At 34.0% G+C, this 72,089-nt stretch overlaps 8 protein-coding genes and 1 long non-coding RNA gene across 9 annotated transcripts; 7 read left to right on the plus strand and 2 right to left on the minus strand.

Annotated features, from left to right (window-relative positions):
* Positions 1–5,550: 5,550 nt before the first annotated feature.
* Positions 5,551–9,946, minus strand: LOC122585750 (RNA-dependent RNA polymerase 6-like). The gene is given in 2 exon segments (XM_043757877.1): positions 5,551–6,426; positions 7,229–9,946. Coding segments are annotated over 2 exon segments (3,594 nt in total).
* Positions 9,947–28,678: 18,732 nt separating this feature from the next.
* Positions 28,679–29,908, plus strand: LOC122604621 (F-box/kelch-repeat protein At3g23880-like). Its single transcript, XM_043777527.1, has one exon. The coding sequence runs from the start codon at positions 28,679–28,681 to the stop codon at positions 29,906–29,908; it is 1,230 nt and encodes a 409-aa protein (XP_043633462.1).
* Positions 29,909–31,748: 1,840 nt separating this feature from the next.
* Positions 31,749–33,015, plus strand: LOC122586139. The gene is made up of 3 exons (XR_006321879.1): positions 31,749–31,975; positions 32,397–32,489; positions 32,743–33,015. It is a non-coding gene; the product is annotated as an uncharacterized LOC122586139 (long non-coding RNA).
* A 2,817-nt stretch (positions 33,016–35,832) lies between these two features.
* LOC122604710 (F-box/kelch-repeat protein At3g23880-like) lies at positions 35,833–37,047 on the plus strand. The gene has a single exon (XM_043777607.1). It carries the CDS (start codon positions 35,833–35,835, stop codon positions 37,045–37,047), a length of 1,215 nt encoding a protein of 404 aa, XP_043633542.1.
* Positions 37,048–38,087: 1,040 nt separating this feature from the next.
* On the plus strand, positions 38,088–38,474 carry LOC122604801 (serine, glycine and glutamine-rich protein-like). Its single transcript, XM_043777692.1, has one exon. The coding sequence runs from the start codon at positions 38,088–38,090 to the stop codon at positions 38,472–38,474; it is 387 nt and encodes a 128-aa protein (XP_043633627.1).
* Positions 38,475–41,238: 2,764 nt separating this feature from the next.
* Positions 41,239–41,811, minus strand: LOC122604893. Its single transcript, XM_043777779.1, has 2 exons — positions 41,578–41,811; positions 41,239–41,475 (listed from the first exon to the last, which is right to left on the minus strand). The coding sequence occupies exons 1-2, from the start codon at positions 41,809–41,811 to the stop codon at positions 41,239–41,241; spliced, it is 471 nt and encodes a 156-aa protein (XP_043633714.1).
* A 2,947-nt stretch (positions 41,812–44,758) lies between these two features.
* LOC122604984 lies at positions 44,759–46,371 on the plus strand. Its single transcript, XM_043777873.1, has 2 exons — positions 44,759–44,962; positions 45,385–46,371. Exons 1-2 carry the CDS (start codon positions 44,759–44,761, stop codon positions 46,369–46,371), a joined length of 1,191 nt encoding a protein of 396 aa, XP_043633808.1.
* Positions 46,372–63,799: 17,428 nt separating this feature from the next.
* Positions 63,800–64,438, plus strand: LOC122605257. Its single transcript, XM_043778200.1, has one exon. The coding sequence runs from the start codon at positions 63,800–63,802 to the stop codon at positions 64,436–64,438; it is 639 nt and encodes a 212-aa protein (XP_043634135.1).
* A 2,729-nt stretch (positions 64,439–67,167) lies between these two features.
* Positions 67,168–68,764, plus strand: LOC122605349 (uncharacterized GPI-anchored protein At3g06035-like). The gene is made up of 3 exons (XM_043778315.1): positions 67,168–67,216; positions 67,375–67,470; positions 68,262–68,764. The coding sequence occupies exons 1-3, from the start codon at positions 67,168–67,170 to the stop codon at positions 68,762–68,764; spliced, it is 648 nt and encodes a 215-aa protein (XP_043634250.1).
* The last annotated feature ends 3,325 nt before the right edge of the window (positions 68,765–72,089 follow it).

The following is a 72,089-nucleotide window of genomic DNA, read 5'->3' on the forward strand; positions in this document are numbered from 1 at the left end:
GTTTGATGAATAATCAGATTTTGAAGACTAAGAAATCGAAGGTGCTGCTGTCAAGGGGGAGTTTGTTGATGCATGTTGATGTGACAACAACAACTTAGATTTGATATGTCGTTTAGATTGAGACATTATGTTAATTTATGTCGTATCTATATATGTAATTGATAGATTATGGACTTTATGTTATGGTAATGATCGATTACATGTTTTGGTGTTATATATGTGTGTTATGTATGATGTTTGTTGTGTAATATACAAGTACAAACATAATATGTGTTAGGATTCCTTAAGATGAAATACTTAGGAATATAACTAAGTCTTGTATCTAACGAAGATAAGGTATATCTTCGTTAGAGGCAAACGAAGATAAACTTCGTTTGGTACAAACGAAGATTAACTTCGTTACATGGGCTGGGCAGCTAAGTTCGTAAGAACAAAGCCCAGCAAGCCCAGTTCGACTCAAAACATATATATACGAATGAATACTCTAAAATAAGTATTACGTTCGACATACAAGTACACCAGACACCTAAGTTCGTTCTATATCTTATAGAAACGAAGATAGCATAATACGGCTGATTATTTACTTGATAATTAGCGATATACCAGTTTACTAATCAAACTAGTTATCTCGTGAGGATTCCGCACTCACGACATAATCATAGACGATATCGAGAGCGATCTATAGCTATCGAGGGACTCACAATGGTTTTACTGAGTTGATTCTCCACTTCACTTTTAAATTCCTTGAATGTTTCAAAGACTTCATGTTTATGTTTAATCAAGTAAACATAACCATAACGACTGAAATCATCCGTAAAAGTGACGAAATAGCTAGCACCTCTCCTTGACACATGTCTAAAGGGGCCACAGACATCCGAATGTATTTGTCCAAGTAGCTCTTTAGCCCTTTCCGGTTTATTTGGAAAAGGTTTCCTTGTCATTTTGCCGGAAACATAAGATACGTATTTTTCAAATGATTCATCATTTGTTTTTAAGACACCGTCCCTTTGAAGTCTTTCAATGCGTTTCTTGCCTACATGAGCAAGTCGACAATGCCAAAGATAAGTCGAGTCCAAATTGGGCTTGACTCGTTTGTTAACATTATACATTGAATTATCCTTTGAATCACAACCATGCATATCAATTTCATAAATACCATCACAATCAATAGCATCAAAATAATGAACATTATTTCGAGAAACTGAAATACCAATATCATTAAAAACATTAACGAATCCATTGTTTTTCAACAAAGAAATTGAAATAACACCTCTAGTAATAGAAGGTGCATAATGACAATCGTTCAAAACAATTATTAAACCATTAGGAAAAACCAAATGATAATCTCCGATTTCTTCTACAGCTGCTGGTAGGCCATTTCCCACGAACAGTTGTAAAGATCCCGGCTTCAGTTTCTTTCTCCTTCTAAGCCCCTGTAAAGAAATTCAGATATGAGTACCACACCCAGTGTCGTAAACCCATGAATTCCGCTTAGAAAATGAATATAATTCAATAGTGAAGATACCTGAAGTACTGGCCGAACCAGTCTGCTTCTTCTTCAACTCAGCAAGATACTTTGAACAGTTCCGCTTCCAATAACCCACTTCATTGCAATGATAGCAAGGTAGGTTCTTAGCGGGATGTTCCTTTTTCGTCGGAGGGGTCTTCTTAGGTTTAGGAGCAGCAACTTGCTTTCCTTTACCTTCAGCCTTGCCCTTTCCCTTCGGCTGTTTCCCTTTTTGGACCTTTCCCCCCTTGATCATGAGAACTTAGGGTATAGCAGTTTTCTTTGGAAACTTCTTTTCATACTCATTAGTCATGGCATGAAGTTAAGTAATGGTCTTATTCATGCTATGCATAGTATAATTGCGCATAAATTCTTCAAAATCCTTAGATAAAGACTTGAGATTCATGCCAATTTGAACCGGCTATGCATAAGCATAATTCAACCTTTCCAACTGCTCAAAATATCCTTTCATCTTAAGGATATGAGCACTGACCGGTGTTCCCTACTCGTGTCGCAAGTCATGAAGTTGATCAATGAGATCGAACAACTCCACTCCAGCTTGCTTTTTGAACATAGACTTGAGTTCAGTGAGCATATCACATGGAAATGAATGCTCAAATTGCTTTTGAAGGTCAGCATTCATGCTTCCCAACATCAGACAAGCGACCTCATTATGTCTATCATATGCAGCAGCATAATCCGCCAATTTTTGAGTAGTAGCATTGGCACCGGGGGCAACGGGTCTCTGCTCTTCAAGGACTTGGTATTTCCTTTCAGCTCTCAAAACGATCCTGAACTGACGATACCAATCATTGAAGTTTGGTCCAAAAAGTTTTTTCCCTTTCCAGCATCGACCTAAACGCCGATTGATGTATGTTTTGAGTAGGATTGGTTGTTTCCATATAGAAAACAGACAAAAGTTCAATTATCGGTATTTTTAATAATCATCCTTAAGAAATGTAATTTACCCTTGTTAAATTTATCTAACAAATTACTTTCACTAAGGCTAGGATCCAACTTGACATACAATCATTTCATCAGTTGATCTGCTAGAAATGACGGTATTCAAAAGGTAATCGAGAATCGATAATTGCATTCATGCAACTCCTAGAATTATGGGACTTACAACAACACTGTAAAGGGGTATTAAGTGTTTTGTAAACATGTTTTGTCTCATCTTATGCCACGGGTCAAGGATCTCACCTCTTAACTCGTTTTAAGTCGCCCAATTAAGAACGTGTAGATAGTCCACCGCTGTCTCACAACGAGTGGTAATCTACCTTGAAGAGATACAATTCGCCTACGGTCTCACGTAGGAGCGAAAAGCACTGGCAATTGTTCTTAGCAAAGTGGGTGGCATTGGCTTAACTTTAAATGGTTAATCCATTTGATGTAAATCAAAAGCTTATGTTTGAAGACTCATGCACAATCTTCAAAACATAATGTTTAATAAAATCATTTGTATAGTCTTAAAAACACAAGAGAGCTCGGTAGTTCCATTTGAACGCACAAAGAAGTGCAAGGGCAAAGGTTTGCGATGGACGCAATTAAAAACCCGCCCTTTTAGAAGGCTAACGCACTCCGGCTTATACCTCTCTTATAGTTTGTTCAAATGGGTGAGCCGGTGTATCTCAAGGTTGTAAGACTCCAATTTTATTAATGAAATCTCTATTTCGATAGTTCTTAGTCAAATTTATTTTCAAAACCAATTTTTGCATCACCTTTATACAACTTATAAACAATACAAAAATTAATAAACTTGCTAATTCCGAACTACTTAATCATGTAACAAGTTAAGGTAAGTCACCTAAACATGGTCACTATGGTTCATGCATATGTTTAAACCCGGCTCCCCCTTCCGAAGAAGAGGACCACATGCATCAAGTTACCTTGATTGCGTATGCCTTTAAACAAAATAACCAACAATTAGCACATAAACACATAAACATGCTGACTGGAAATTTCCAGCAGCTTTATGACCCGTTTAAGTCTGTTTCTGGTCCGATTCAGATTTCTACCAGAACTACAAAGTTGTAGCCCTATGAGTCAAAAATCTACAGTCCAAATTTGGATTTCTATCTCTATACCGATTAAAAGATATGAATTTTTTAGTGAACTGTCACAAACCAGAAAAATCACACGAAAAATTCACATAGTCACAGAATTATCTAATAATTAACCCTAATTATTGGATCATCATGCTTTGCAAAATATATCTCTATATATTTGGTAAAATCACAATTAATTTTGCATGAATTCTTTGTGATTTTACTATTATTTGACAACTTTAAATAATTAAAATACACATATCATGCAATTCATCACATAAATCATATTAATTCACAATTCAAAACTTGCTTGAGGGTTTCAATCTTCATTGAATTAGGTTAAATTTAATCAAACAAAAAACCCTAATTTTTTTTTTAATTAAGAACCAATTTTTAATTAATTAAAAATAAGAAAACAACCTTTTAAATATTTAACAATTAATTAAAATCAACCAACTCTTAAACCCCCCTTCAAGTTTTGATCTTTGTAATTAATAGATCACATATATGGCTCATGATACTACTGTTAGAATATAAGCATATATATATAAACATATAATCACGAGTAAGCGCAACGGAAGAATCAAACAAATATGCAATCAAATTAATTAACAAAGAATAGAATTGAGATGTGTACCTTATGCAAAGTTCCAATAAAATTGTAATAATAATGATATTATTATTAAGTAGGGTTTAAAGCAAACCCCTTCACGTTCGCACACTAGACATCCCTTAAACCGTATGCTAGTACTACGATCACGAACCGAATAACCCCTTGTTTAATACCCTAAAACTTAAAACCGAAAACCCCTTGGAAGGAGGCTACGACCGAACTAAAGAAAGAGGGAAGGAGGAGAGAATTTGCTTTGTGAAAGTGTGTCTCATAACCCTTAACTTAACCTTATATTTATAGGGTATAATTAGGTTTAACTTTACTTGGAAAATAAGCTATATTAAGACTTTACAAAGCCTTAACCCAACCGCCCCCCCCCCCCCCCTTTAGAATTAGGGTCCAATTCCATTTTCCAATTTTCACATTTTAATCCTCCTTTTTAATTAATTAAATATAATTAACCCTTTAATTATGTTTAATTAATCATTCCGTGTTCAAACTAATTAATATACTACTTTAATATATCAATTAGTAGTTTAGAGTTACCGTGTCATTTCGTGTGACCCCGTAGGCTTAATTATTTCCGGACATGCGATTTATAATAAAATTATCACACTCCAACAGGACCTGCATATTTGCAAACCATGGGTATGGATCGGGTAAATAAATTCATGGGGTATGTCCGATGTAATTTCGAGTATTCACCCGGAACCATTTTTGTAATTTACCTTATTTCTTGGGGATCGAATGCTGACCTAGATGGTTTGGTGTTGAGCCAGAGGAATTATACACTAGATATTCTTGAAGACACTGTTTGTCGTCCTAGCTCATTCCCTATTGAGCAAAATCTGAAGCTTGATCAGTGTCTTGAAAGTCATAAGACGGATGCACAACATTTCACACGACTTATTGGTCTTTTTTTTTTATATATATTCAAGCAACTCCGTCAGATATTGCTTATTCAGTCAACCTATTAAGTCAATTTGTTTCTAATCTTCGTGAGTTATAATGTTCTTAACTCACACACGTGATTAACAATATTTTAAGATAGAACTTCTGAAAACAGAATGCTACATTCATTGATCTGCAGCTCAAAAGAATATTTTAAGGAACGGGTCATAGGCACACAAGATCCGACTAATTACAAGATCAACAAACATAAAAATTCCAAATTAGAAGCTGGGAATTAAATGTTTAGTTTAGTTCCAAAAGATGTGTTAAAAGAAAATAACCAGCTCTATCATACCAATAATCACTTCAGTTTATAGAGCATATGTTATATGTCTTAGTCATGAACTCATGATACATAATGAGACAAGACCTCAATAATTGGCAGAGTGGCCCTGCAGCCAAAAGATTCAAAAATATTAAACCAGAAACCATCATATCCGATCAGCAAGGTAACGTCCAAGCGAATTAATGGGCTTCTGGGATTTTCTGTCTCCTGCTCCTCTACGCTTAATCTTAATTCGAGCAAGATAATCCGCAGCAATCCATGGAAAACTCAAATTTACCATTTCGCCGTCTCTGTCAGGTTCTTGCAAATCCAATGATTTCTTTACCCAAGTAGGATGATACGTAACATGGTACCAAGCCGACGCCTTCCTTTCATACATCAGATTTCTCTCTTCTTCAGAAATCTGTTCAAAATCGGGACCAAGATGGTCAAACACCTTTCTAAACTCCTTCCTCAATGCACTATATGCATGCTTGATTCTTTCTTTCATTTCACCTTGCTTCTTGCTACCATGTTTGGGCATTGAAGAAATGTGACCCATGACAATTTCTTCTTCTCGAGCCACCTTATACTGTCCAAGAAGCCCATTTAATTGTCGGTCATATGACAACTTACACCCCCAAGCATCATTTATAAAGTTTCCCGTCTCATGAACCTCTAGATCTTCATCATATAGTATGTCTGACGGTTGGATGTGAAGCTCGGGAGATGATGTGACATCAGTGTTGTAACAATCTTTTATTTGGCGATAGAGTTTCCCGAGTATTTTCTTGGATTTATAACTTTGGAATTTCTCTTTGCCCATGAAGTCCGGGTATAACTTTGGTTTAAGCTGGGGTGGCATAGTAACGATCTTACCGGTTTTCGGGAAATCAACGGCTGTAGCTGCTAGTTCTGCAAGTTTGGTGCATCTTTCGTCTAGAGCTCCAAGATCACTAGAATCAGCATGAACTACATGCGCGTTGCAAATCGTACCAAGACTATCATTAACCATGTTCTTCGTGAAAAAATCTATAATGTCCTGTTAGGAATAAAAAGTAACAATGTACACTTAAATCATAGGGACAAAAGGGCCAATGTTTCAACTCCTAATAACGTAAAGATTGAACTACAAAAATTATGATAAAATAATGACTTTATAGAAGGGTCAAACCTAAATATCAAGCAATAAATATAACAAAAGATATCATTGTCAACAGAAGTCGTAGAATTTAAAACTTTAGAAACAACTTTATTTGACCCAGAAAAACCAATATGCATACTTGCATCAGATAACTAGAAAGTCAATCAAGGAAGAAGTTCACCATGGAACCCTTTTTTGACAATGTTTAAAACTTGACCATATTTCCCTTGAAAGAAACGTATTTAGAGTACTGAAATCAAAACTATTTTACGGCAAGAAAACAACAGCAGGCAAATAACGAGATTTTGCATGAGCTAATGGAACTTATAAAACACGTGAAAAAGTTTTATGCAAACAGTAGAGGTGGAAATCTCAACCAATTTGATTATAAATGTATTTAATCTCTAACGGGCCAATCTGGCCATCTGCCGATGAGAAAAATTAATTTATACGGGCTAAAAAGAAAACAGAACAACCAAGTTGAACGAGTCAAATCACTTCAAAATTTCCTGAGGTATTTCCTGAAATGCAAACAACCTCCAAACCCGTTCTATTCTATTAACTTAGATTCTTATTGTGATAATATAAATTTTAACTCATTTTTAATGCATCAACTATTTTTTTTTTTTTTTAAAAAACAGTAGTTGATATATGGGCAAACAAGTGCTTCAGGACAGCCTCACAAGGATTAGAAAGTTACCGGTACTGTCACATTGCGGGGTAACTTTTTAGCTTCAGCAGGAGCATACTCCATAGGCGGCTAGCTCTTTTTGCTAGGCGGTATAAGATTTTCATCCCATGTAACAAAATAAAGGTCACCATCAAGATCACTTCCAGAAGCTTCATCTGTATGAGGGCGGTCTCCCTTCTGAGGAAATATCAAACAATCCAAAAGATGTTCAAGACCTGGAACATCCACAGCCTCCAAAACCCGAATATCACCAGGATGAAGACATGGGTTCTTTGCAATTACCACATTCCCCTTGATCACCGTCAAAGATTTTTTTGTTTCGATAAACCTTGACCCATGTTTAGCAAAGCAACTCTCAACTGAAGGGTTTGATACTTGAATAAAACACTGACCTTGCTCCAGAACACCCAATTCATCAAAACATCCCATTAACCACCGTCCATCATGCACAAAAATTCTCGACTTTTCACGCAAATCTTCTAACTGTGCGACTCGTATACTGCTTAGCATCCCCCGAAGGTGCGGCTCAGTTTCTGGCTTGAAACCTGCACCCAACATGATTGAAGCAGTGTTCCCACTTTCAGCACAGGAAGCTGTAATTACATCATATGCCACAGCGGTATCCTCTAACATTTGGTTCAATCTGCACACCATTATCATCTGCATATCCCAAAAGATTTCATCTCTAACCTTTAAAGCAGAGAGTAACGTTATAATCTGTCTGTTTAAGAACCCAGGTTGCAACGGTGTCCAAGAGCATATTTCAAGAACCGTATGATTAGATTCAAATTTATTCATACTCGGCCTTAATGAGAGCTTGATACTATCACCTTTTTTATCAGGCCACCACACAATTACACCCTTACACCCCGCGTATCTAATCTGGTATGCACATGGCTGATTATCTTTCAATTGCAACTTTTCAGCAACTTCAAGGGCAAGTTCGGGCGATATTTTCCCGATCCCATCGGAGAAAACATATCCATTTCTCTCGACGTCTGGAAGTTTAAAATCAACCTCGTGTCTTGGGACCTCAACAGTTGCATATGTAGATGAAAAGCATTGGCCCATTCTAGCTGCGCATTTCGCAACATTCTTATTGTCAAATTTCCCCATCCATGATATGATATCCTTACACGAAATCTTAGCATTTTCAGCAAAAAACCATGCTGATCGGTCCGGCAACTGATTAGCCGAGAAAGCCAAGAAGCAGTATCTTCGACCACACAAATAGAACCCGTTACTCAAAATGTTTTTCACCCGTCTAAACATCGTCGTTTTTTGGGATATAAAATCTTTAACCATAGAAGCCGGGTAGAAATTGAGCACATGGTTGTTTAAGGTCTTCATACCTTCATCCATGAAAGTAACACGCAAAAACCGGTCTGACACTTCTCGATAATGCCGAAGGACCCGATTTGATAACTCGACCTCTGGTGGTAAACAATAGGCTTTGCTTGGTGTGATTATTAATCTCCTAACTTCTATTACGTCCTTTTGCTCTGCTTGCTTCTCAAGAAGTTTTGGATTTTTTAACAACCACTCTTGAACCTTTTTCAGACAAGTAAACCCATCATACAAAGGGCGACGGTAAGAGCATATGTGCTTCAAAGCAGCCATGTTGACCTCCTCAGGTTGACTTCTCAGAAGATCAAAAACCTTTTCTGTAAACTGGTGTCGGTTAATGATGCATTTGTGTATTACAGAGTTGACCAAGAACAAGATTTTGAAGGGTATGTCTTCTTCATGATGAATACAGTAAAACGGATCTTGCATAGGCATCCCAAATGAGGGCTCATCTTCTACGTTAAGCTTTGTTTTATAATGCTCGATCTCAACACTTTGCTCTTTTAAAAACTTTAGCGCTCTCTTCACTTTCAGGATATCTCGAATCTGGATGGAAGCCCAATACGTGTTGCATCTCCCAATGGCACCGCTAGGGGTGAAATCGGTGGTCCGGATCCATGGATCATCATCATCCAACATCTCAAATGGATAGGTGATGTCAATATCATCATCAGCCGTTCTATAGAATATACAAGGAGCGCATGCCAACTGAAGAACCAAAACCAAGTGATCTTCATGCTCTTCAACAACTTCATACTCTTTAACAACATTCACGTCCCTCAACAAAAATTCGACCTTAAAATTACACTTTATCATTGTGTAATCCTTCGTCCCCTTTAACGAGAAAGCAGTGTCTTTCGTGAAAAGAAACTTACTACTACAATCAAATGGGTCAATAAGTAAGTCAACCCCGGAATCAGGCCCTCTCCAACCAACAACGAAATTATCCCGGCTAGTTAACAGCCCAACTTTAAGACCCACATTTGATAACCTATAGGGTGTTTCTTCCCTTCTAAGTTGATTCATTCTGTAAGGATTTTCCAGGCCTGACCTAACCTTTAAGATATTGTTTCTATATAAGAGTTGACCTTTGAATTCCTTTTTTACAATAGTGTCAACCGAATCAGGATCTATAAAATGCACAAATGCATGGGGTTCAACTTTCTCATAAGCAGTGACCTTTTGAACATTTTCAAGGTTGACATCAAATTCTGGATACGTGTCAGGAGGTGTTGAAGACGTTTTTACCCTGCACCTATAAACTTGTCCACATGTTTTTTCAATGTAGTCCAAAAGCATCTTTGCAGTAACTTGATCATCAAACCCGCCTATACTAACCTGTGTGACCTCCAACTCCTTATCGTTTCTCTCTGAACCCATTTTCCCTTTGATAAATTTAAATGTAAAAGTTGAAACGTAAAAAAAAAGACCGTCTTCTTTGTGTGATCAGTCAACGGTGGTTTAGACACCAAACCTGCAAGAGATGCACCAAAGCTACAATTATAAGCTCAACATCATCTATATCTCCATATGTAGTTTTAATTGCAATGGATCCTTGACGATTTTACATTACAACAGGTTTTATTATTAAGTTTCTATCTTTTTCCAGCAGACTACACAAAGGACCATTCTGTGTATGTGTATCTGATTAAGAATGAAAAGGTATAATTTTAAGTTTCTACTAGTGACTGAAGCAAGCAATTACATGGAGTGGAAAGAAAAATCCCAATGATCAAACGGAGAACTATGCTGATACACACAATTATAGTTAAAGCACATGCACTTGAGTAAAGAAAACAGAAAACTCAGTGATTCGTTCAAGAAGTTTAACAGCATAAGCACAATTACACTCCCATTAACCACTGGGTAATAGCTCAGTGGGCAGCAGCCGCCACTTTCCAGAGGGATCCTGGGTTAGAGTCTTGCTAAAGGCAAACTTGAGATAATCAGGGGATTATTAAGTAGTTAAGATTCACTGGACACTTAGCCTGGCTGGGGATTAGTGGGTACCAAATGGTACATGGGATCAAGGAGTTCCCATCCAATTACCCATTTTATCTTTTTTCTTTCAATTACATTCCCTTTCACTCTCTAGCTCCACTCTCTTTCACTATATCTTTTTCTCTAATTTAATCATCTATATTCAGAGTGAGGTTTCTAACCCAATCGTGGCTTTCGCAATTACGCCTATGATACCCAATAAAGCCATCAAGCTCATTGGGGATGGAATCCTCTTCTAACGAGTTCTTTAATGTTTCCAGCGGATCTAAGTTCAAAATAACGAGGAACAGCTCATCACTATCACCAAGACCAATCTGGCCAAATTATGCTACAATGATCACATAACTAAAATTCATCAAAAGTAACACTCTCCTTACCATGCTTAACAAAATTCCGGGCTTCATACTATTATTATTCATTCTTTTCTTCTTATAAAGATGATCACACTTAGACTAATAAGTTAAATAGAGGCATAATTTCAACAATTATAATTCGCCTAAAACTCTACGGAAGAAAAAAAAAAAAAACAAATAAATCCTTCCTGCATTTACCAAAAAACTTAAAAAGAATCACACTTTATTCATTTTCAATTTTAATTTTGACAATAACGATCAAGAACCCTAAGTTATATATATAAAGAAAACTTTCACTAAACTTTTCATTAATGCTTTGTGTATAGCTGAAGAAATGCATTGCAGAAAGTGTGTATTTCTTTTTGTTTTGTGTTAGCTGAAGGAATACTTTGGTTTTTTGAATTAAATGATGAAACGCAGTTTATAAAGTGTCAGTCCATGTTTCTTCGGTTTGTTTTAAAGGAAATAACTTTTATATTTTTCATTTGGTTCATTATATGTAATTAACCCGTCAAATTGAAAGATTAATGTAAAAGTGTATACGTGACACACTATATGAGCTGTCACGTAGAAGTTTTTGATTGGTCAACCTTAAAAATTTACATTAATCGTTCAAATTTAGCGGGATAGTTGCATACAATGAACTAAATGAAAATTATATTCACACAATAGAAAAAATATAAAAGTTACTTACACTTCCAGATACTTAACCATTATACTTTAAACAAAATGCATTTTTTTCCCCTTGTGATATACTGATATCATATTCTTTGAAACTTTAGTTTAATCACGTATGAGTCGGATCAATGGTTGGAGCTCATGCCTCTGGAAACAGAGGTCATGGGTTCGATCCCTATGTCCAGCAAGGCTGGAGGTCCTTTTGGAAGTCTTTTTCTACCTAGAAGTAGCCTCTCTACCTTTGGTAGGAATAAGGTTGTCTACATATCAACCTCCCCCATACACCGTCGAAGACGGTATTGGGACCCAAAACCCATGGAGGACGGCATTGGAAGTTACTTTTACTTGGATTCGCAAACAAAAAAAAAAGAAAAAAAAAATTAAAAGTAATACGAAACAAAAACATTATTTAATAAAAATTTTGTGAAAGTTTGTTTTAATATATAAAAACAAAAAACATTCTTCTCGTATAGACTTTGTTAGAAGGATAAAGATCATAAAGTTGTAATTTTGTTTTTCTTTTTTAAACAGCAAGGGTCGGATCACGGGTATCTGAACTGGATACCGTGGACGAACCCGTTTCCCTCCTCCGCTCAGCTCACCCGGTAAATGCTCCACGAAAGCCCAGGAAACCTAAATCCAATAAATCTCACACTCAAGGGTATCGAACTTGAGATCTCACGGACAAACGTCCGGATATCTAATCACTGAGGTAATCAGTAAAGGACAAAGTTGGAGTGATCTTATAAATAAGTTAAAGAAATTTTGACTTTTAAATTAAAATAAAATGTTAAGATTTAAATTTGATTTTTTAACTTTAACCATTAATTTTAGCCTAATGGTCAAACTCCTATAACTTTACCTATAAAAGTTTATTTCTTTAAAGTATTTCAATCCTTATTAGAAATACTTGTTTGAAGTATTTTAGGGAGGACTCCTGTTAATACTTAACTAGTGAGGTTTGCCTTGCTTTGCGGGGCTTCAATTACCGTGTTAATGTGGGTTTATTACTATAGTCTACCTGAGAACACAAAAGCAAGAAAATTATGGAAAAAAACCGGAAAAAAAACCCCAAATGGGATCTGATATGACAAAGTGATGTGAAGTATAAGATGAACCAATAGAATAGAACACAAAAGCAAAAAATATTGTACAACAAATTAAGCAAAACCGAAAGAAAAAAAATGAACGGGATCCGATATGGTAAAATTTGAGTAGTAACGCGGAGTTGTAGAAAAGTGTAACATGGCGGTGGTTGAGAACACAAAAGCAAAAAAAAAAAAACTATGAAAAAAATGAAGAAAAAACAAAAAGGAAAAAAAAAAACCTTAAACGAAATCCGATATGGCAAAATCCAAATAATGATGCGGGATATAAAATAACTCAATAAAGGAGAACACAAAAGACAAAAAAATTATGCATGAAACCAAGAAAAACGGGAAAAAAAAAACCCGAACGAGATCCGATATGACAAAGTCAGAAACCGAAAGAAAAAATCTAAACGGGATCTGATATGGCAAAATCTAAATAATAATGTAGGGTTATAAGACGGACCAATAGAAAAGCACATATAAGCAAAAAAAAAAATTTTTTGCAAGAAACCAAGAAAAACCGTAAAGAAAAAATATCAATCCGAAACCTAAAGGAAAAAACTACAAACGAGATCTTATATGGCAAAATCGAAATGATGATGTGGGGTTATAAGACAAACCAATAGAAAAGAACACAAAAGCAAAAAATCAATAGAACAGTGGGCTAATAAAACAGTGCCACGTGGTGGTGACACTGTTCGTTAGCTAACCAATAAAAAAGAATACAAAAGCAAAAAAAATTTTGCAAAAAACCAAAAAATACCGAAAAGAAAAAAAATCAAACGAAATCCGATATGACAAAATCCAAATACTAACGCGGAGTATACGTGGGCTAATAGAACAGTGTCACCAGTGGTGACACTGTTCATTAGCACCACCGTTAATAATATTATATATTACATTATCTGTAATAGTCAACTTGTTGGTTTTATAAATTCAAATTTTAATAAAACGTAATGAAGTATTTTTGGGGTCATCATAGACTTCGTTAAAAATACTTGAAAGTTGTGTTGAAAGGATTTTCCCTTCGTATCTATACTTTTTGCTAGAAGAACTTTTTGTCAACCGCCAAAGTAATAAAACATGTTGCTCTAGGTCACCCAAGACCTCACACCTCACACGCCTAATGCTAGGTAGTTCAAGCTCATCATGTAATTCAGTTCCAAAATATTCTTATGTTTGACAATGGTAGTTAGAGTGGGTAACTGTAGCTTTAAGTGTAAGTCCCAAAAATTCTCATGAGCATAGAGGTGCTTTATCATAATGAGTGAATTGTAATATGTGAATTTTGTTGTTTGGATTGGACAATGCAGCTGTTTGTAAGAGAAAATAAATATGTTCTTTATATATGGAAGGTATACCAAGATATGAAATTAAAGAAATTAATGAGATATAACACATTGTAAGCATTTGGATACACTTTAAGCTACTTTGATTCAATTGACCTGTATAACCTGTTTCATTTTTAGTTACATTTTATCTGTGACCGGTTTGATCCATTACTCATACATTCAAACCAAAAATGACCCACTTTCATACATATGGGCTGACTGGCCCATTTACTGCATTATTTTTTTTTTCCAAGAAAGGACAAAACAATTAATAGAAATATTAAAGACACCAACTCATTATAATAACCAAAGAGATTATTTTTTGTCTATGCAAGTCCTTTTATCCATGTTCTTCGGGTTCTTTAATATCGTATGAATTTTGGTTTAATATACTGCACAAATCAATGTAAGACAACCTGCAATACCGAAGCCATTTCATTGTTTTTGGAGGATTACTAAATCAGTGTCTTCCAATTTTGTGTTTGTAGGCTGCAGATCTGGCTCAGAAGAATTCACTACCTTGCAAGAAGAAAACCTGGAGAAAGAGCTTGCGGAAATTCAGAAGGTTCCATTGGCAATGCAGGTTAGTACTTTGTAGAAAACAAGGCCCCATTTTATTTTAAAATTTAGTCTTCCCATATAAACACTATCAAAAGCGAATAAAAACGTTACTAGACTTTTTAGGTTGATGAAGGTTGTTATCTTCTATTATTTGTACTCAAGGGTAATAAAAAGTTCGCATTTTCTTCAAGCCTCAGATTCTAAATGTATTCATTGCTTAAATAAATTAGTAACATTCAACTTCAATTTTTTGTACTCACGGGTAATAAAACGTTCACATAATCTTCAAGCCTCATATTCCAAATGTTTTTCTTGCTTAAAAAAATTATTAACATTCAAGAAATAAAAATTCTACAAATATTTCTTTTGGGATAATACGTAGATGTTGTCCGTACAAATTTAAATGAGTACTAGATTTAAATATCCAAAGTTGATGGTATAATAACACTATTACTAATTTCAGCTAGAGCAACACTTTTTGAAACATAATGCTTTGATTTTTTTAATAAGTAAAGGGGTTTCCTGGTACTTTGTAGGCAATGCTCATTACCCCCCACCCATCCTGGTCCTAATCAATAATCTTAATGCCTAAATCATCTTGGTAACTTGAAGCTCAATAAGATAGATATATTTACTTTAAGTTGCAAAATGGGTGGGTTGGGCATGTAGTATATAAAGTCAAAATAGGAAAAGTATTACAATAGAAATGGAACGAGATTAAAATTGCCAACAGATTTGTAGTTAGCACTTTTCTAATGTTAGTTTACAACTCTCTTTACCCCCTTTTAATGCGAACATGTTTAAGATTCAAAGATCTAACTTAACATGATTGAGACATACTAACTTTTGAAAGATTATATATTGTTTATATGTTTCATAGTACTTGGGCTATAAGTTTGGGGAGCTGGCTCCTCTAATAATGCTATAAAAACCCCTTTAATATATCCTTAATTATAGAAATCCATTTATCATTCATCTTCTTGAGAGATTGATCTTACATGTATTTAGTGTAAAGTTTGAATCTTTTTTCTATGGTTCCAGATAGTTTGTTTAAACCTTTTGTGGGCAAGCTGATATTTCTTCATTTTTGTGCTTCGGTGACCTTTTCTCTTGGTCTCTTGACTGCAATGAAGGCATCTTTAAATGTGGCCTTACACGATGTCCCATATGTACTCTTTCCCATTATGTTAGCAGTTGCACATAATGAATCATCAGCGGTGAAGAAAAAGTTACCAGGAAAATGGACAAACTCCGTCCCGGCTTCTCTTGATTCGACAACTTCACCTCCGGGTGGCATTGGTACACACTGGAAATGTTGTTCTTGATCTTCTTTGACCTGGTCCTTTCTACTCTCTTTCTAATTAAACAACATAGGTGAAAACAAGATAGAAGAAGCCACGACGACACATAGGGGACTTTTTTATAGTGTTCATTTGTGTGATTAAATGAACTACATGTGCACCATTGCTTTTGTAAACGTTTGCGTGCAGGATTCCAGGATGTTCATTGTAACTTTTGCTTGCAATGGTGTAAGTTTGCTGGAATGGCCTTCCGATTACTCAGTTGTTAGCTTTATTTATTTAGTTAGTGCGTGTGTTTTGTACAATTGTAATAGATTTGTCCTTTAATCATGTCATTTAAGTAGGGAAGGATTATGTTGATGTCATAACTTGGATTTCATTTATATTGCTTTGATTATGCACGTTAGTAACACCATTTTATAAAGGTACCATCCGGTTATGGATGGAGCAGTTTTAAAGTGATCCTTTTCCGCTATTTTTTAAACGCCATTTGGCAAAGTTTTTTGAAATCCAGGTTTTTAAAATGACGGGTATTACAATAAGCTCCTAGCTTTTGGCAATAATGGAAACCAGCTTAGAGTTCAGGCGGACATTAGGAATGAAAGTGGGGAAATTTGTGTTGTCCTATTTGATTTGACAGTTGTGGAATTAGTCAACAGGTTGGAAAAGCTGTTGTTGGAACAACAAAACCAGGTAAGTACGTAGTTTTAGATGTACACGTTACCTCACAGGTATTTCTAATTTATATTGTGCCTTTGTCTACTTTCTAGGATGAATGATCAAACAACAGGTGCATGGATTTGTGACTATGAGAGAATTTCGTTGTTATAGGATTCATCACCGGCAAACTGACACGAGACTACTTTGGCTGATGTATAGGGGTGATCAACACTTGAATTGATTTTCCTGTAGGGGGACTTAACAACCAGCCCATTGTTGTATTCAGGAAAAGGATTCCTTCGAGTGTGGGTCACCGTACAATAATTGGTTATAAAGTTAATAAGATAGGTACTATCCTTATAAATTTTGAGAAATGAATTCAAAGAAGAGATGTTGCAGACCAGATTTGCCTATCGAGTTCATTATCAACTCGAGTTATTGATAGCTATGCAGTTCACGCATTGTAAGTATTCAGGAGTGCCTTGAGGTTACAATAGATGCTGGTATCAGAACAGAATGATTTTCATATGTGCATTTATATGTGTTGATTTTGGCTGTGAAGTGCATTAGTTAGTAAGTTGTTCATATTAACCACCATTCTTACATTTAGAACCTCCAATCTTACAGGCTTACATGGTATACAACTTTTCCCGTACCTTTCTTTTGTGTGAACTGATTTAACTCGTGTCAAGTAACAAAACGAGGGTCCTCATAATCTTTTCACAACCAATATTAGAACCTTCCGTGACCATATCGAAGGTCAGCTACACCACTGCAACTAGAAAAACAAGTAAATTTTCGTAGTCGTGCATTGCACGAGGCTCCACTCTGGTTTAAATATAAAATTAGAATGAATGCATCTAGAAAGTGTTGGAATATGATCACGTTACATAAACGCATTTCTGGTAATTATTTAAGCATACGGGGTTACACAAAATGACACGTAAACTCTATGTAATTAATTAATATATTAAAGTAATATAATGATTAATTTGTTCACAAAATAATTAATAAACTAAAGTTAAATGTTTAATAAGTGTTTATTAATTAAAAGAGGAGGTGTAAAAGTGAAATTAGGAATTAGTGTTGTTTCCTAATTCCACTAAAGGGGGCCGGAAATTCCAAGGCTTCTAAGCCTTGGGATTACTTGTCCATCAAGTTTAAAACTCTTCTAATTAAGCCTATAAATAGAGGGCTTAAGGGTTTTACACACAATTACACCAGACAATTAGATTTGTTTTATCTCCTCTCTCTCTCATTTGGTTCAACACATAGCAAGAAAAAAGGGAATTTTCGGTTTGCTTAGGGTTTCGACTTTAGGGGTTTATACACAACGAGTTTGTGAGTTCTTGATCAGGTCCTAACATATATCATAGGGGTGTCAAGTGTGCGATCGTAGAACATAATTACGCAGAGAAATATAATCACTCTTTACAAAATTTAAATATTGGAAGACATGATCGTTTGGTAATTACTAATTCACATGTAACGTAAGTTTTTGGGGTCGACCCAATCACTAATGATTCTAAGATTGTGAAGATTTCTTCCTACAAAGAAATAGGTACATCGGTTTACTCTATGAGGACAGGCACGTGGTCTAAGTTTGATTCCCTCACCACGCCAATAAAAAAGGCTATGTCAAAGGTGTGTTTGGTCAACAGAACATTGTATTGGGTGGTTGAACATTAGCGAACCGGAGTATGTATAATGACATTTGATTTCAGTACAAATGTTTGTGGCACAATCAACTTCCCGGAACCATGGTGTGAAATTAGAAAACTAATGATCGTCAGAGATTCGTTAGTTGTGTTTTATACAAAATGTTGGAATGAGTGGATTTTGGGTGAGAAGGGAGAGAAATAATAGTGCCTCTTGGTCTATGTATCTTAGATCGCCAACCTGTTCTATATTTGATCAACTAGTGAATCGAGTTTTGCAACTGAAGGATGGTGATTTCTTGCTTATCAAAATTAGCACTCCTTGGTTGAGTTTTGTTGGTGTCGCAAGTGATGCGATAGTAACAGAGGTCAAGTTTCCAAGTAAATGACTCTATCGAGCAGCTACTAAAAGAAGAGCTGGATTGACCCGAGTTTCTTACCCTGATTAGAAGAGCTGGATTGAAGTCGCCTATATTTTCGTTATGTAATCTTCCATATTCTCAAATTTTCGTTATGTAATCTTGCGTATTCTCGTTTCCATTTCCACTCTCACGATTTTCATTTTCTCATTACGATTCTCAAATTTTATAATCTTATTTTGTTTTTTCAAAATCTAATTGTGATATTCCAAAATCTAATCGCGATTTTCCAAAGCTCATTGTGATTATCCCGTTTCATTGCTATTATTATTATTATTATTATTATTATTATTATTATTATTATTATTATTATTATCATTATTATTATTATTATTATTATGAGTTATATGCAAGAATGGTCCCCGTGGTTTGTCACTTTTTGCAATGGCAATCACTTTCTTGAATTTTTAGCAACGATGGTCACTGAAGAAATGTTTCAGTTGCAACGACACTTGCTCTCTAACGGATCTTTTAATTAGTGACGTTAAGTCTTCCATGTGAGTAGCACGTGAGGGGTATCAATGTCCTTTTACCTACACAAACACAGGGTGTTCAAAAGTATCTATTTCCGAACCTGTAGTCTAAAAATCCGATCTGATTTCATCTGAAAAGCCGGATTGTTGAAATTCGGATATCCTAAGTTTTGGATCCGGATAATGATTTTCGAAAATCTCGGGCATTCGAAACTATCGAGGAATATTCAAAAGTTTTGGATATTGAAATTCACTATGCGAAAGTTCGAATAACTAAAAGTCGGATAGCTGGAACTCGGATATCTACCCAAAATTACGGATAAAGGATTTCAATATCCGAACATATTCAAAATTTTGGATATTCGAAGTTTCGGATATCTAAACTATTCGAATTAAAAAAAAAAAAAATATTTTTGGATATTTTCGTATCGAGACTAAATTTTAGATATTTTTGTAAAGTTTTGAATATTTTCGGATATAGAAAATAATCTTTTTCAATATTTTTTTAACATTTTTTATTTTTCAAAATCTAATTGTGATTTTCCAAAATCTGATTGCGATTTTCCGATCATTGTGATTACCCGTTTCATTGATATTTTGTTGGGCATTTTGTGATTTTTCAAAATCCCATGTTTCAAGGTTTCAAGTTCCTCCATATACCAATATAGTGATACTAGTCAAGTGTTTTATAGGTTCGTTATATACGTTGTAAGAAATAAGTTACAATGTTCGAATTTGTTCCTAGTTTTATAGAATGATATCTATATCTATAGTTTTTGCTAGAAGATAGTTAAGATATGTGGAAATTTGTGTTTCATGAATAGGATATCAGCCCACATTAGTTTTAAAGGTAACTAGAAAGCCTAAAAAATTCATGCCTTAAAACCGCATAATTAACAAGCCCGATATTTCGTTGACAAAGCCAACTTTCCCTTCCCCATCTGGTGACTGGTGACTAGGTGAGTGCTTTTTTTTACTCTTTAATTTTCTTATATTTATCTTTCTGCGTAATAACCTAAGTATAACGTTATTTATATATATATATGATGATATGGTGAAAAGTTATTTTGAAAACCTTTTTTTTGGCGAGAACCTTTGAAAACTTTTTAAATCAAGCCCAACCGATGATCATTCTTTACATGAAAATTGTTTTTTAATTGTTTTCTGAATAACTTATGTGTAATTTTGAAGTTTATAATTGTGTGGATACATGGATTATCATCCGTTATACAATTATGTGGAGATTTGGATAATTGATCACATGTGCACGAATATTGCTATGATTACATGTGATCGACTTGCATACATGTGATCATAGCAATATTTGTGCACATGTGATAAAAAAATCCAAATCTTCACATAATTGTATAACGGATGATAATCCATGTTTCATACAATTATAAACTTTAAAATTACATATAAGTTATTTAAAAAACAATCAAAAAACAATTTTTATGTAAAGAACAATCATTAGTTGGGCTTGATTTGAAAAGTTCTCAAAGGTTCTCGCAAAAAAAAGGATCTCAAAATAATTTTACCCTGATAATATGATTATTATTATTATTATTATTATTATTATTGTTGTTGTTGTTGTTGTTGTTATTATTATTATTATTATTATTATTATTATTATTATTATTATTACTAGTTAATTAACCCAGGTTCAACCCGAACATGTTAAATAAAATTTTAAAATTATAAAGTATATTAAAAAAAACAAATATAGTGTTTACTATTAAAACATTATAACTTGATATAAATCTAATAATTCAATTAACACAATAATTATATAGTTAATAAATCAACTAACACAATAATAATTTTTAAAATAAAAATGACTACCGCATTAAGTAAATAAAAAAAGACATTTGATTTGTAATATTATATAAGAGAGAATTGTTTTTCTTTAAATAAATGATTAATACTCCCTCCGTCCAATTTTAAATGTCATATTTTGACTTTTTAAGTCTTTTTCATTAAACTTTGACCGTAAATATCATTGGTTGTGTTAAAAATTAGTAGATGAAACTTATATCAATGAAAAATATGTTTAAAGCTCAATCCATTTATATATTTTATATCAAATGTAAAGGGTAATATCAAATGAAAAAATGGGATGGAGGAAGTACTTTTATTGAACATGTAAAGGGTAATTTCTATCTACCAATCTACCAATATATATATATATAACAAGGTCCTAAATTATTTTATGGAAAAACAAGGACCGTTAAATGAGTTCAAACTTTTAGTTACAACCCTTAGATAAAAAAAAATAGATGATTACCATATTTATTATCAAGTTTACACAACATTAGTCCTTTTACTTTTTATAATTAGTCAAATATAACAATATGTATTTAATAAAAATATATTAATTTAGGTATATATAAATCTGGAAATAGTTTATTAAAAAAATATGGCCGCTTAAAAAAAAAAAACTTACGTACGTACCATCTTATGAATATTCACAATTTGTGGCTTTTGAATATATCAACATGTTCAATGCCAAGTTTCCATCATTTTCTTAATAAGATTTTATGACTAGACATTTAATAATAATAATAATAATAATAATAATAATAATAATAATATGAATAGGAATAGAGATATATATAATATAATATAGGGATAAGTGTACCGAAATGTATATAATTAATACCAAAAAATTATAGTGTGCACGAACTATCAAGAACTTCTATTGTATGCACAAACTTATTAAAAATATTCAAATCATGTAACATGGTATACGTGGCACCTCATATGAGCTGTCACGTGCAAGTTTTTGATTGGTCGGTCATAGTTAGTTACATAATTTGAACATTTTTATAAAGTTCGTGCATATAATAAAGATTTTGATGGTTCATGCACACTATAATTTTTTAATATTAGTCACTACATTTCAATGCACTTATCATTATATTATATAGTAAACCTTAAAAATCTATTCAATCAACTATGTAATATCTAACAATCTAACAAGTATATGGTGAAGGTTCTCTTGATATTGTATACCGACTGAATGTTTAAAAAAACAAATAATATAAAAAAGGGTTTTACAATTATTCTTAAAAAAGAAATAAAGACTACGGATAGATTTCAATCGATAATTTATAACCCTTAATAGTTATATTACACTATCTAACAAATAAATTACTATAAGTGTGACGAGTTGTAAACCTTCAGCTAGAGTATAGAATCACATCAGTTAAACAACATTATGTTGTTCCCACGGACCACTGTGCCTTTCACATTTGGAACCACATAAAATGGACATCTAGCTCCAGTAGCAACTAAATCACTCATAATAGTAATTATCTACATTATTTATATCTTTAAAATATAATTTTAGTGAAAAAATGATAATTTTTTTAAAAAAAATAAACATAAAAAAGTATCATTGTGGCAATACCCCAGTGGTATCCTAAGTCCCTCAGTGAAGGTTTAGCCTACGGAGACCTTGGTTCAAACTTAAAAAGGCGAAGATTTGACCTTTAATTAATTATCGTGATGTTTGGCGGGCTATTGAGCATTTTAATCTTTTGTTAATTATGATTTAAAAGGGTATATTTGGTATCATTATATTTTTTTTAATGAAATTCAAATTAGCAAGTAACTATTATAGAAATTCACATAACTTTATACATAATTATCATGAGATTTTAAAAAATCAATAGTATCCAGACGCAGTTGAATAATATACAATTATATGATTATAAAACAAACATTTAAAAATGATTTTAGAAAATACTATGACAAACTTTAAGCCTTTATAATGGACATTCACAATATTTTTACTACTAAGCATCACTAATAAAAACATATTATTGTTCTTAGATTAAAAGAATACATAACTCTATCCATCCCAAAGTTATCATTTTATTTTATTTTATTTTAATTTATTTAAGTTTTTATTTAAAAAGCAGAATGAATAATGACTAACACCTCAAGTTTTGTTACGCCCATGTCGGGTTCGAACCCCTGCAACGTATGAGTGCTCACTTAATCATATTAACCATATTACCGCATATCCATTTTGTTAAACTATAATGGCCCTAATCTTTTTTTCAAATAAATATATTTTAAAGTATTTTCAAAATTTAATGATAAAATTATCAACTAATAAGTATATATCATGATTATATATTTCTATAATCATCGTTGATTTTTATTGTGAACATTTATTTTAAATTAGATGAGATAATATTTAATGATTTTGGTGTAGTTTGGTTATTGTAATATTATGTTGATTTATTGAATAGATATATATTGTAGTTTAAATTGAGAATTATATAATTAAAAACATCTTTTAGAATGATATATCATCTCGCTTAATTTAATCTACAATATATATAACAGAGTCCTAAATTCTTTTATAAAAAAGCAAGGACCATTAGATGATTTCAAACTTTTAGTTACAACCCTTAAATCAAAATAATTGTGTTATTACCAAACTTATTATTTAGTAAACACAATATTAGTTCTTTAACTTTCGATAAAATATCTCTTTAAATGTTAGTGATGAAAGGTGTAAACTTTATTTTGACAAGTGAATTTTACCTCAGACGCGTATGATGTGTGCTAATTGTACAACGAAAGGGTCTCACACTAAGCGGATCTTAAATAGCCTTTCTCACCATACTACCTCCTTAATTGGAAAATACCGTCGAGGAGAACCTACAAGGCTCGAATTCGAAACCTTGGAGTAAACTTTCTTGAGGCCTCACATAGTAAGTTTAGTGAAACACCCCTGGCCACTGGGGTTTAACTCAGTGGCACAATTTTGAAATAAGATGAACTCTTAAATATGAAAAGTTAAATGTAAAAAGTTCAGGTAAAATTAAATTAAAAGAATAGCTTGATAACATTGAATGCATAATTAAATATGAAAAGTTAAATATAAAAAGTTTAGGTAAAAATTAATTAAAAGAATAGTTTGTATACAATATTTGTTTATGTTTTCTAAACTAAACATGTGTTGCTTAAATAATTTTATGGAAAACAAAAACCGTTAGATAAATTATAACTTTTAATCATAACCCTTAGATTAAAATGATAATGTTATATTTAATTTTATTATTCAAAAAAATGCAATATTAGTTTTTATACTTTATTAAATCAAACGACTCCATGATGTATCTTCTTACAAATATAACATTTAAGATGTTTCCGATTTTAGATTGTAAATTATTAATTTTGTTTTCATACATGAAGCAATATCAAATAAATATTAAGGTTTCCATCTATCTTATATGTAGAAAGTTCAAATTTGTTAATAGAATAAAATAATTGAATAATTTAAAATTCAAAACATTTTATTTTATATAACTCTAAAATCTTCTTTTAACTCCTAATTGCTCTAAAACTTAAATTTTATATAGTTATAAAGAATAGACTTAATAACGTTATTATCTGACATGTCTAAGTTTTAGAAACGTCATGAGACAATTTGTATTTATGATCATAAATTTTCAACAACTTTTATTTATTTATATTTGTCAATTTATGATATTATAAAACGCTAACTTCTCAATGATTATATATTTTTCCCGCGTATTACGCAGGACAATAATCTAGTATATATATATATAACAAAGTCCTAAATTCTTTTATGAAGAAACAAGGACCGTTAGATGAGTCTAAATTTTTAGTTACAACCCTTAGATCAAAATTTTTTTATCATTGCCAAATTTATTATTGAGTTTACACAACATTAATCATTCTACTTTTTATAATTAGTCATATATAACAATATGTATTTAATAAAGTTAAAATATATTATCTTAGATACATATAAATTTGGAAATAGTTTATTCATATTTTATGGTAGCTTCTAACAAAAAAAAACTTACTTACGTATCATATTAATGATATTTACAATTTGTGGCTTTGTAATATATCAACATGTTCAATTCTAAGTTTACATATATTCTTAATAAGATTTTATGACAAGTTAGTCATTTACTATTTAATAGTAATAAAAATAAGAATATATATATATATATATATATATAAAAGTGCACTCAAATATATGTAATTAATATAAAAAAGTTATAGTGTGCACGAACTATCAAGAACCTCTATTGTATGCACGAACTTAGTAAAAATGTTCAAATCATGTAACATGGTATACGTGGCACCTCATATGAGCGGACACGTGCAAGTTTTTGATTGATCGGTCAAAGTTAGTTACATAATATGAACATTTTTACAAAGTTCATACATGTTCAATTCTTAGTTTACATATATTCTTAATAAGATTTTATGGCAAGTTAGACATTTGTTAATAGTAATAAAAATAGGAATATATATATATATATATATATATTTATACTATTATAAAAAGAATAGCCCTTTTTATTTTTGGTAATGTTGAAAATATGTAATATTTTCACTTAACACCCCTTAAAATACTTTTATATACACTATCCTCTTAACATTAATGATTAAATTATACTGCCAGTCCTTTATCATTTAAAATATGTTCATTAACCTTTTACATCAATTATATATACAACTCACCGCCGTTCCAGCACCAACAATCATCCAACCATCACACCGTCGCCGTCACGACCACCGCCGCATAGCGCGGGTACCGTGCTAGTATATATATATATAAGTGCACTCAAATATATGTAATTAATATAAAAAAGTTATAGTGTGCACGAACTATCAACAACCTCTATTGTCTGCACGAACTTAGTAAAAATGTTCAAATCATGTAACATGGTATATGTGACACCTCATATGAGCTGTCACGTGCAAGTTTTTGATTGGTCGGTCAAAGTTAGTTACATAATTTAAACATTTTTACAAAGTTCGTACATGTAATAGAGGTTATGAGAACTATCAAGAACCTATATTGTATGCACGAACTTAGTAAAAGTGTTCAAATCATGTAACATGGTATACGTGGCACCTCATATGAGCTGCTAAGTGCAAGTTTTTGATTGTCGGTCAAAGTTAGTTACATAATTTGAACATTTTTACAAAGTTCGTGCATGTAATACAAGTTTTGAGAACTATCAAGAACCTATATTGTATGCAGGAACTTAGTAAAAATATTCAAATCATGTAACATGGTATACGTGGCACCTCATATGAGCTGTCACGTGCAAGTTTTTGATTGATCGGTCAAAGTTAGTTACGTAATTTGAACATTTTTACAAAGTTCATGCATGCAATAGAGGTTTAATACTATGACAAACCTTAAGCTTTTATAATGGATATACACAATATTTTTACTACTAAGCATCATATATACAAACATATTATTGTTCTTAGATTAAAAAAAAATACATACCTCTATCCATCCCAAAATTGTCATTACATTTTTATTTTAATCATTTAAGTTTATTTTTTGAAAAGCAATACGGATAATGACTACCACCCCGAGATTTGTTATGCTCATGCCGGGTTCAAACCTAACAATGTACTAGTACTCACTTAATTATATTAGCCATATTATCGCATATCCATTTTGTTAAACTTTAATGGCCCTAATCCTTTTTTCAAACAGATATATTTTAAAGTCTTTTCGAAATTTAATGATAAAGTTATCAAGTAATATATATATATATTATGATTATATATTTATATAATTATCGCTGATTTTTATTATGAACATTTTTTTTAAAATACATAAGATAATATTTAATTACTTTGGTGTAGTTTGATTATTGTAATATTATGTTGATTTATTGAATAGATATATATTAGTAGTTTAAATGAGTATTTTGATATTTGATGTTTTTATAAAATACGAAGGTAATGTCTTTTTAATAATTATATAATTAAAAACATCTTTTAGAATTATATATCATTTGACTTAATATAATCTACAATATATATATATATAAAATATCAAAGTCTTAACTTCTTTTGTAGAAAAAAAGGAAGGACCGTTAGATGAATTCAAACTTTTAGTTACAACCCTTAGATCAAAATAATTGTATTATTACCTAATTTGTTATTTAGTAAACACAATATTAGTTCTCTAACTTTAGATAAAATATATCTCTATAAGAATTAGTAATGAAAAGTATAAACTAATGATGAAAAACACGAAAGTGTAAATGAGTGATGAAAAATAAAAAGAAAATAGTGTAAATTAATATGAGAGAAAACTTTTTCTATTATAACACACACTATTACTATACTTATTACAATAATTCATAATTCAAGTTATTTAATTGTATTTATTTTTAAAATAACCTAACTTAGTCGACATATTTAATAACTTAATTTAAGAAAATCAAGAGATGTAATTGGTCATTGAGGTTAAGGTGTCTTATAATATATACTAAATTTATGTTTGTGTCAAATACACAATTTGTTTATGACATCTTTAAAATAAGATGAACTCTTAAATATGAAAAGTTAAATGTAAAAAGTATAGGTAAATTGAATTAAATAAATATAATTTTATAACATTGAATGCATATATTGTATTTTATCTGTTATGATATTTTTTTATACAATATTTGCCTATGTTTTCTAAATTAAGATGTGTTGCTTAAATTATTTTATGGAGAAACAAGAATCGTTAGATAAATTATAACTTTTAATTAAGACCCTTAAATTAAAATGATAATGTTATATTTAATTTTATTATTCAAAAAATACAACATTAGTTTTTATAATTTATTAAAATAAGCGAATTTATGATATATCTTCTTACAAATATAACATTTAAGTTGTTTTCAATTTTAGATTGTAAATTATTAATTTTGTTTTCAGAAGCAAAATCAAGTAAATATTAAGGTTTCCATCTATTTTATATGTAAAGAGTTCAAATTATTAATAAAATAAAATAACAGAATATTTTAAAGTTCTAAACATTTTATATTATATAACTCTAAAACCTTCTTTTAACTCCTAATTGCTCTAAAATTTAACTTTAATATAGTTATAAAGAACAGACTTAATAACGTTATTATCTGGTACGTCTAAGATTTAGAAACGTCATGAGACAATTTGTATTTATGATCATAAATTTTCAAACAACTTTTATTTATTTATATTTGTCAATTTATGATATTATAAAACACTAATTTCTCAATGATTATATATTTTTCTCGCGTATTGCGTGGGACAATAATCTAGTTTATTTATATATGACATCATAATTAAATTAAAAAAGTTTTAAGATGAAATGTGGATTTGCCACATCAAAATCATTCTAAATATACTTATAGGAAACAATTTTGTTTTATTATTTACAGAGATAAAGATTATTATTGAGGCGTTTTGCTCTGTTAATAGTATATTGTGTTTGCAAATAAATAAAACTGCCAAGTACGAAAAATATATTCAATCTTCACAAATTTATAAACTCGAGCCACGATATTTAATTGATTTATTTTAAAATTAACAAACTCTTTTGATCCAAACTACGTTTAGGATAGAACCAGGACTCATGAATTCACCCTACAAAAAAGAGAAGTGAGACAGGGAGAGTCAAACCCATTAGCATGATAATCTTAAAGTTAGTTTATATCTCAACCCTAGCCATTTGTTAATGATTGTTTATATTGTTAAAATGCATGATTAATCTTAGTATCTTAGTCCATTTGCAGAATTATATACAATGTCAGATCATCTATGTGAAGAATTGGTGGATGAAATCTTTCTAAGGTTACCTGTCAAATCCCTCGTCCGTTATAGATCTCTCTCCAAGTATTGGTTTTCATATATTGCTAGCCCAGATTTCATAAAAAGACACAAACTTCTATCTGTGAATACTCCGCTGAAACTCCTCGTCAAGCACTATCCTCTCGACCCAGAGTTCTGGCAAAGTCGTAGTGAATTTGTTTACACATTGTTATCAGAAAACAGATTATCATTGGATTATCAGACAGCTGTAAGCATGGATGTAGCAGAAGGTGATCTCCCATGCAAAGATTTTGAAGTTGTTGGTTCATGTAATGGGATTCTCTGTGTGGTGGACAAGCAAAAGATTTTTACCTTATGGAACCCCTCGATTAGGCGCAAACTAACCATACCTCTGCCCCAACGTTATACGGCAGATACACGTGATCTGCGTGCACTAGGTTTTGGGGTCGACCCAATCACTGATGACTACAAGATTGTGATGATTTCCTACTCTCAAACAGATCCATCGGTTTACTCTATGAAGACAAACACTTGGTCTATTATTGATTCCCCTACCATGCCATTAAAAAAAGTTATGTCAAGGGCGTGTTTGGTCAATGGAACATTGTATTGGGTAGTTGAATGTACGACAACCGAAATATGTATAATGACATTTGATTTGAGTATAAATGTTTGTGGCAAAATTGAGTTTCCGGAACCATGGGATGCAACTAAAAAATTGATGATCATCAAAGATTCCCTAGCTGTGCTTTATACAGAATGTTTAAATGAATGGATTTGGGTGATAGAAGAGAGAAATAATAGTGCTTCTTGGTCTAGGGTTGTTAGCTCGCCTACCTATTCATTTTATGAACCGGTAGGCCGAGTTTTGCAGCTGTCCAATGGTGATTTCCTGCTCCACAAATACAATTTGGGGATCAGTGTTTGTAACCCATTAAGAGGAGAGAGCTCATTTCCCTGCAAATATATTTCTGACGTCATTGACATGGAAACATATGCCGAAAGCCTTGTTTTGCTAGATACAGGAGTTGTTTTCCGGTTAAATCCCTGGTTCGGTAAAAAAAGTTATCCTACTAGCGACAACAGTTTACCTGCTTTGACTCCTGGCTCGAAACATGATGAGTCAAGGCAGAACATGAAAACCCATGTATTTTGTTTTTGCATTTTTATGTGTTTGATCTTGTACTTGATCGTAGTTTTCTGATTTCATGAGAATTCTTTCAGTTAAATTTTTTGTCACCCACTTTCTCTCATTTGTTGATGACAAGTCACGTTTGGGAAAATCTTGAAACTTTGGATTATTGCGAGACTCAGGAGAATAGAAATTAAGATTCCATCATCGACCTCCATTCTTTGTTGTTCAGTGCTTTTTGGATTGTAATCTCAACTCTCTTTTTATTTTCATTCTAGCTCTTAAACATTAAGGGAGTATGTAGTTCCTGGAACCATGGTGTGAAACTAGAAAACTAATGATCATGGGAGATTCATTAGCTGTGCTTTATACAGAAGGTTGGAATGAGTGGATTTGGGTGAGAAATTAAAACTAGTGCTTCTTGGTCCATGCTTGATAAATCGACAACCTGTTCAATATTTCATCAAGGAGTGAGTCGAGTTTTGCAGCTTACTGATGGTGATTTCTTGCTCCATAAATACAAATTGGGGCAGGGGCTCATTGTTTATAATCGAGTAAGGGGAGAGAGCCCATTTCCCACTAGTTATATTTGTAAATTCTATGACATAGAAACGTCCGCCGAAAAAACCTTGTATTGCTAGATAAAGGAGTTGTTTGCAAGGGAAACCAAGCAAAAAACAATTTGCAGGAAACGAAAACTCATGTGCTCTTTCTGGAGTCATCAGTTATGATTTCTTTCATTTTAATTTATTGTCACTAATTAAATATTAATACTTTTATCAAGATTAGCATTCTTTGTTTGAGGTTTGTTTGTGTGTGAAGGAAATCACTGGCCCAAATTCACACAATATATATTAATTTGCAGAAGCAAAGATGGAGAAAAAACTTGCTTTTATTTCTTTCAAAAAAGAGTACATAAAACTATGCTACCTACATTCTATTTATAATACTAAAACAAAAGGCACATGCTAAATGAAGCCACTACTTACTAAATTTTAGAACCACTTCCACGTTCCTGATTATATGCATCTCTTCTACTTTTCTGGTCAACCAAGACCCGTTCTCCACACGTTAACCTCCCACAACTGATGCTTCATGATCCATTCTTCTAACCCGTAACTAGTTTGACCCTACTTGACCCATGACAAACTTGTAACATCAAGATTTATTCCAACAGTGTCGCAAGTCATGATGCAATAGTAATAGAGGTCATGTTTCCATGTAAATGACTCCGAGCAGCTACATATATAAGCTCTAACGCTAGCCCGTATGCAACTAAAAGAAATCCTGTCATAGTCTCATGGCCCGAGTTTCTTACCCTGACTAAAAAGATCTGGATTGAAGTCGTGCATATTTTTGTTATGTAATCTTGCATTTGTCATCTGGTTTGTTTTATAGGCTAGTCGATAACATATACTTTCCATTATTTATAAAACAACAAAGCAGAAAATTTGGATTTTGAGGGGGTTTACTGTATAGTAATAATGTAGCTAAGGAAGCATTTCTAAAATTACATTTTTGCCCTTTTTTTTTGCATTATCTCGTGATTCTTCAAACACCAACCGGAAATGCACGACTACAACTACTTCATCACCACCGTCCAAGTTGCCATCAACATCCCCACCACCGCCAACTCAATTTCCGGCAATGAAGAAAGCCACTTCACACGGTAAACAACCGATGCATAAACACTCACTTCTACAAGCAATTCTATCACAAATTAACACTATTAGAAACAGGGCTATCCTTGACCCGCTTTTTATGACCGTTCGCTAATAGATGACGCGCAAAGTGAGAAGTCATAAAAATACTGTCATAATTTGTAAAATTTGAAGGTTCATGACACGCATTTTTTAGTGTCATAAAAAAAGTAGTGTAACACAGGGCTACAGTGTCTTCTTAATATACAAAATCTCCTTTACTGCTAAAATAGCCCAAAAAACCCCAAAATTGAACGAAATCCTCTTTTCCTCATGGTCACTTCTCAGATCTCAATCCACCACCACCTCACGATCACTTCTCAGACGTCAATCGATTCACCACCACCACATCGTCAATCGATCCGCCACCACCACAACGCTACTTGCTCACCAGCGTCGCTAAATCGAAGCAGATTGTGTTGGATATCAATGGTTCCAGGTTCGTTTCTTCTATTCCTTTGCCATAATCAGTTCCGAAACTCGCTAAATCGATTTGCCCTAATTTTGTCTCACAATCGATTTGCCCTAATTTTTCTTTAATCGATTTGCCCTAATTTATGAAGAGGGCTTCTACCTATGCTTGGTTGGGAAAAGGGTAATGATCCCAAAAGGGACTCACTAAATCTGTTTTGTTATATGCGTTTTCGAGTATATTGTGTTTTAACTTTTAAGTTGCTGTGGATCTCAATTTTTTTGTTTTGTTTTTTTTAATGAGTTGTATTGGATCTGTATTTTATATTGCTAGTAGCTTTTAAATGCTATAACAATAGGTTAGAATCTGTAACTGAAAGTCAGTTAAATTCGAGGCTCTTAAATCCGCTGTCGTGAAACTGATTTTTTGGTGCCATTTTATTGTTTAGACGGTGAACTTAGCTGCGATATGTACACCTGCGGATTACAATACGCGTCCTCTTGACACAATTTACAGCAATTTCATCGATGCGCTCCCTGTGGTATGGCTTATGTTATGTTTGTTTGATGTGTTTGTGTATATCTACCAATATATTGAGAGTTGTTTGATAGAGAGAGTCAGATGTCTGAAAAGGCATTCTATAAAGAGAAAGTAAATAGACTCTGCATATTTTGTTGAGCTGCATGTTTGTGCTTAATTTTTTTCCTCACAGTTGCCTTATTATTTCTTTTATTATGCAAGTCAAGTTAGTTACTTCCGAAGTTGAATTGCTAAAACTTTGTATGCATCTGCAGTTCTACTATGGTGTATTTTTCGCATACATGCGGCTGAGGGAATAGGAGATCAGGAACTTGATTCGGATGAGTGTGTGGCACATCCAGAAAGCCAGGGTTCATGACAATGTCGTATTCATATGTAGCTGGGAACATGTGCAATATATGTAGATAATTATATTAGTATGTAATGTCGTATTCATAACTAATTATCGGTATCTATTTGGACATAGTTATGTAATGAATTGGTGACACATGGTTTTGATATATATTAAATGCGTTAATTTTGTACAATCATCAGGTTTATTTATTGCCAGGTTTATTATGTATATAACTAGGTTTTAAAAAACAGAAAAAATAAAAAAAATTGATTTTATAGGTTATGACACGCAAAAACATATGTCAAAAAAGTGGGTCATAAAGGTTATGACTCTCTACTACGAAGGTCAAAAAGGAGAGTCAAATGTGTGTCATAAGTGCGCGTCATAGACATATGAATGTGGGTCATGAAAATTTATGACTGGTCCTTCTTTGACGCTCTTTTGCGCGTCATTTGACCCCTTTATGACGCGCATTGCACGTTAAGAATAACTATTTTTCTAGTAGTGTAATAAGCATATTAAAAAAATTAAATAACGTAACAACTCAAACCAATGGCCAATACACATACAAATACGCATGTTCAAGTATAAAACTACACATACACACTCAGATTAAAGGTTTAAACGCAACAAATATATTGTTTATGTGTTTATATATCCTACCATTATTACACTATGTATATACAAACACTTATTGGCACCTCAACATGCATTTCAATACTCGTCTATTCGAGAAAACGAAAAAAAAACATGAATTTCCGTCCCTAATTTTTAAAACTACCAACGGATTAGGGACATATTAGGGATGACAATAAACTTCCCGACGCTAATCTATCGCAAAGCTGACATTTAACTTTTTTATAAACTATTAAATTTGTCCGTTGTAAATCCGTGGAGAAACGCTATATTTAGGGACGGATTATCAACGGAATTAGTTGTCATAGCTAATGCGTCCCTAATCTGTTTCAAACTTTTTTATAATGATTTATTTTTGTTTTCGTCTGCAATTCGTTGGTAAACCGTCAAGAATTAGGGACAAATTTTTTTTCCGTTGAAAGTCAGTCCCTAATATGAGTTTTTCTAATAGTGTATGAATATAAATGAGCACCAGCAGCAGAAGATAGAGCACATAATATATAATTGTGAATAGATGTTGCATGATTGATGAATGGGGAGCTTAGAAATCATTGGCTCAAACATGAAAACGAAAACGTATCATGGAAGTGGTTAGAGAGAGAGAGAGAGAGAGAGAGATGAGGGGGGGGGGGGGGTAACACCCTTTTCGTCCCTCAATGGCTAGATAGAAATGAAGTCGGTCATTAGGTGTAATTAATAAGTTTGTGAGTCCATCAGCGAAGATGACCGAAGGCCAAAATTTTGTTGGAGAAGATGAATGGAAGAATGAATTACATTTTCCGTCCCTAAAGTTGGCACGTTTTTCATTTTTAGTCCCCCGGGTGTAACGTTAACGACCAAAATTTAACTCTGTCTAGCCAAAGGACCACGATTGAAAATATTGGCCAAGTTTATGGTCAAAATTGTATTTTTTTCACTTTAGGGATCAAAAGTGAAAAACGTGTCAATTTCAAGGATAAAAAGTGTAATTTACTCAAATGTTTTACACAAGATACTTTTTCAACTCACCAAGTACCCAACAAACACAACATGAAAGGAAAAATTGCAACGAGATTCAAAAATCAATATAAGATACTTTACAATCGCAATAAGATTGTATAAAATCGCAATGAGAAATGGAAAATCACAATAAGATTTTGTAATACTACATCTTTGATTTTTTATTTCGATTTCTCAATTTGCCGTTGCGATTTTCTTTAGCGTCGCGCTTTTCATATTCTCGTTTTGATTTCAAATTCTCATTGCGATTTTCAATTTCTCATTGTGATATTTAATTTTTATAATCATATTTCGATTTTCCATAATCTAATTGCGATTTTCTATAATCTGATTCGAGTTTCCAAAAGCTCATTACGTTTTTGCGAATCGCAATTTTTGCTATCTCATTGCAAGTTTCCAAGGTCTTATTGCAGTTTTATAAATCTCCTAATACCAATATATTGATAGTAGTCCAATGTTTTATGGGTCCTTATAGACTTCGTTAGATAGAGGTTTATAATGTTCTACTTTTTGCTAGAAGATAGTTAAAATTTGGGGAATTTTGTTATTCATGAACAGGATATTGGCCCACATTAGTTTTTAAGGTATCTAGAAAGCCCAACAAATTCCTACCTCAAAACCGCAACAAGGATGTCCATAGGAAATTTGTGGTGACATGGAAGGTGTTTGTAGAAAGAGTATTGATGTGGGTGGTAACATGGAGGATGTCCATCCATGGTTGTTTGTATAGAAGGATGAGGAAAAATGAGGAGAGATAAAGGTAAAAGACAAAAGTTATTTTGGAATTTATTTGGTTGTTTGTAAGAAGGATTGATGTATTATTGTTATGGGTAAAAAGTACTGTTTGTGGGTAAAAAGTGTTTGTGGGAAGGATGGATGAAAATCTGACGTAGTATGTTAATTAGGATGTTTATTAAAAGGATATCCTGAATTGATGCGGATAGTCTAATAAAAAGGTCCGATACTTTGCCCACAAAAGCCACTTTCCCTTCCCTCTGGTGAGTGACTTTACTTATCGCGGATTACTCTTTTGAGATTTTTTTTCTTATATTTATCTTTCTTCTAGATAACCTAGATAACGTTATTCATATATATATATATATATATATAATGATCGATGATGATGATGATTGAGGTTTTCTGTTCTCTGAATAGTTAATAGTATATTGTGTATGCATATAATAACAGGTGAGAAGGCTACGTAGGAAAAATATAATTACTCGATCTTTACAAAATTATAATCTCGAGCCATGATATTTAGTTAATTTGTTTTTAGAATTGACAAACTATTTTACTCCTAAACTACAAGAGTGCTTAAGATAGAACCACGACATGATAATCTTAGTATCTTAGTCCGTTTGCAGACATATATACGATGTCAGCTTATCTTTGTGAAGAATTGACCGATGATATCTTTCTAGGATTACCAGTCAAATCACTCATCCGATTCAGATCTCTCTCCAAGTATTGGTTTTCTCATATTGCTAGCCCGGATTTCATAAAAAGACACAAACTTCGATCTGCAAACACTCCGCTGAAACTCCTCGTCAAGCACTATCCTCTCGACCCAAAGTTCTGGCATAGTCGTAGTAGATTTGTTTATACATTGTTATCGGAAGACAAATTATCATTGGATTATCAGACAGCTCTAAGCATGGATGTAGCAGAACGTGATCTCCCGAGCAAAGATTTTGAAGTTGTTGGTTCATGTAATGGGATTCTCTGTGTGGTGGACAAGCAAAAGATTTTTACCTTATGGAACCCCTCGATTAGGCGCAAACTAACCATACCTCTGCCCCAACGTTATACGGCAGATACACGTGATCTGCGTGCACTAGGTTTTGGGGTCGACCCAATCACTGATGACTACAAGATTGTGATGATTTCCTACTCTCAAACAGATCCATCGGTTTACTCTATGAAGACAAACACTTGGTCTATTATTGATTCCCCTACCATGCCATTAAAAAAAGTTATGTCAAGGGCGTGTTTGGTCAATGGAACATTGTATTGGGTAGTTGAATGTACGACAACCGAAATATGTATAATGACATTTGATTTGAGTATAAATGTTTGTGGCAAAATTGAGTTTCCGGAACCATGGGATGCAACTACAAAATTGATGATCATCAAAGATTCCTTAGCTGTGCTTTATACAGAATGTTTAAATGAATGGATTTGGGTGATAGAAGAGAGAAATAATAGTGCTTCTTGGTCTAGGGTTGTTAGCTCGCCTACCTGTTCATTTTATGAACCAGTAGGCCGAGTTTTGCAGCTGTCCAATGGTGATTTTTTACTCCATAAATACAATTTGGGGCTCACTGTTTGTAACCCAGTAAGAGGAGAGAGCTCATTTCCCTGCAGTTATATTTCTGACATCATTGACATGGAAATATACGCCGAAAGCCTTGTATTGCTAGATAGAGGCGTTGTTTGTAGGTTCAATCCCTGGTTCCTTAAAGAACGATATCCTGGTGGCGACAGTGGTTCACCTAATTTGACTCTTGTCTCGCAAAGCAAGTCCGCTCTTGGGATTAGTCAACTTTTAGGATTCGTCTGCTCTCAAATGGTGACTTTTTTTACATTTTAATGAGTTTGATCGTGTACTTGATCGTAGTTTTCACATTTCATGTGAGTTCTTTCAATTTATTATTTTGTCACCTATGTAACTAAATATTGATAGTTTTATCATGGTTAGTCTCTTTTGTTAAGTTTTGTTTACATGTTGCAAGTCGTGTTGCATAATAATTGTCAAGGTTCCAGGTAAATGACTCTAGCAGCTACATAATCACTCACACTAGCCGGGAAAAGATGTTTATTACCCTGAATAAAAGGATGTGGGTTGAAGTCTTCCATAGGTGTCATGTTCTTTATATACAGTACTACAGAGCAAAATAACAATTGTGCAGTAAGTGAAGTCCAGCCCATTACCACTTTTTCAACCATTCAGTTTTCTTTCCCACACGAACGAAGCTCACTGACTCGTAACCAAAACTCTTGGTCAGCAGAATCTTAAATGTGTTTTGGTGTCGGCCTAACCACTGATAATTACAATATTGTGATGTTCCTACTCTCAAACAGATCCATTGGCTTACTCTATGAAGACAGACTCTTGGTCTCTAATTAATTCCTCTACCATGCTGTTAAATAATGTCATGTGAAGGGCGTGTTTGGTCAATGGAACATTATATATATTATGTGGTTAAACGCACGGAAATTGAACATTATATATATTATGTGGTTAAACGCACGGAAATTGGAGTATAATGACATTTGACTTGAGTACAGATGCATGTTTTTTGGCACAATAGAATCCCCAGAACCATGGTATGTAACTATAAAACTAATACTCGTAATTAAAGATTCATTAGCTGCGCTTTATACAAAACTACAAATCATTCTAATGCCTGGATTTGGGTGAGAATAGAGAAAAATAGTAGCGCTTCTTGGTCTATGGTTGTTAAATCGCTAACCAATTCATATGCTGAAAGCCTTGTATTGCTAGACAGAGGAGTTTTTTGCAAGGGAAACCAACAATGTTTGTGATGTAGAAGCACACATACACTATACTGTAAACACACGAGGCACACATACACATACATATATATTTACTAGGCACATTCTCGCACGATGCGTTGTGATGGAGGTGACGACAGGGGTAGCGGCAGTAATGGCAGTGGTGGAATCAGCGGCTTTGGTGGTGATCGCGGCGGTGGTTGTGACGACAGCGGTAGCGGCCGTAATGGCAGTGGTGGAACCAGCGGCTTTGGTGATGATCGCGGCGGCGGTGGTGGCGGCGCCGCTAGCTGTGAGAGTAGCGGTGTAGTTATTAACGTAAAAATAATTAATGTAAAAGAGGGTAACATAGTTAATTTAAGGATTGAGAAATATATTGTAAAAAATTTCATTAACCGTATTATAAATACTAGTCACATGCTCGCACGATGCGACAATGTGATGATGGTGGCAACGGGTGGTGGTTGTGGCGGTGGATGCGGCATAGTACTGGCGTTATAGTTATTTATGTAAAAGTCATTGAAATAAAAAGAGATATTATAGTTATTTTAAAGGTATACGGATGTATATTGTAAATAATTTGATTAAAGGTATTAAAGGTATATTAGGTGGTGAGACTCAGATTATTATATCATTAAAGCCAATTGTTATGAATAGTGGCACATACTCGCGTGCGCTATTTTATTAGTTGATATTACATCCCGCATTACTATTCAGATTTTGACTTACCGGATTTTGTTCGGTTTTTTTTTCTTGGTTTTTTTCATAGATTTTTTGCATTTTTGTTATCAACTAATATATTAGGTGGTGGCATTGTTCCATTGGTCTATCTTATATCCCGTATCACTATTCGGAATTTGCTATATCCTATTTGAGTTACTTTCTATGTTATTTGTACAGTTTTTTTGTTTTAGTGTTCTTAGCTAATATATTAGAAACTTTTATTCATTATTTTGTATGTGTTCAATATTGCACGAGCATAATACCCGCACGTTGCGGCGTAATTTTGTTTAGAAGTGACAATTTGTTATAAGGGTAGATAGGGTAATTCAGTGTTGTAGTGTACGGAATACCATTTTGAGAACCATATATATAGTGAAAGGGGTTTTTTGGAAGAAAAAAAAAGTATGCTTAATTTTTTAAGACATACCATAAATAAAACTTCAAAATGCTTTATAAGGGAGTATTAATAAGGGATTTTGGTCTTGGCCTTTCAATTAATATATTAAAAACTTTCATTCGACTTTTTTTTTCTCTTTCCTGTTTTCGGTTTTTCTTCCACATAATAAATATATGTATATATATTCGATGTTGTAAACTTTTGAAGTCGTTTGTAATATTGCTTTTAAAATTTATTACCTTTTTCTATATCCATGGCACAACGGTTTTAGTTAAACTATTGAAGGTTCAACGTAAGTCCATTAATAACAAAACTTTATCAATAGGAATTTCAAGACCAGTGGCGCGACCAGCTGTTAAGGAGTTTTTTTTACAAAAAAAAGTCACTTTTATAAAAAAATATAGGTTAGTTTTAATTTATGTTGCAAATATATGAGTTGTTTCTAATAAAAAGTATAACTAGGGTCCCATTGGAAGTTATAAATCGGGTAGTTTGACAAAACTAGCAGTTAGGTGTTAGCTGTAAGCTCATTTGATTATTTTTTTTTACAAAATTAATTGTACTCAAAACTTTTAATATATCTAGCTATTTTATTTAATATATATTTATATGTAGAAAATATTTTATTTATGTATCAACTAGAAAATCCACTCGTACGTTGTTGCTGGATTTTTTTACTAAGTGGCGGACCATAAATTTTATAGTGGAGGGTGTTTGGAAAAAACTTTTGTCGCTTTAACTTGGTATTCTATTAAGGTCCTCAAATTATGTCTGATGAAATAAAAATAACACTTTTTTTTGTTATTTAAATTTGCTAAAAAATTATAACATATAAAAAGTATTATTTTTAGGAAAACCAGACGTATTTCCATCAACAATAACAAACTTCTACTTTTTGTGAACGGAAAATTAATGAATTAAAGGAATTTACTCTATCAATCAAATTCATTAGTCGCTGTAGCATACCTCTAATGTTAAAAGGAAAATTATAAAAGTCAATATATGAATCATGGAAGCATTCGGCTAAAACCTTGACATTTGTTAATTGTCATTGAACCATTAGGTGGTTTTATAAGAAAAATGGGCTAATTCTATTGAAAGTAAAGTAGTAAACCTCTTTTCTTTCACATTTTATTCTTTTCATTAACTCATTTGTAGCACGCACTCTGTCTCTTTCTTTATCTCTCTCTAATAAACCCATTCTTCTAAATGAAATATATCTATGATTATTGCGAGTAAATAATTTAACAACATGAAGTCTTTTTCTTTGATATTGGTATCCACATTATCATCGTAAACAAAATGCACCAATCATTATATCTATTTGGGAAGTTTAAATTCATTTTGCCAACTGAAGATTTTGTTATAGATTTTTGAAGTTGACGTTGGCTAATGTTTCCACCCTACTTTTTTTTATCGACGGTTTTTGGTGTCTATAGTAACGCGGATGGAATATTTAGTTCATCCGTGATTGTTTTAATTGGTAGTTAATGGTGGTTGTTTCTCCTGGTCTGACAGTTATTACAGGTATTTGTTACCGTCTCTCGTTAGGGGGAGAGGAGTCATGTAGAATTTTTTTCCAACCCTCCCAAATCCCACCAATCAAATACCTCCAACTCATTTTTTCTTTCCAACCCTCCCAACCATTTTCAATGGTATTTATCACCTTCTCAACCCTCCCAAATTTTATTTTTTTTATTTTTCATTTAATTTAATCAAACATTATATTTTTTTTTAATAAAAACTAAAATATTTTATTAAAATTAAACTAAACATTACATTAACATAATTAAAAAAAGTACATAACAACATATTAGAAATTTAAATTCTACATAATAATGAAGACAACTAAATCAAACTCGCAACCAATGGTGGCTACATCGCCGGATCGTCAAGATATGATAAGTCTAAAGCCAATATATGCGCCGTGAGATCATATCGGAGCCGATGATGCACGCCCTCGTCCTGTAACTCCCGGTTTGCTTCTAGGTTATAAACTCTTGGCACCGGTGGATCCATAATATGAACCAGTGATATTGCTCGCTCGTTGTCTTCTATGATCATGTTATGTAGTATTGTACACGTAGAGATGACTTTTCTGATTTTCTCTTTTGTCCATAGCCGGAGGGGACAATCCAAAATCTTTCATTTTCCCTTGAGAACACCAAACGCCCGTTCAACATCCTTTCTTGCAGCCTTTTGTAGTCTTAGAAATTTCCTTTTATCTTGTTCCACTGGATGTAGATAAGCTTTAACAAACATAGTCCACCTAGGATAGATTCCATCGGTAAGGTAGTAACCACGCTTGTAATGTCGTCCATTTACGGTAAATGAACTGTCTGGCGCGGATCCATTACGCTTGTTTTGAAACAATGGCGACTGCTACAAAATGTTGACATCGTTGTTCGATCCAGCAGGACCGAAAAACGAGTGCCAAATCCACAAGTCATAGGAAGCAACACGTTCAATCATAATAGTAGGTACCTTGTGATCACCCCTCGTGTATTGCCCTTTTAAGTTTTTAGGGCACATCCTCCATTCGATGTGTGTACAATCAAGACTACCAAGCAATCCTAGAATACGATGTCTTTCTTCATGAGCTTGTGTGATGAGAGCAACGTCATGAGATGTCGGCCTACGTAAGAACTCCTTTTGATATAAAGCGATGACCACATCACAAAAGTACTCCATGCTCTCGCGTCCCGTTCGGGCAGCCATACATAAATACTCGTCATACGCGTCTGAAGGTTCACCCTTAGACAGTTGCTTGATCGCCGATCTGCAGTTTTGAAGAGCGGTGCAACTTTTTTTACCCCGTGTGTCGTATCCCTCTTGAAAGTAACTAAATCTAGCTTCAATATCACCAACAATCTTCAAAAACAACCTTTAAGCTTGCTCATGCGAAAACGATGACGAAAAAATGGTTCGTCAAACTTTGAGTCTTCAACGAAGTAGTCACGCATTAGTATCACGTGAGCTTCTTCTCGGTCTCGATCGATATATCTACGAGTGTCGGAAGAGGTGCCGGTATTTTCAAGCTCGGCGTACACTTGTTTAAAAAACTCAAAAGTAATCCCCGTAGACGAATCGTCTAACTCCGGCAGAACACAAAATGAAGAAGATGAGGAAGAGAAATCCAGTTTTTTTTTTTTATTAAAGTGGTATTTTTTTTGGTAAAAGTGTGTGAAGATATGTTTTTGTTTGGTGATATTAATTTTTGGTTAAAAATGAAGTGTGTATATATAGGTAAAGATTAGGGGAATTTTTATCTTTTATTTTAATAGATTCAACGGTCAAAACTAGCCATGGCCCACTTCCCCACGCTCTCATACGCTCCCCCCAACGTTCGAAATCCTCCAAGCTGCAACTGGCTTTTAACCCGTCCACATTCAGCCCACACCGCAGGGATGGCGGTGGTGTTCCTTCAACGGGTTGGTCAACCCTGCGGCCATGCTGCTCCCACTACTGTCCCCCTTACGGCAGCTATTATAGATGTTTATGACGGTTTTAGTTACGGCGATAATGTTTGAATCTTGAAACGAGATCCACTTGCCCACTTGGATGAAAAAGATTGTGTGAGGTTATGTCATAATCTGGTTTTTGTAGTTTTTTACTTAGAGTTTTTTTTATATGGACAACCTTATTCATTTAGTACCACAATTATTAGAATGAAATTTGTTTAGATATTTTGTGAGTTATTTTTGTTTGCAAAGATTTTATCCAATCTATGCTTAAGAAACATCTGATTTTTTTTTTATCCTGTATCATTCAATTATTAATAAGTAGCAAAAGTAGAAATGGAAGAAAAGTATATGTATTTCATTTATGTAGAAAATGAAGGAGAAAATCAAGAAGTAAAAGAATTCAAAAAAGAAGATCAAGAAGTAAAAGAATTCAGGAGAAGATAAAGGACCAAGATAATGAAAGGAAAAACAAAAAGTGATTTTATAAATAATTATTATTATTAAGAGGCAAATGTAAGCAAAGTTATAAGTTTGTGGCTAAAAAAAGAAGTCTTAAAGATAAATGGTAAATCAGGAAAGACAAAAAGTTAATGCCCAAAAAAGTAAACTAAAGGTAAGTTGTAAGAAAAATAAAAAATAAAAATAAAATAAAATAAAACTAAATTGACTATAACTAAAGTTACTTTAGTTAATAATTTCAAACAACTTATACAAGAAATTTGATACTATCAAAATAATGTTTATACTCAAATTTAATTTTGAAAAAAAATAATAATAGTTCCATTAAAAAACACGTTACTAAATATCTAATTATATTCATTGTTATCATAACTAGTCATTTTTATTGTTATTTATTATTTTAATAAAAATATAAATTGGTATTGTCTATCGGTCCATTTCTCTAACTGATGCTGGAGTATATAGTATATATGTTAGATTGGTATTGTATATCGGTCGCCCAATTTAATAAAAGGGCGTGAGTTTGTTTATTTATTATATGTTTTTTCTTTGCCTTATACTTGAAACAAATATTTTCATTCTTTCAATCGTTTTTGGCTTTTTAGAATTTATTATAAAAGTTAATATAGTTTTTCGCCTTCATTTGTTTTTTATTTTCTACAATGATTTGTCTAGTATTTTCGATTTCTTTTTTGATTCGCAGTTTCACATATTATAGTATAATAATGTGTTTTGCTTCCTTTTCTTCCTGTTTTGTCGCATTTTCATTTGTTTTTTTTCCAATTAATCATATATAGTTGCCACATGATTAATATTCGGGTTTTTTTTTATTTCTTCAACTATTCATATAATTGGTCATATAATGATTGTTATATCTTTGTACACGATAATACATTTTCAGCAACACACACATTAGATAAGAAACAAACACAATGCGTCACCTGTTTGTATAAGGATTGTAAAAGCAACGTTATGTCTCTCGGGGCAACACCTAGATAACATAACAAGTTATATACTATAAATGCCATATTAATGAGATTATTACAAGTGTTTCTATTTGTTAAGATCAAAATTGAGCATGTATCTATTTGTTCTAGAACTACCCGTTTCATCAATTTTTTTAATGTACTAAATAATTAAAAACTTAATATTTTCAGTCAGATTTCATGTTCTTTTTCTGACTTAATAAACAAAAAACTGTTAATTACCTACTTTTTACTTAATACATACAAACATTAGTATAATGACTGGAAAACAAAAACAAAAGGCCCTAATACATATAATTATTTTTTTGAGTTAAGATACCTAGACTTGAACCATAGAAACTTGACTTTGACCTTAGATTTTGATTCGTTTGTATTTGAAAATTGAAGTATTTAGTAAGGTTGATTTAAAATGAAATAGTTTATGATCATAATAGAGCCGGCCTATTATCGGTGATAAGCTATTACGTTTTAAATTGAGCTTACTAAATATGGAGATTACCGAATGCGAATGTTTGAGGTGTTAGAGACTAAGTCATGAATGAAATGTGATATTTATAGACTTCTTGAATTTTGTAGTATGGATTCATCTCAAGGTGAAGATGGATCAAATCGTGATAAAACAAGAGTATAGTGAATGAAGTGATAGTTGAACGAGAAGATATAACCCGTGACTTTATAAGTGAACAAATAGGGAAGGCTTTGGATAATTTTTCTCCATTTATTATCAAGAAATTAAATGAAACTCTAGAAGGAGCAATGAGTGATTCCATTGCTCATAAAACAAAAGAAGAAGTGGCTTCATCAGTGCAAGAAGAATTTGATAAACGTTTTCCTAAAGATCAAGCACCGGAAATTCAAACTCATGAAGTTCAAGTGAAACCAACAATGGAAAAGCCTTATGACCTAAAGAATTTCACCATTGCTAAACCACCCAAGTACAATGTGGACCCGGACCCTAATGTAAGTACTAGATGGTTGAATGAAATTGAGGGAGCATTCCGTATTACAAAGACTCCCTCGGAAGATAAAACTCTTTATGGGTCAAGTATGTTGGTGGATCGAGCTAAGTTGTGTAGGATAGTGAAATGGTGAAGTAAGGAGAAGATGCTATGATAAAGATGGATTGGGCCTATTTCAAAGTGGTTATTTTAAGGAGTTTAGATCCGAGGCCGATGTGACTCAACTTAGAAGCGAGTTTATGAATGACTCCCAAGGAAGTATGAATGTGAATGAATTCCGGGTGCGATTTCTTGATAAAGCCCAAAAATGTCCCGAATATTTGAAGGATGACAAATTGTAGAAAGAACACTTTTATCGAAAGCTTCGCAAGAGTATTCGGGAAAAGATTACTCTATTGCAAGTTGATTCATTTACTCAATTAGTGGATGTGGCGAGATGGCATGAAGTTGAACAAGGTATGCCAGATGAAGACTCTTCGAAGAGGAAGGTGGAACAAGGTATGCTCAGGGAGTAGCTCTTCTAGGAGAAATGTTCCTACTTGTACAAATTGTGGAAAACATCATTCTGGATTTTGCCGTTTACCTTCTAAAAAGGGGTGCTTTAATTGTGGCCAACCGGGTCACATTAGCCGAGATTGTAAAGTTGCTCCAAGGAAGCCTACTGTGTGCTTTAATTGTTTCAACGAAGGGCACATGAAAAGTGCTTGCCCATTGTTGTCGGAGGAGGAAAGACAAACGGAGGTAAGAACAGTGAATGAGAAGAAGGTAGCAAAAAAATTAGGAACTCCTAAGGGAAGATCATTCCAAATCTCAGTGGCCCAAGCAAAGGCAACACCCGATGTGGTTTCAGGTACCTTTCTTGTTTATGATACTCCCGCTAAAGTTTTATTTGATTCGGGAGCAAACCGTTCCTTTGTAGCCACCCGATTCACTAAATGTATTCATTTACAATTATCTTTCCTTGAATCCCCTTTGTTAGTGGAAGTAGCGGGGGACCAAACTTATGTGATTAAGAATGTGTATCTAGATTGTAAATTGACTATAAATTTTGAAAACTTTAAAGCCAACCTTATTCCTATGAGTTTAGGAGAATTCGATGTGATTTTGGGAATGGATTGGCTCGGTCAACATAAGGCAAAGATTTGTTGTATTGATAAAAGTGTTCATTTTAAGGCTCCTAACGGTAAAGATATGATCATATATGGTGAAAGGAATCAAGATTCGTTACCGTTGTGTACTTATGCCCGAGCTTCTCGACTTATTTCTCGTGGATGTAAAGGCTTTCTTGCTCATGTTGTTGATCCTATTAAGGAATCTAAATCCTTATCCGAAATTCCGGTTGTCAATGAATTTGTTGATGTTTTTCCCGTTGTCAATCTAAATCCTTTCTTGCTCGTCGAGTTATTTTGATTGCTTGGTTAGAAGCAATTGTTTCTATGACGGGTACGGTAGGAAGTAATTGATAGTTAATAAGGGTTAACAGGTTAATGGTTGGGTACAATCAATAGACATAATTGTTATCTAAATAACTAAAACAATTAATTGGCTAGGAAAGTTATGAAAGGCGTCTTGGGGTACCGGTCTTAGTAATGGAACTAGTTAATTAAGGGAATTTAATAAAGTAACGAACTTGACGGGTACGGGGTGAGTCTTTGTTAGTTCTCGGTTGTAAAATCAACATAATTGAATTGTTTCTTCAAATATATGCAACCTAAATAATGTGTATCATGGAGTCGAAGTGGATGATCTTCTCATCTTATTTGATTTAAAACAAATCTCTTACGATAAATTCTACGGAATTTCTAACTCTTTCAATCAACTAACTTTCAATTTAAAATCAAGATGACGTGGTGTCTTTAAAAACCAAACTCTTTTTAAATTACTTAAAACTCACTAACTCTTATTAGTCTCCGTGGAATGAACCTTTACTTACTTCAATCTATATTACATACGAACGGGTCCACTGCCCGATTGTGTGTGGTAAACGATTCGGAGTATTTATAGGAATTTAATTTAACTAGATTTTCACACATCAACACTCTTCTTCATCAGAAATTCCTTCACGAAAAACTTTCTTTCATACCTTTCTAATCAGAGAATCTTGAGATGCCTTCACAGGCTTAGTTTTTTTCATAGACAACTTCAACAACATCAGCCTCAACATCTTCAGTACCAGCGATCTCATCATTAGAAATGATTTGATCTAAATCAACTTCTTGATCATTTGGAAGATTTTCATCATTGAAAATCGCAGGCAGATCATCCATAGAAGTGGATACCTTATCAAATTCTTCAGCTTCAGCATTCTGCCCATTTTTAGAATCTTGAGCACTCTCAGAAGTATGAGACTCCCCCTGAATTGTTACTACACCTTGAGCTTGAGGTGTTGTAGAAAATGGCATCTCACGGCTCCCAGGTGCATTAGGATCATTGTCTCCATCATCACGACGAGGATTATCAGTTCTACAAGAATGAGTAGGCACATCACTCCCCCTAGATGCCTTTTTCGTATACAATCCAGCGATCAATATCTGGACCAAATTCCGTAAGACTGTAACTTCAAGTTGCAACTCGGAAACATCAGTCTCAAGCTGAGTAATACGTTGAGCATTAGTTATCTCAGTAACATTGGGTAATGAAGAAGGCCTCAGGGGAGAATGCATAGAAGTTGTGGTGTCAGAATCAGAAAACGGCATTGAAGAAGCCACAATAGATGTAACAGGAGATAAATACACCAAAGTATTCTGACGAGCCGTAGCTTTAGACCGTTTGCCGACACGCAACTTTGCAATTACTTTCCCAAAAGATTTGTCAAGTTCAGCAAGTTCGGCAGAAGTAGGTCGATACTCAAAACCATCATCATCATCATCAACATCATCAGAAGCTGTCATCTTACGTTTTCCAACTGGCGACATAAAATCACTTTGCCCAACATCATCAGCAGGAATAAAAACATCATTCGAAACAGAAGAAAAAACTGAACAAGATACTATCTCAGCACATGAAGTAGATAGCATCCCATTAGACGGTCCACCACCAGTGCCACTTGAACCAGGAGTAGAAAAAGCAATATTAGCAAATCCACCATCAGCAGCCCAACGTGTCTGTAATGTTTCAAAATCCCAACCTCCCCCAGAAGGAGGTGTATCTAGTTGCAGATCATCAAATAGACCTCCAGGCGACATGTCTATCCCAGTAAACTCAGGAAGAGGCCCTTTGAGCAAATTATCAATCAACTCACCGATCGGAAGGTCTTCATTCGGCTGTACAATTGCAGCAATAGAAGAACTAAGCATAGCATTTTTCGGTACTTGAACAGTAGTTTGAACAACAACATCATCTAGCCAACCATCAGCACACGGTTCTACATAATGCTCATTAATCAAATCACCAAACAACGGTGTTCGCCAACGTTCAGCAGCAACACCGTTACCCTTAATCTCATGCATGCTATTAAAAATTCGTACCCCGCCAATTTGAAACACCGATAATAGATTACCTTCAGGTTCCAAGGTTGGCAGTCTAAAAGAAATAATTGCTGCAACAAATCTCGGATAAAGTAAAAACTTACTATCCCGTGGATTAGCAGCCATGCTACGAAAATTCTCCCACAAAAATTTAGCCAAGCCAAACTGTGTGTTATAAGTGAGTGCAATCATCAAAGAAAACTCCCGCGCATTCAAAGTTTCTAGGGACTGCTTCTGACCGAAACAGGAAACAATAACATGAGCGAAAAAACGCCACCGTTCAAAGAAACCATGTTTCTTGATACCCTTGTTCTTAGGAATCGAAGAAAGATATCCCATTCTATCTGCAGCACCACTTCGCAAAGTCGAAGGAAAATCAATCCGTGCATCAAACTGAGCCGCATCTCCAAGCTGTAGTGCTTTACTCATCTGATCCATAGTGAATGTCAACACTTGATCCCGAATCCTAGCTTGAAAATATGGGTGCTCCCCAACAGAATGATAAGTAACAGTTTCCCAAAAGTCCCTAATAAAGCGCTCATATACAATCGGGCGCATGGATATCAAATGAGAAATCCGAGAACGGCGAAGAAGTTGCAGCAATGGATGATACTCAACGGGAGTCGAGTCATCCGTATCCAGAATATATGCAGCATTATGAGTAGTAATAAACTTAATCGGACCTTCAGCCGGACCTTCAGCCACTGGAAAACAAACATACGAACAAAAACCAAAATACACAAAAGAAAATATAAGTGAAAAGATATCATATAATTCTTTAAAACACATAGTGCATAAAAAAATTATCATTCAAGTATATATAGATAGCATTTAAAACAATTTTAAAAAAATGAAGTATAAGTGTAATTTAAAATGATTAATAGTATAACCACTTAAATACGTGACACTTAAGAAGGTTAAACGATAAACAAAGTAAAAAAAATTTATCTCAAATTAACTCAGTAATTATCTAAAAATTGCATACTTAATAAATAACCGTGCCAATAATGCAAAGCTGACAAAGTTTCTAGTCCAAATCATACCCAATAATTAACTAGAAAATTTCAACAAGCTTACGGAAAAATCACTTGCTTAAGTCATTATAGAACACACTAAAATCAAAAAATCTTCCAAGATTTAAACTTAAATTACAGTCGGCCAAAATATTTTCTCAAATCATATGCAAGAATGGTCTTAAAAATATTTACATGCTAACACCATAAACTTAAGTATTTCTATACCCCGATAAACAAATAAATTGAAAATGCTAAAAAGCTTACGTAACCACAAAAACCTGCATCTTGTCATGATTGTGTCTTACAAGTCATACCCGTAAAGTTCCAAAATAAGGTGGCAAACTAAACACATATCATCATGGCCAAAGGTAAGAAAATGCTAGAGCCCATAAATAACAAATCTTAAGTCTCGATCATAGAGAAATGGACCTTAAGATCAACGTTTTCTAGCATAAGTCTACATAAACTAAAAACTAAGAATCAAGACTTAAATCATTTATTATAACCAAAAACTCTAACCATGGCAGTTATATCAATCTTTGAACATGCAAAATTCGAAGTCGATGTACAATACATAACCAAGTCCATATTGACAATTAACAATAATAGAATCAATTCGAATTTGGAAACGCCTTAGTTGGTCGAAACTAAAATAGGACAAGCTCGACTCTACAAACTATTAAGCCATACAGATCGAAGAAATATACAGGTTGACAAACCATATTAAATCGCATATATGAACAAGTTACAAATCGAACAAAACATGGAGAGGTCGAACGCAACTTATAATATCAAGATCGAGCTTAACTAATATCACCATAATCAAATTCATATCAGCCCCAAGTAGACTTAATCTATACTAAACTTAAAGAAACTTAGTTCAGCAACAAGATTAATAGTGACTTGGACTATGCGTAAGACTGTGAACGATGAACTAAAAATCAATGACTTAGATCAGTTACCATAAATTCTAACCATGTCAGATTTAGCAAAATTCGATGTCGACATACAATAAAGAACCAAGTCCAAATTGACCATTCGTACCTTAAAAGACTCTAATTCAACCTTAAGATGATCACAACTAAAACTTGGTCACAAAAGGAATCTGGCCACAAGATGCATCTCACAGCAAGCCTTAATCTTGTTTTAATAAATGTATGCATTATTAAAAAAAATCTAGACACATGATCTTTCAAGTTCAAAAGTATACAATGAGTTTGATAAACTAAACACACGCAAAACTTGAGCAGCCATGAACAAATCCATTGATAATTATCGAGCATGTAATTAAATCAAATAAACATAAATTTGACGAGCCACGGATTATCAAATTTCATGCATGAACAAGTTATCACACTACGCATTATCAAATTGCAAGTACATCACATACAAGAAACAAAAAATGCAAATGCGACAAGCCATATAACGGTCGTACGCGACCCATGAACAGCCAAACAATCTCAACTCGTCAGGCCACAAATCGACATACATCAATATAACAATGAGCCTAATGAGGAACCTACACTACAGAAGAAACAAGTAGCTCACCACCAAATTCATCTAGTGTTAAGAAAAATAAGCAGCACAAAGATGATGCACAATAAAGCAATGCACGTGTGTGGAGCAATGTAAATAAAACTAATATTACAGTATTAGTTAAAGTTTGTTAATATTAGTTGGAGTTTGTTAGAGGTTGTTAGAATTTGTTAGAGTTTGTTAGAGGTATTTAAACAGTTAATTATATAGATATAGGAATTATATCTATACGTACTTTGTATATATAAAGTTGATCTACAAGTCATTGTAATTAGATTTTGATGATCAATACAAAATATTTCCCAAACTCTCTCAATATCTCGATATAGTATCAGAGCATTTCACATCAAAATCTCACATAATCCGCCATTAATCCTTCAATTTCACCTTCAATCCATCATCAATTTCTCAAATCCACCTTCTATCCGCCATCAATTTCTCAAATCCACCTTCAATCCGCCATTAATTTCTCAAATCCACTTTCAATCCGCCATCAATTTTCTCAAATTCACCTGAGTTTAAAGAAATTTCAAAATCCTGCAATAACCGCCATTAAAATCAATCAAAGGAACTTGGAAATTAGGTCAAAATGCCAGAAATAGGAGAAACAGCAGGAAATCAATCAGGAGCAGCTGAGGATGTGAACTCCACTACTCATCCACTCTACTTTCATTCAAATGATCATCCAGGTTTAATTTTGATCTCTAAGAAACTAATTGGATCTGAAAATTTTAGTCCATGGAAAAGATCCTTGTCAATTGCTTTAAGTGCTAAGAATAAACTGAAAATTGTGAAAGGTGAATATGAGGTGCCTGAAACTGGTTCTACCCTAAGGCCTCATTGGGAAAGGGCAAATGACATGTTAATATCATGGATTCTAAACACAGTATCTGAAGAAATTAGCAATAATCTGAGTTTTGTTGATAATGTGTCTGCACTATGGAAGGAATTGAAAGATCACTATGAACAACTAGATGGCCATAGGATTTATCAACTTAGCAATGAAATTGTTGAACTGAAACAAGGAAACACTTCTATGGAAGTCTATTATCACAAACTGAAACAAGGAAACACTTCTATGGAAGGCTTTAGAAGCACCACATGCATGTACTTGCAAATGTACTTGTGAAAATGGCAAGACAAATGGTGAAAGGGACCAAAGGAAAAGACTCATTCAATTTCTGATGGGACCAGATGAGAGCTACATAAATATCAGGGGACAAATCTTGTTAATGCAGCCATTACCACAAACATCAAAAGCATATTCAATGTTAAGACAAGAAGAGAAACAGAGAATTACTCACAAACCAACACATCTGACCATGCCAACTGCACTAAATACCATGAATAAATCCACCTATAATTAGCAAAAGGTTAATAATCCACAAGTCAAGGTTGCAATACAAGGAATTCAAATGAATGAAAGGAGGACCACTTTCAAGACAGGGATAATATGTTCTAGCTGCAATAGGGAAGGTCACTACAAGTCTGAATGTTACAGGATTGTTGGTTATCCTGTTGGGCATCCTCTGCATAACAAGTTTCAACCACTGCAGAAACCAAATCAGCACAAACAACATGCTTACTACAACAAAGGAAGAACTGTCAATCTGGCCATGACAGAAGAAGACACCCCTCTGCAACAATCTGAATCTGCAACCCATGCAAGAATGGACCAACTTCAAAACCAGTTGAATCAAGTCCTGTTAATGTTGCAGAATAACAATGGTACCTTAACTCACTCAGATATCCATCAAGCCACAATGGCAGGTATAAGACTTGTCCTTGCTGCTCATATTTCCATTGCTTTAGGTGTCTGGATAACAGATAGTGGTGCAACTGACCATATTTGCAATAAATTGTCACTTATGCACAGCATAAAGAAAATGAACAGAACCCATATATGTGACCATTCCTGATGGTAGTAGTGTCCTTGTCACTTTCATTGGCTCAATCTATATCAATGAGGACCTTACACTACATGATGTGTTCTACATACCAACATTCACCTATAACCTCATTTCTATGAGTAAAATCCTTTACACCACACACTCTGCAGTTATTTTCACTGCTAATAGCTGCATTTTTCAGGTTCATAAAGGCTCCACCACTCATGCAAAATTCTGTGGAGGACTCTATATCTTACCCATCCAATCTCCAAAATCCAATCTCATTCGATCTGCAGCTCTGACCAGCACTAGTGATGTAGCAACATGGCATGCCAGGCTGGGTTACTCATCTTTTCCTGTCATCAAACAAATCAAAAATATTTCTTTTTCTACCTCTTGTAATCAATTGAATAAATGTGTTGTATGTCCTTTAGCTAAGCAGCATGTTCTTCCTTTTAGTCTGAGTGATTCTTATGCAAAATCTTTGTTTGACCTTGTTCATATGGATTCTTGGGGTCCATATAGGCATCCAACTGTGAATAAATGTACCTATTTTCTCACCATTGTTGATGATCACTCAAGGGCCACCTGGACCTATCTTCTTCCCACCAAAACTCATGTCACCACTACTATCAAAGCATTCTATCAATATGTACTAAATCATTTTGGAAAATCCATCAAAACTGTCAGAAGTGACAATGGTCTTGAATTTGTTAACTCTTAACTAAACAGTTTCTTTCAATCTGTTGGTATTCTTCATCAAACCTCTTGTCCATACACTCCTCAGCAAAATGCTAGAGTTGAGAGAAAACATAGACAACTCCTTGAAATGGCAAGATCAATTCAATTCCAGGCCAATTTTCCTACACACCTTTGGGGTTACTGTATTTTAGCAGCCACTTACTTAATAAATAGACTGCCTTCCACTATACTACAACACAAAAGTCCTTTTGAGATTCTCTACAACAAACCTCCTATTCTCACTCATCTAAGAATCATTGGTTATCAAGCTTATGCCTATCATCACACCACTGATACATTTGCACCAGGGGCAACACCATGTGCTTTACTTGGTTACCCCCATAACCAAAAGGGTTATCTTTTATATGATCTCACAACTCACAAAGTTTTCTCAAGCCGAAATGTTACTTTTGATGAAACAAAATTTCCTTTCAAAACAGTTTCCAAACCATCACCACCGCCTCAATCTTTCATTGATATCACTTATACTCCTTCAGTCATTCCACCAAGTCCTTTCTAACTCAATCCTCCACAAATTCACCATCTAATGATCGATCCTCTGTCCCTATTTCTGAAAGCTCACCACAAATAAACACTCACATCACTGAAGAACAAACGCAACCTCAACCTCAGCCAAATGGACCAACTCCACAACCCCCTCTCACTACCAGAACCTCAAACAGAATCAAACAACCATCAGTCAAACTCAAGGACTTCATTTGTCCAAAATCAAAGCATCATATAGCCAATTCCATCACCTATTCCAATCTCTCTCCTTACTCACTTCACTTTGTGCACAATGTAGATAAGGCAGTTGAACCACATACCTTTATTCAAGCCTCTAAAGATCCTAAATGGATGGAGGCAATGGCAAATGAAATACAAGCTTTGGAACAAAATAATACATGGAAACTTGTTACCCTACCACATGATAAGAGTCCAATAGGTAGCAAATGGGTATACAGGATAAAATACAAGGCAGATGGCTCAATTGAAAGGTACAAGGCCAGGTTAGTGGCCAAAGGTTACCATCAATAAGCAGGAATTGATTACAATGAAACATTTGCCCCTGTGGCAAAGATGGTCACAATCAGAACACTCCTTGCTGTCACCATTCATCACAACTGGATAATTGAGCAGTTGGACATCAACAATGCCTTTCTACATGGAGATCTTCACGAAGATGTCTATATGTCCCTTCCTTAAGGCTACACAAGGGATGTGCCACCAAACACAGTTTGTAAACTCATTAAGTCTCTTTGTGGACTGAAACAAGCAAATAGGCAGTGGTTTGATAAGCTAACCACTTATCTCAAAACTCTGGGTTTCACACAAAGCTATGTTGACACCTCTCTATTTATCTACAAGAAGGGATCCATCTTCACTGGCTTACTCATCTATGTCGATGACATCATCATATTTGGTAATAATCAGGATCATATCAAGACAGTCAAAGCACAACTGCATCAACAATCCAGCATCAAAGACCTTGGCTCTCTTCATTACTATTTAGGAATTGAATTTCTCAGAAATTCTTCTGGTATTATAATGTCACAAAGAAAGTATGCTTTAGAACTCCTACAAGTAGCTGACCTTCTCAATTCAAAACCCACAGCCACCCCTCTAAATCCAAATGACAAGCTCAATCACACTGATGGAGAACCCATTTCTGATCCTACCACTTACAGAACACTAGTGGGTAAACTCATCTACCTTACAATCACTAGACCTGACTTGGCCTTTGCAGCACAAACATTAAGTCAGTTTCTTCAACTGCCCAGAACTTCTCATCTTAAAGCACTAATGAAGACACTTAGATACATTAAACTCTGCCCAAGTCAAGGATTATACTTTCCTGTCAACAATTCTCTTATATTAGCAGCATATTGTGATAGTGACTGGGCCAGCTACCCATATTCAAAAAGATCTATATCTGGTTCAGGTATATTTCTGGGCTCTTGTCTCATCTCTTGGAAGTCAAAGAAGCAAAGTGTTGTTTCCAGATCGTCCACTTAAGCTGAATACAGATCTCTAGCTGATACAACTTGTGAGATCACATGGATCAAATGTCTCCTGCAAGATCTTAATGTCCCAACTTCTTATTCTATACCAGTGTTTTGTGACAACTCATATGCTTTAGCTTCAACCTCTAATCCTGTCCAACATGCCCGAACTAAGCACATTGAGATTGATTGTCACTTTGTCAGAGATAAGATCAAATCAGGGGTCATTCATCCCACATTTATTCCCTCAACTGCTCAGCCTGCTGATATATTTACCAAAGCTCTCTCCAGACCCCTACATTACAATTGTCTATGCAAGTTAGGCATTTGTGATGCATACACAATGCCTACTTGCGGGGGGGATAATGAGGAACCTACACTGCATAAGAAACAAGCAGCTCACCACCAAATTCATCTAGTGTTAAGAAAAATAAGCAGCACAAAGATGATGCACAATAAAGCAATGCACGTGTGTGGAGCAATGTAAATAAAACTAATATTACAGTATTAGTTAAAGTTTGTTAATATTAGTTGGACTTTGTTAGAGGTTGTTAGAATTTGTTAGAGGTAGTTAAACAGTTAATTATATAGATATAGGAATTATTTCTATACGTACTTTGTATGTATAAAGTTGATCTACAAGTCATTGTAATTAGATTTTGATGATCAATACAAACTATTTCCCAAACTCTCTCAATTTCTCGATAGAGCCAAAACTGAGTTACGCGTATGTATCAAATAATTAATCAAACTTGAATCTTGTTACAAGTCCATCATACGCTTCAATAAAGACATGACCACAATTCAAATCTTCAATAAAATTCAGAGAAGGCGAAGCCAAATCCAAACAATATGAAGATTCAAACAAGACAAGTCTGAATCAAAAACGTAAGACCTATAACAAGACTTATCGCGGGCTTATGAAACAAATTTCGAACTCGTCACAAGTTCTAAAATCCAGTCGATCAGTCACATAGATTCAAATAAAGCATTACCGAATTCAAAAACAATCCGAACAAATTCAATAAGGCTAAGCCAAATCAAAATCACTCGAAAAGAATTCAAAGAAGGTAAGCCACAATTCAAAACAAGTGACAAGTAAACAAGTTTTGCAAGAACAAAAATCATCTTGGCATATTCAAACACTTAGTTACAAACTTTTCGAAAATAATCCAGTTCCATCCACCCGTATTCATAATGCAATAAGTCCAACTTGTGTAGAATAAAATCTTTTCTGAAACATTGTTTTACTTATAAAACAAACTAGAAAAGACAAAACCAAAAAGTGACTATACAAGAATAAAGAATGAATATAAATATACTTACTTGAAAAGATCAGGATAAATTTTTATATGTTTACAAAACAAAAAAAAAACCGTGATGAAAGAATTATGCCAACTATGTGTATATCAGACAAAATACGGTTGATGTAATATGTGAGGACAGGCTTAGGTCAAAAAGTAACCTCCTTATATACTGAAGTATAAACCGTCCCTTCTTAAGGAGATTTAAGCCCAAATAGAGTTTATAAGTCAAACTTGGCCCATTTGACTTAAAAAATTCGGCCACCCCAAAACATTACACCATTCTAACCTAATATGCATCCCGAAGTAATTTTAATATGCATCCCTTTAGTCAAAATTGGCCCTTTCATTACACCCATCTCGAGCATATATGATGGCAAATAGCAGCTAATCCTGCAAAAATAGATTAAAGAGTAACAACCATAATTTTGATATTTATGCTCAATCAAAGTCACCAAATTCAAAAGATTGGTAAACAAAGTTCATCAAAGTTTAATTTTCTAAATTTTCAAGCATTTTGAATTCATCACCATTTATGATCACCCTTTTTTCTTATAATAATTTCAAAAACCAAATAGACTTTAGGCTAAGGCAGCCCATTCGAGCTAAAATCAAACTCAACCCATTGGCCAACTCGTATCACACGAGCGCTAGACCAAATGTGAGTTTGTGACACCATTATGCTCGTAAAGTTAAAATAAATGAAGTTGAGTATAGACCAATTTTATTGGTGAAAAAGTATGTAAGATCCAAAACAAAAATTTCAAAAACTCATTAAAAAGTTTAGTGACAAACCTTTTAATTATACAAGTTTTTTTTTCCAGAAATTTAAAAAGGAATATAATTTCAAAAGCTAATTAAAAAATTTAATTAAAAACCTTTTAAAACAAGCTTTTCAGAAATTAACTAAGACTTTAATCGAATTATTTAATAAAAAAATTATTCAACGAAGATCAGTTTTTCAACATAGATATGAGATATCTTACCAATTGCTTAACACAGAATGATGTTCATCCGTAACGATCTTTCATAGCATAAGAAACACCAAATGTACTTATTATAATATAATGATAAATAAATAAACAATCAATACAAATAAATAAACTTTTGGTGAGAGTCACTACGAAAACAATCAGATTAGCACTTTAAGTCAAGTTTGCACAGAGAAATACAATTCTCTTTGTTATTATTAGTATAACCAATAATCCAAGACGATTACCGATATAATTGTCCTTTTAAACACTCGGCTCTTCCAGTTCCCACGGACACTTTCGATATACCCGGGCCAAGGATCTACCCATGTAACCAAGGTAACTTACTAATGACCAAATTATTAGTTGCGCACTTGTGTGTTCCACAGCTAGATATACCCTTACAATCTAGGGATGAGTTCAAATTTCCATATGAAAAGAATATATGAGTATTACATCCTTGCAACATAAGACATCCTTAATAATTAAAGCACGTACTTTAATTAAGGTCAGAGTATGTCAAGCGCTGAAGCAGTGCTGGTTGCCAAAGACAGAGGTGAACAGGTTGAGGCATCACACCTCGCAGAGAGACATAACTTTGACAGTGACCCTTTAGTGAAACCCAACACTACTCCAGAAGGATTGCATGAATGCTCACACATCACTACTCCTTCATAGATGTAAAAGCACGAGCCCTGATAGAGAGCATAGGCGAGTACACCCTCGGATGGCCCATATACCCAATTAACATAAAAATCAAACGCAATCTATTTCGTAAGAATTAAGGACCAGTCTCACTTAATGAGCTGGCATTCAAGGCCATATACCTAGCATGTTCCCCACATGTACATTGTTAAACTCGAACAATATTAATTAAGTGGAAAACCTTGGTGCTTTGTGCCTATCGATACATCATATGATGAAGTCATTGGTCAAATCAACTTTAAGTTAAAAATTAAGGTGCAAACCAGCTGCTAATATCTCGTCATCTTGAACCTTTCTAAGATATCATAAACGTATTTCGTCTGATGGATGAAAATGCCATCCTTTTTCTGATCAACTTGCAATCCCAAGAAGAAACTTAATTCCCCCATTGCACTCATCTCAAAAGCTATAAGACAAAATCCCAAACACATGCTCAACAAAGATCATCTACAGTTTAATCGACTTTCAACCCTAGTCTATAATCATCATCTGATTCATCTGAATCACGTAATTTATAATCAGGTGCCTTTGATCCAAAAATTAGGCCAGACACATGTCACACGGATTCAAAACCAGAAAGATACCATGATTGAACTCTGTCAAAACTTAATGATCTTCTTTATTTCAAGCAACCCAAATTTTGTATAGAAAACATGGAAGATTATAAATTTTTATCCCCCCATTTTCTCTACAAAATTCTTAAAACAGCTAGCATGTTTGTTTTTGGTTTCAGCTAATCTCTCATTTTTATCTTCCTCCCATGGTTGTTCACATATGTAATCAAGAGGTAACCCAATAACTCCTTGTCAGAACAACCTTTTTGGCCTGATCTTGAATTTTCCCTAAGATTTCCCAGAATCTTCTATAGAAGATAGACCTCGAGCCATCAATGTTTCAAAAGCATAAGTATAGAACCTAAAATCGACCAAGCTTACAAGTCCCAAACTCGAATACGGAATTTCAAACCAAAACTCAAATGAGTTTTCAAGTTCAAAACTCAAACAAGTTAGACCTAAGCTTAACCAAGATTACAAGTTCCTTAGTTCAAGGATAAGTTCGGAACCTAACGATTGTTCAAAGTCTACAAGTCCAAAACTCGAAAGACACATTTCAAACCTGAACACAAGTGACTTTATGAGTACAAAACATAGTCGGAGAATTTCAGACCTAAACTTGAGAAAAACCGAAAAAATTTGTTACCCAATGAAACCGAACTAGACCTTGGTCGAACATACCATAAAAACCAAAACACAAAAACCGTAACGTTGTAAGAACTTAAGATTGTTTAAGTACACAAGTTCAAAATTCGAAAGACGAAGCTTCAAATCCGAGCTCAAGAAAGTTTTGAATTCAAAAACCACGTCTAAGAGTTTCAAAACTTTTACCTTAAAACCAAACCTTCGAAATCCTTACAAATGAATCGATTGGTTTTTATAGGACAAGGAACCGAAACTTGAGTTTGAACGAGCGGTAAGAAGTTGGTCGAAACTTGAGTTAGAACGGTAAGAAGGTCGAAACTTGAGTTGGTCGAAACCGAGAAGTTTACTTGATCAGTAAGAAGGTCGAGCTAGACCTTGGTCGAGCTAGACCTTGGTCGAAACTTGAGTTTGAACGAGCGGCTCACAATTGTTGAAATTCTAACCCCGAACCAATACACGATCCAAAGCTCTGATACCAATTGAAAGTCCCTTAGCCACCAGATCTACGAGATTAGATAACTAGTGTTTAACTGCGGAAAGTCTCGAACACTAGCAATCAACAATGTTCGGTAAACCGAAAACACGAACAATATATGAATGGAATAACGGAGCCTTGTGTTAATTCGGTAATAACGATTACAATTAACACACGAGCTTATGAAAACCGAAAATACGCACTAGAGAGATTCACCTTAAGCATAAGGTTTAATCTCCTATTTATACTAATCTAATATGGACCGAACCTATACCTCAAGACACGAATCCATGAATATTTCGGCCCATTGAGGTCTAGCTAGACCTCCAAGGTCGACCTAGACCAATCCTAGATCATCCTAGACCAATCTAGTTACCGATTATGAATAACTTGGTCGTTCATGACCTTATTACATATAAAATAAAACGTTTAACTAATTACATATACAAAAATAATCAAGACAACATTTCTTGGATGCGGTTGTCACAAGGCTATGCTCCAACAAAGACTTTTTGAAGAGGAAAGTGGAAAAAAGTGATTCTCCGAATAAAAAGTTCCGACCAAGTGGAAGCTCAGGGAGTAGCTCTTCTAGGAGAAATGTTCCTACTTATACAAATTGTGGAAAATATCATTCTGGATTTTGCCGTTTACCTCCTAAAAAGGGGTGCTTTAATTGTGGCCAACCGGGTCACATTAGCCGAGATTGTAAATTGCTCCAAGGAAGCCTACTGTGTGCTTTAATTGTTTCAACGAAGAGCACATGAAAAGTGCTTGCCCATTGTTGTCGGAGGAGGAAAGACAAGCAGAGGTAAGAAGGGTGAATGAGAAGAAGGTAGCAAAACAAGTAGGAACTCCTAAGGGAAGATCATTCTAAATCTCAGTGGCCCAAGCAAAGGAAACACCCGATGTGGTTTTAAGTACCTTTCTTGTTTATGATACTCCCGCTAAAGTTTTATTTGATTCGGGAGCAAACCGTTCCTTTGTAGCCACCCGATTCACTAAATGTATTCATTTACAATTATCTTTCCTTGAATCCCCTTTGTTAGTGGAAGTAGCGGGGGACCAAACTTATGTGATTAAGAATGTGTATCTAGATTGTAAATTGACTATAAATTACGAAAACTTTAAAGCCAAACTTATTCCTATGAGTTTAGAAGAATTCGATGTGATTTTGGGAATGGATTGGCTCGGTCAACATAAGGCAAATATCTTTTGTAATGATAAAAGTGTTCATCTTAAGGCTCCTAACGGTAAAGATATGATCATATATGGTGAAAGGAATCAAGATTCGTTACCGTTGTGTACTTATGCCCGAGCTAGTCGACTTATTTCTCGTGGATGTAAAGCCTTTCTTGCTCATGTTGTTGATCCTATTAAGGAATCTAAATCCTTATCCGAAATTCCGGCTGTCAATGAATTTGTTGATGTTTTTCCCGATGATCTACCGGGTCTTCCTCCCGATAGACAACTTGATTTCAAAATTGATCTTATTCCGGGTGCAACACCTATTCCTAAAGCCCCCTATCTTCTTGCTCCAACGGAAATGCGTGAAATGATGGAGCAACTCCAAGAACTTCTTGATAAGGGTTTCATACGCCCAAGTAGTTCTCCATGGGGTGCTCCCGTCTTGTTTGTGAAAAAGAAATACGGTAGTTTAAGAATGTGTATCGATTACCGTGAGCTCAATAAAGTTACCATCAAGATTGATTTTTGTTCGGGTTATCACCAACTTAAAGTTTGTGAAGAAGATGTCCCAAAGACCGCGTTCAGAACCCGTTATGGTCATTATGATTTTTTAGTCATGCCTTTTGGTTTGACTAATGCTCCCGCGGCTTTTATGGACCTTATGAATCGGGTTTGTCGTCCTTTTCTTGATAAGTCCGTAATTGTTTTTATTGACGATATTTTGATTTATTCTAAGAATCAAACCTATCATGAAAGACATCTTCGTGAAATTCTTGAAACACTTCGTCGAGAAAAGTTATATGCAAAGTTTTCTAAATGTGAACTTTGGCTGCGAGAAGTACAATTTCTCGAACACGTAGTTAGTCAAGAAGGCATTAAAGTTGATCCGGCAAAAATTAGTGCCATCATGAAATGGGAATCTCCTAAATCCCCGACGGAAATTCGAAGTTTTCTTGGTTTAGCGGGGTATTATCGTCGTTTTATTCAAGATTTTTCCAAGATTGCCTCGCCTCTTACCAAATTAACTCGGAAAAATGAAAAGTTTGAATGGAAAAGTGAGCAAGAAAGTGCATTTCAAACTTTAAAAGAAAAATTGAGTCAAGCTCCCATTCTTACTTTACCGGATGGAATTGAAGATTTTGTGGTATATTGTGATGCTTCATTTAATGGTCTTGGGTGTGTTCTCAAGCAACGAGGGTGAGTCATAGCTTATGCATCAAGACAATTAAAAATTCATGAGAAGTCTTATCCCGTTCATGATTTGGAGCTTGCGACGGTTGTTTTTGCATTAAAAATTTGGCGTCATTATTTGTATGGCGTTAAATTTTCCATTTATTCCGATCATAAGAGCCTTAAATATTTCTTTGAACAACGTGATCTAAATAACCGTCAACGGAGGTGGTTAGATTTGTTAAAGGACTATGATTGTGAAATTTTATATCATCCCGGAAAGGCTAATGTGGTAGCCGATGCTTTGAGTAGAAAAAGTTCTCATTTTTCTATTCGTGTTTCACCCTTGTGGGTAATGATTACCAATGACTTCATGGAGCGTATAAAAGAAGCACAAGAAGAAGCATTACAACATGACCCTAAACAAGAGAGAATTAAAGGGCAATTAGAACATTTCTCTAAAGATTCTCGTGGTCTCATGACTCGTTATGGAAGAATTTGGATTCCAATTTCATGTACTTTAAAAGAAACTCTCCTTGATGAAGCACATAAGTCCAAATATTCCATTCATCCCGGTGCAACGAAAATGTATCATGATTTGAAAGTTGATTATTGGTGGCCGAGTATGAAACGTCATATAGTCAAGTATGTGGAAAGATGTTTAACTTGTTTGCAAGTTAAAGGGGAACATCAAAAACTATATGGGAAGCTTCAACCACTTGACATTCCTCAATGGAAATGGGAACACTTGACTATGGATTTTATCACCAAACTTCCCAAGACTCCTAAGCATCAATTTGATGGTATATGGGTAATTATAGATCGATTGACAAAAAGTGCTTTATTTTTACCCATTCGTGAGTCATCATCTTCCGAAGTGCTAGCTGATATATATGTAAAGGAAGTTGTAGCCCGGCATGGCATTCCTATCTCCATTGTCTCAGATAGAGATACAAGATTCACTTCTCATTTTTGGAAGAAATTTCATGAAGATATGGGTACTAAGTTATATTTTACTACCATATATCATCCTCAAACGGACGGGCAAAGTGAAAGAACCATTCAAACATTAGAGGACATGTTGCGTGCATTTATTATTGATTTTGGAGGGTCATGGGATGTGCATTTACCTTTAGCCGAATTCTAGTATAATAATAGTTATCATGCTAGCATAAAAATGCCTCCGTATGAAATGCTATATGGTAGAAGATGTCGAACTCCCATTTATTGGGGAGAAGTAGGACAACGAGAATTAGGTGGAACCGATGTAGTGCTTGAAACTACTCAAAGGATAGATGAAATTCGTGAAAAACTCAAGGCCGCTCAAGATAGACAAAAATCATATGCCGATGTTAGGAGAAGACCTATTGAATTCGCGGTTGGTGATCAAGTCATGTTAAAGGTATCTCCATGGAAAGGTTTGCTAAGATTTCGTAAACGTGGAAAATTAAGTCCACGGTTTATAGGCCCATTTCGAATTATAGCCCGAGTTGGTAAATTAGCATACCAATTGGAGTTACGGAAAGAATTATCCCGAATTCATAATACTTTTCATGTGTCTCAACTCCGAAAATGTCTTATTGATGATGCAACAAGTGTTCCTTTGCATGAAATAGAATTAGACAAAAAGTTAACTTATGTGGAGGAACCGGTTGCTATTGTGGAAGAAGAGTTGAGAAAAATAAATAATAAGACGGTATGGACATTTAAGGTACAATGGAAACACCATAAGAGCTCGGAGTATACTTGGGAAACCGAGCATGACATGTTGGTGTATTACTCGTCTTTACATATGGCTTGGATCACGGGGACGTGATTAATTCTGAGTGGGGGAGATTTGTAACACCCCAATAATTTTAAGGTAATAGAAAATTAACCTTTTTATAGTTTTAACATTAAATTAATTTCCTAGTATTTTGTTTTAGGATAAGGGGTTAATTTAGTTGGAACTTTAGTGGATAGCGAGTAAAAATACCCATTTATATTTTTATTTACGTGGCAAAGAGGGGGGGGAATAGCCCAGCCACTTTTGCTTGACGAATCATTAGTCTAATTTCTCTCAAAAGCTTTAATCTTCCACCACATTCTAAATCCTTCCAATTCAAAAGCAAATTTTCTTCTCAATCCCTTTAATCAATCTTCCAAGTGATTTAACAATAACAATAATAATCATTAATCTTCAAGAAGCAAAAATTGAAAAGTTAGAGTTGTGTTTTTGGATGGTGGTGGCTGAATTTAAAAGAGAAAAAGGGAAAAAAGGGGAATTTTAATTCAAGTCCAAATTATTGAATTCTTGAGGTATTGATTTTCTTAACCTACTTCTAGTTCCTTTTATTAAATTAGGGTTCTTAATCATAGAAATTGGGGGTTTTATTATTTGAGGTTTTCAAGTAAAGCCCTAATCAATCTGATTGAGAAATTGATAATTTGATTGAAAAAGTATGTTGATAATGAAAGCCCCCCATAGTAAGAGCTTTATAATTGGTGGTATTTGGCTAGTAGATATAGTATGAAGCTTTACTATGAGAATTTGATTTTTAGAAGGTTTTGAATAAGCCAAACACCATGAAGCTAGAGTTATGGTGAAATTAGTTAGATGATTGTGAAAGAATTGAGTTATTGAACTCATAAAGATAAATATGTTGAATTATGTATAGGTGGTGAAGATCAATTTGTGGAGTCTAATAACCGTACATTGTCAAATAGCCAATATCAAGGTGAGTACATATGTATGTGTCTATAGTTGTGATATGAAGGGCATAGATGAATAAATTTCTATGTCCCAATTGTATGTTGATTGAGTAAGACTAATAGATAATGATATACCTACTAGCATATATGGAGTGTAAGACTAGTAGATGATGAGATACCTACTAGCATACCTTGGCTTTGTGTAAGACTAGTAGATAATGAGGTACCTACTAGCATATATCCTTGGCCAAATAGAAGTAACATGATCATGATTTGTTTGTTGTTGTTTTAATTGTTAAGTGAATGGCTTAAATTGTTATATGCACTTGGTTTTGTATAGTTAGATATTGATCATATTCATATGTATTCACTAAGCAAATTGCTTATATTTTAGTTCTTTAAATTTTCTTATAGGTAGTAGTAGTAGCAAGGAAAAGGAGGTGATCACGTGAAGTTAAAGTTGGAGTTTGTTGAACATTGGCTTGAAGTTGGGCAACTTGGGTAATTGTTGATAGACTATCCCTAATAACCATGATGGCTCATGATACAATGTTCTTTTGGTTTAACTTATTTTAGGATAAAATTTCTGGAATTTGATTTGCAAATGGTTCACATGGTGTTTAAAGGTTGACATGATCGTTTTGCTTTGAAAGATCGTTTTGGGCGAATGACTCGTTTGGTCGTTTTAATGTATATTTCAATGGTTAAGTTTTTAGATCTATCAATTATGTTGTAATATATGATTTTACTCATTTTGGTGTTTTGGTTTAAAGAATTTGTAGCATGAAAAGTGAAATATGGATTTTTGGCTAAAATGGAATTGTGTAGGTCGGACCATAAATTTACGGTCCTTGTAATTTTGAGTTGTTTTCAAACAGGGACGAAAAAAATCTAATAGCAAATTACAGTGCAAATTTTACGGCTAGTTGTAATTGAGCCATAAATTTACGGTCCTGAATCATAAATTTACGGCCAGCACAAAAAAATAAAATAAAATAAAATAAAATTTGGTTTTTAATTTAATGAGTTTGGTTCTTACATTTACTTGATAAGTTATAATTTTGCTAAAATTGAATGGGATGATTAAAAAGATATAATTGTAAAATAGTCATTTTTAATCTTCTGAACTCAAAGAGCATAAAAATGTTATATTTTCACTACTCACTACAACAAAAATGTCAATTGCTTACATTTTTTTCCTCGCAATTTTAAAAGGTGTTGAAAAATATGATAATTTGTTGACATTTAAATTGTATAAAAAAAATCTCACACTTAAAATAGTGAAAAAAATTAAAAATGTCATATTTTTTTCACAAATATAAATATATAAATAAAATGTTCATGCTTAAAAGTGTGAAAAAAATGTCAAACATTTTCAGTTAATTTGTCACACTTAAATTCCTCGCATTTCTTCTCTTGTGTGAGAAAATTTGGTGTCACAAATTACTTTAACACTTTTAGGTGTGAACAATTATATACTTTTACATATTTAAAAATGTGACTTTTAATTTGTTGCTACATATATAATTGTGAAAATATTCTAATTCTTTGACTTTATTCACACTTTCAAGTGTGAGTTCTTTTCACACATTTATAAGTGTGAACAAATTATCAATTTTTTAAATATTTTTAAAAATTAAAAAAAATAAGTGTTAATAAATAACATATTTGTTGCAAGTGTCTTTTGTTTTTGTTTTTTTCTTGTAAAACTCAAAAACATAAAATATATGACATTTTTCATATTTTTTTTTCTTTATTTTTATTTCATTTTTCATTTTAGTTTCTTTTAAAGAAAAAAACTCGAGAAGTGTTAGTTTTATAGAGCAAGATAAACTACAAGAAGGGGGTTAACATATGGAAGAAAAGCTAAAGCCACGCATGTTCACCACGTATTCCCCAAAAGGTGATTTCTTATGACACGTGTCAATACAACTAAGAGCATAGTCAACATTGATCGTATGTACTACTACTTTTTGTGATATTATACATCATCACATCTGATCACAAGCCATATTGCATATTGGCATATTTGCAACTTAATTTATAAAAAATTCTCATAAGTGGGTCTACTAAAAATGTTTTCTCCAAGATTAATATGTATCTACGCTTCTTTGCTTGTTTATGCCTTCCTCTTGCTACCCACCCCTGGCTTCTCTGGTATATGCTGCTCTCTATTGCATACTCTCTCTATAAAATCTAGTATAACGTGATATTGTTTTTGTTGTTTTTTGATATATAGACAGATGTTTTTATTTTTTAGTTACCGTGATATTGTTTTTGTTGTTTTTTTGTTTCTATAAAAGCTAGTATAACGTGATATTATTTTTGTTGTTTTTTTTTTGTTTTTTGATATATAGGTATTGATTCCATTGTACTACCTGGGTCCTTTATTTTGTTACCGGTCTCTTTAACATGAGCTATCAGGGTTAATTTGATATAGAGAGCTTCCTAACACGTTCGCTCTATAGAATATTGTACATGGTGTATTGGTGTTATGTAGCATTTGATACCCTATTGACATTTGGGTTAATAACTTTGTAATTAATCTGGTAGTGATGGATTTTAAAGGATTTGGTTTTTGGTTGTTGAGAGGGTAAGGATGTGAAGCTCCTAAACGAAATGCCATGAAGGCCTCGATGAAGAATTAAAACCATCGGGTCACGAGAATTACTCTTTAATTTAGTGTAAACATATATTTGTTCAATAGGTTTGACGTAACCTAAGATGGATTAGGTTACCAGCAAATTAGATACATATCACATAACAAGTATGTAAAGATACCGAATACCTTCCAAAATAAGCGAGGAATGGTTTTGGATTTTGTAAAGGACACTTTAACATTACTTCTATAAATCAAGTGCACTAATAAATTATGTCGTCTCTAATATGATTACAGAAAGATGTGCACATGATAGATATCAAAATGACTTAATTAATCTGATTTGCAGATGAAGAAGACAATCTTCTACAAGGAATCAATAGTTTTCGCCAATCCAGGAACTTAGCAGCGTTGACTAAGAATGACAACGCCAATTGCGTGGCTGATGAAATCGCAGAAGCATTGGAACATAAAGCATGCAGCTCCATGGCAGGTCCAAGCATCATTACAAGCACCCAACCTCGGTATGCAGACTATTCTGAAATAGTAAAGAAATGCGACATTGACATTAACACTACTGCCGATGGTGTCATTTTGCCTGTATGTGTGCCAAAACGGGTCCCAACTCTTGTGCTCACAAACTATACGCAATCATCATACGCTAGCTATCTGAACAATTCGAGGTATAGTGAAGTTGGAATCGGCAAGGAGGAGGATTGGGTGGTAATGGTGTTAACAGCCAACACACCTGCCGGAACATTTTCCAACATGGTGGCACCGAGGCTTAGTTCAGTGGTTCATGTGAGCTGGGCTTTGGCTGTGTCGATAGTGATTTGGTTCGGAATATGGTAAAGTATGGTTTGATGTGTAAAGAGGTGTGTTTAGTTTGTATCAGAGACATAACCTAAATAGACTTTATAATATGTAATTCTAACGTATGTTCTATTTTCGCTTGGAGTTGATTAGTAAAGCTATAACCCTCTAGCATTTCTGGCGATAATCCTCTTTGTTGCATCTCATCCTCAAAATGGTAAGCGGCCAAACTGTATTCACCGTCGGCTCCTAATTGTAATAGGTGAATGATAGATAACCCTCAGAGGGGTTAGGCTGCAAGAAACATAGAGAACGAGAGAGACAAGTATTGTTAGGAAATAATGACCCCAATACTATTATTAGTCACAACGTGGAAAGTGGTAACATAAAGAAACTACAAAAATACGACGAATAAGTATACGTTTAAAAGGTATTAGATAGATGGAGACAAGTACATTGAAATATAAAATGGCTAAAAGGTTACAAGTAATTCTTGTGAAACTAGAATTTAAGTGAAACTAGAATTTAAATGAAAGTACACAAAATATTCACATGTGAAACTAGAATTTAAATGAAAGTACACAAAATATTCACAAGAATTTAAATGAAAGTACACAAAATACAAAGAAGAGAATTGAGAGAATGTGTTGTGTCAAAACTAAAGATGAAACTAGAATTTAAATGAAAGTACATAAACTTTGTGGAGCCTTATTTATAGGCAGAGAATTGCATCCTCATTCCATGTATCTTCAGCAAGTTGTGAATGAACAACCAATCAGAGCCTTCCAATTGAACTAGAGAGTAGGGGTAGGCAACTAGAAGAATCTTTGCAAGTAGGATAGAAATCAACTTGTGCAAGTTGATATACACTGATGATGTGAGCCATAGTCTAACAAATCTCCACTTTTGGCGAATATCAACCGGCGAAATTATGAACTATGAATGCCAATCAAGTCCAAAATGTGTGAACTTGTGAACTGGAAGAGCCTTTGTGAACATATCGGCAGGATTGTCCTTTGTGTTGATTTTCTGAATAAAGACAATCTTCTTAGCAATGGTGTCTCTGATGAAATGATATCGAACATCAATGTGTTTTGTCTGTTCATGATACATTTGATCTTTAGTCAAATGAATAGCACTTTGACTATCACAGTGGATGGTAGTAACTTCTTGCTGCAGTGTTAATTCATTGAATAAACCTCTTAACCATAAAGCTTCCTTGATAGCTTCCGTGACTGCCATGTATTCTGCTTCAGTAGTAGACAGTGCCACCACATGTTGAAGAGTAGCTTTCCAGCTAACTGCTCCACCTCCGATACAAAAGACATAGCTCGTAAGAGATCTACACTTATCCAGATTACCAGCGTAATCTGAATCTACGAAACCAACCAGTGTTGTTGGTTCTACCAAACTCCAAACAAGTGCTTAAACTTCCTTTCAAGTATCTAAGAATCCACTTCACAGCCTGTCAGTGTTCTTTGCCTGGATTCGCCATGTATCTACTAACAACACTAACAGCTTGTGATATATCAGGACGAGTACACACCATTGTGTACATAATGCTGCCAACGGCACTAGAGTATGGAACTTGTGCCATAAAATCTTTGTCTTCATCTGTCTGTGGCGATTGAGCGACAGATAACCTAAAATGGCTTGCAAGAGGAGTACTTACAGGTTTTGCATCCTGTATGCCAAATTTCACCAAAACTTTCTTGAGATAGTTTTCTTGACTCAGATATAACTTGCCACATTTTCTGTCTCACCTTATCTCCATGCCTAAAATCTTTTTAGCTGGTCCTAAATCTTTCATTTCAAATTCACTATTCAACAATTTCTTCAAAAGTTGAATATCTGTATAACTTTTTGATGCGATGAGCATATCATCAACATATAATAACAGATAAATGAAAGAACCATCATTTAGCTTTTGATAGTAAACACAGTTATCATATTGGCTTCTGGTGAAGTCATGATTCAACATGAATGAATCAAACCTCTTATACCACTGTCGTGGTGACTGCTTCAAACCATACAAAGATTTCTTCAACAAACGTACTTGGTCTTTCTTTCCTTTGACTTCAAAACCTTCAGGTTGTTTCATGTAGATTTTTTCATCTAAATCGCCATGTAGAAAAGCTGTCTTGACATCTAGCTATTCTAAATCTAAATCATTCATGGCAACCAATGCAAGCAATACACGAATAGAGCTATGTTTTACAACAGGTGAGAAAACATCATTAAAGTCAACACCTGGAACCTGACTATAGCCCTTTGCAACCAATCGTGCTTTAAATTTTGCACCTTCAACACTTGAAGTATCGTCTTTTCTTTTGAAGACCCATTTGCAACCAACTATTTTCTTTCCCTTTGGTGGTGTCACGAGATCCCAAGTAGCGTTCTTCTGTAGAGATTCCATTTCTTCCTTCATGGCTCCCATCCACTTATCTGCATTAGGACTTCGAATAGCTTCAAGATAAGTGGAAGGTTCATCGAATCCTTCTTGTTCTGCTACATGTGCATATCTATATGGTTTTCGAATATCCCTTCTGTCTCTATTCACGGCAATGGAATATTCTTCCTCAGGCTCAACCATTTTTGGTTCTTGTTCATCAACTTCATCAACCTGAACAGAAGGCTAAACCACTTCTGGTTCTTGTTGATCAACTTCATCAACCTAGACTGGAGAAGTAGGAGTACTTTCGTGCTCCTCTTTTTCCTGGGTATTCTTTTCTTTTTCAAGATTGCAAGAACTAGCAGACTCTTTATTAGCTGATAACAATGAGGATTCATCAAATGTGACATCTCTGCTCACTTCAAACTTGGATTCTTTAGGGCCAGGATACCATAATCTATATCCTTTCACCCCAGAATTATAACCGAGGAAGATACATTTCTTGGCTCTAGGTTGTAACTTTCCCTCGTTGACATGCATATAAGCTGGACACCCAAAAATTCTTAAGTCAGAGTAATCTGCAGAAGTACTTGACCAAACTTCCTCTGGAGTCTTGAGATCCAGAGGAGCACAAGAAGAACGGTTGACAATGTAACAAGCAGTTGCAATTGCTTCAGCCCAAAAAATAGTTGTCAACCCGGCATTAGAGATCATACATCAGGCTTTTTCTAAAAGAGTTCGATTCATACGTTCAGCTACACCCATTTTGTTGAGGTGTCATTCGAACTGTACGATGTCGTGCAATTCCTTGATTCTTGCAAAATTCATTGAACTCATTTCCACAAAACTCCATGCCATTATCTATGCGAAGCCTTTTAATATGTTTTCCTGTTTGATTTTCAATCAAGACCTTCCATTGTTTGAAAGTGACGAAAACATCATTTTTATGCTTCAAAAAATATACTCAAACTT

Source organism: Erigeron canadensis, chromosome 1 (genome assembly GCF_010389155.1).
Source record: "Erigeron canadensis isolate Cc75 chromosome 1, C_canadensis_v1, whole genome shotgun sequence".
Taxonomy (NCBI): domain Eukaryota; kingdom Viridiplantae; phylum Streptophyta; class Magnoliopsida; order Asterales; family Asteraceae; genus Erigeron; species Erigeron canadensis.

Excerpts from the sequence above, each read along its gene's own strand:
- LOC122604621 (XM_043777527.1), top strand. The coding sequence starts at position 28,679 with ATGTCAGATCATCTATGTGAAGAATTGGTGGATGAAATCTTTCTAAGG.
- LOC122604710 (XM_043777607.1), top strand. The coding sequence starts at position 35,833 with ATGTCAGCTTATCTTTGTGAAGAATTGACCGATGATATCTTTCTAGGA.
- LOC122604801 (XM_043777692.1), top strand. The coding sequence starts at position 38,088 with ATGCGTTGTGATGGAGGTGACGACAGGGGTAGCGGCAGTAATGGCAGT.
- LOC122604893 (XM_043777779.1), bottom strand. The coding sequence starts at position 41,811 with ATGGCTGCCCGAACGGGACGCGAGAGCATGGAGTACTTTTGTGATGTG. Across the intron at positions 41,476-41,577 it reads ACACGAGGGGTGATCACAAG|CAGTCGCCATTGTTTCAAAA; the intron begins GTACCTACTATT and ends AACATTTTGTAG.
- LOC122604984 (XM_043777873.1), top strand. The coding sequence starts at position 44,759 with ATGAGTGATTCCATTGCTCATAAAACAAAAGAAGAAGTGGCTTCATCA. Across the intron at positions 44,963-45,384 it reads ATGTGGACCCGGACCCTAAT|TGGATGTGGCGAGATGGCAT; the intron begins GTAAGTACTAGA and ends TTACTCAATTAG.
- LOC122605257 (XM_043778200.1), top strand. The coding sequence starts at position 63,800 with ATGCCTCCGTATGAAATGCTATATGGTAGAAGATGTCGAACTCCCATT.
- LOC122605349 (XM_043778315.1), top strand. The coding sequence starts at position 67,168 with ATGGAAGAAAAGCTAAAGCCACGCATGTTCACCACGTATTCCCCAAAA. Across the intron at positions 67,217-67,374 it reads CACCACGTATTCCCCAAAAG|TGGGTCTACTAAAAATGTTT; the intron begins GTGATTTCTTAT and ends AATTCTCATAAG. Across the intron at positions 67,471-68,261 it reads ACCCACCCCTGGCTTCTCTG|ATGAAGAAGACAATCTTCTA; the intron begins GTATATGCTGCT and ends TCTGATTTGCAG.